The following is a 72089-nucleotide window of genomic DNA, read 5'->3' on the forward strand; positions in this document are numbered from 1 at the left end:
GGAAGATCCACGTTCAAGTCCGCCATCAGTCATGTAAGATTTAGGTCATTCATGCTCTTTCAGCCCAACTTACCCAGGGAGGAGTTGTTGAAGGGAGGAAAAGGGAAAAGAAAGGAAAGTGCTACCTATGCTGGGCATACCAAATCTGAGCTGCAGTAATTTATAAGACCACTGGATGGTAGCAAAGAGACATAAAATTGTGACTTTAGATTTTTGGCATGGCTATGGAGTGCCTAATGTACCCCACCTTGAGCTCCAGCAGGAAAAGGTGGATATCATCTAATTCTAACACATAAATAATTTTAATAAATAAGAAAGCTAATGCAATGCTCAGAAAGAAAAAGGAGCCCAAGGCTTGCAAGAAAGACCGCTTACAAAAAAATCGGAGCCACTGGGAGAAACCCTGAAATGTATAGTTTCTTTTCACTTGTGTTATCCAACATAAATGGATATCTTAGGTCTTAGTGGAACTAAGGGAAGAAGTCTGGACTCTGGGGTTCCTTCCACTGGCAAGTTGCAAAGATGGGAGAAAATTGCTCTTCCGACCCTTTCCTTTCCAAGCCAAGAGGAGCACCAATCTATTGCTATGGGCCAAGAACAATGACAAGTGACACTTGATAGATTGGATTACCTGGTGTGTGTGAGTGTGTTCTGTATGTGTCTTAATGTAGAATATTTCCAGCAGCAGAGACCTTGTACTTGAGCCTTCTCAATGGAGAATAGCTTGTCCTCCTGGACACAGCCCTACATTTCCCTGATGAGTTTCCATAACCTTGTGAAAACTTTGTGGGACAGCACATTTGGGGAGGGGGTGGCGGGTTAAGTTTGGGCCTGTCACTGGTGGATACCAATAGCACTTAGACTACTGCTTCACAGTGCTTTACAGCCCTCTCTAAGCAGTTTAGAGTCAGCATATTGGCCCCAACAATCTGGGTCCTCATTTTACCGACCTCGGAAGGATGGAAGGCTGAGTCAACCTTGAGCCTGGTAAGATTTGAACTGCCAAATTGCAGGCAGCCAGCAGTTAGCAGAAGTAGCCTGCAGTACTGCACTCTAACCACTGCGCCACCGTGGCTCTACTATGGCTGATGCCATCATTCATTTCCAAAAAATTTTATCCTATACCCTTCTTAGAGGCAGTCGGAATGAAGAGTAGCAACATATCTGAGCAACAAAATAAATAATGCCATCCCCCATGCACATTCAATATTTGGTTGCCTTCACAGGACATGCTTGCCCGAAGTTAGCCATGATTTATTCAACCTAATTAGAAATGGAATTCTAAAATCTCATGCAAGGATCGCACAACTTGCTAAATTAGTTTTTAGTTCAGGAGTTCAGTTTAGTTCAGTTCATCCCATAAATATAACCAGTAAACTTCTCTGAGCTTTTAAGATTTCTTTCAGAATAAACATGTGAGTGCTATTACCACAAGATGTGACTTTTTCTTTTCTTTTTCTTTTTGCATTTCATTACCTCTATTTTTCATTGGGTGGCAATGTGCAGATGTATTTGCAGTAGAACTGCACATTTTTAATTGGAATGCCTTGTTGTTTGAAACATTTTACTTGCAGAACAAATAACAGATTCATGTGAAGAAATAGGCTGTTTTCTTCAGTCTAGAAATATTTCAAGGCTGAACTACTTCCAAAACTATTGAAACAGCCACCCCAAATTCAAAATCAACAACATCCCACTTGAAATGGGTATTTTGCATTCCCATCTGAATCAATTTATGAGATTGTGGTTAAAAGCACCAGGCTAGAAACCTGAAGATTGAGAATTCTTGTCTGTGCCTTAGGCACTAAGACAGCTGATTGACATTGGGCCTGTCACACTCTCTCAGCCTCAGGAAAGAAGCAATGGCAAACCACTTCTGGAAAAAAAAAATCATGCCAAGAAAACTGCAGGGACTTGACAAGCCACTTGGCAGGAATCAATACTGGCTCAAAGATATTAAACAAACCCTAATCACTTTCTAATTCAGTGTAATTCAATGCATATGACAGAAACAGCCTGTTGCTTACAGGACAAAAATACATAGGCCAGAATAAACTAACCATTTCTTACAATCCCATGTCATCTTTCTGATCATATTGGTTCAATATTAGCTTCAGCTAAAATATATAAATCAAGACATAACCTGCCTGAACCTCTGAGACCAGTATCTGAAGTTTCACTATCCCTCCATTAATATCAAATATTTGGAGGTGAAGCAGCTAGGCCTCTTCTGCAATGGTAGCTTTCAATCCATGATGGTTCTTGGTGGTTTGTGTGCTTTTAGAGTGTCACTTGCTTAAGACATTTGCACTATTAAAATTAGTTTATGTTCCTGATGCAGTTTATATTTATATTCTGCATGTTAACTATTTCCCCTGGTTATATTATTATGTCTTATTGCATTTGTAGTCCGTTTTTCTGCTAGAATTTCAAAAGTGATGAATAGGATTCTCCATTCCCCACTCCATTTTATCTTCACAAGTTGGAATAACTGATAAGCTACCGCTGAGATAAAAAGAAAAATGTTAGATTTAAAAAAACAAACAAACCAAATCACAAGCTAGTCATAAAAAAAGCAAAATGAATCTGCAATGTCCCTGAGCATATACGGGTCCTGCTGTTTTTTTTAATGTCCAATAGTAAAATCTTTATAGATTTTACTATTGGATAAAGGCAAAGTTCCCCCCCCCACGCACATGCATGCTAGTCGTTCCCGGCTCTAGGGGGCGGTGCTCATCTCCGTTTCAAAGCTGAAGAGCCAGCGCTACCCAAAGACGTCTCTGTGGTCATGTGGTTGGCATGACTAAATACCAAAGGTGCACGGAACGCTGTTACCTTCCCACCAAAGATGGTCCCTATTTTACTACTTGCGTTTTTTATGTGCTTTCCAACTGCTAGGTTGGCAGAAGCTGGGACAAGTAACGGGAGCTCATTCCATTACGCAGCACTAGGTATTCAAACCGCCAAACTGCCCACCTTTCTGATCAACAAGCTCAGCATCTTAGCCACTGAGCCACTGCGTTCCTCAGTTGCCTCCTCAGAGGTAAATCCTATTCACTTCAGTATGATTTCCCAGGGAGGAAGAGAGAAGAGTGCAGGCTATTTCACCAATGGAAACAATTTTGGGTGGATCTGTTCACTTTATCAGAAACATGTGTCCAGAACAAGAATAAATATCAATTTACTAGAAGTAAATATGCCAATGGAATTTTTATCTAAATAACATAAAAGTCCTAGCTATGTTTATTTTTTAAAGTAAGTTTAATCACTAGGTAACAAAGTTTTCTTCTCATACTTCACTGATTTTTGTATATTGGCACACATTTAGTTTTGTTCCTGATGCTTTTGGACAATCTTTTGAGAAGATTACTACAACTACCTAGTTCAATTTTTAAATAATATGGATTTCTAATTCATTGGTATTTTAAATCTAATTAATTAGTTGTCACAGCAAGGAATGGGAAAGTGGCAAACCCCAAAAACAAACAGCACCACTGGTTACATGTTAACGTATAGTCATTACATACTTACAAAGTAAATACCCTTCCCAAGCTGGTGCCTCTCCTATATGCTGGGATCAAATTTGCAGAATCCCCAGCCAACAATATGCTAGCTACATATCCCAGAGATTGCAAACTGGATGCAATGGTATGCATGAATGACTTTGGGAGACAGGAGACAGAGTAGCAGATTAGGCAATAGTTAGATAAGAGACAGCTAAATCTAAAGAAGGAACCAGAGTGAGGCAAACATCTCAAAAGGAACCCTCCTTAGTTTCTTGTATTGTAAAGGCAAGGGGGGAAGAGAGGTATTTTCAGACTTGCAAGATTCTGTTAATGTAACCTTACAGTAAAGTTAAATCTAATTCCGTGATGGCGAACCTATGGCATGGGTGCCACAGGTGGCACACGGAGCCATATCAGTGGGCACGCGAGCATTGCCATAGCTGGCTGGAGAATTCTGGGAGTTGAAGTCCACAAGTCTTAAAGCTGCCAAGTTTGAGGACCCCTGAGCTAACACATCCAGAAGGAACCCAATTCTGGGATGCTGTTATACAATAACTCCACTTCCAGCTGATTTACATAAATGAGGGGATAATATTTTGGTATACGTAGAAATGTAACCATGTAGAGACAAAAATGCCAACTTACGAAAGCCGTTCATGTGGACTGAGTTAAATGTAGTCTTCTAGGATTACCGTTTCAAGTACAAGACTTCAATTTTACCAGTTACATTTCTGTTTTTCTCTCTCTACGGCCCAATTCCACCTCTGATCTCTGACTCTCAAGCCGTACCCTGATTTCTGAGGTAAAATAGATCCTTCCGCTTAAAAAAAGGAGAGAGCTATTTTAGATAGAAAACGTGACTTGACTGAGACAATATAGCAATGCTCTACAGAGAAGGCACCGTTCATGATTAACTCAAGATATGTCTTCTGGGGGATACTGTTTAAAGACAAAGCAGGATCTATGATCAATGCTCTGTTTGGCTTTCACAATCCAGTGCCCTCCAAATGTGCCAGATTCCCATTATCACCCATAAGTGCTGTCATATTGGTAAGAGAAGATAGGTCAAACATATCCCGGGGATAGGGGGTGGGGGTGGGGGGCTATTCCAGAAGGACAATCTGTTCTCTTCTTGAAACACTCTTTGAGATCAATCCAGTTTCATATATAAGAATTCTAGTCCAGTGGACATTGCCCAGGCCCACTGTCCTTCCAGTCTTTGGTATCACCTATAACAGGGGTGGGCAAATGTGGCCCTTTTATAACCTGTGGACTTCAACTCCCAGAATTCCTGAGACAGCTTGGCTATCTCAGGAATTGAGATTGACCTATAAAAATATAGTTCTGTGGGAGTTCATTTCTCTCACTTGGATAAGAGCCCACTAATTAAACCAAAGACCTTGGTGCTAGAGCATAGTTTGATTAAAGGTAATGGTAAAAGTTCCTCTGAACATGCGTGGTAGTTATTTCTGGCTCTAGGGGTGGTGCTCATCTCCGTTTCAAAACCGAAGAGCCAGTGCTGTCCGAAGATGTCTCCGTGGTCATGTGGCTAGCATGACTCGACGCCGAAGGTGCATGGAACGCTGTTACCTTCCCATCAAAGTAGTCCCTATTTTTCTACTTGCATTTTTAATGTGCTTTCGAACTGCTAGGTTGGCAGAAGCTGGGACAAGTAATGGGAGCTCACCCCATTATGCAGCAATAGGGATTCGAACTGCTGAATTGACGACCTTCTGATCGATATGCTCAGTGTCTTAGCCACTGAACCACTGCGTCCCCTAATAGTTTGATTAGGCCTACATAAAACAGGACACCACAACCATTTTGCACATCCCCAATACATATTCACATGAAAAAAAAAAGCCAAGGCAAATAATTAAATATTTCTTTTGGTCAAGATTTTCTCACATAGACAAATCTGCAGAGACAAGTGGGCAATCCACTAAGCATCACTCCAGTGCAAATTGATGGAAACTGCATGGGAGCAGAACTTGATGGGAAAATGCAGAGGGCTTCTTTTTCTAAGAAAATAGAGTTCTCTGAAACACCAGCTGCAAGGATGGTAAAAGGGGAAGACACACAGAAGACGCTTATCTCGTAGACAATTTTGCCTCACACCAAGTAACTGTTCACAAATAGACACTTCTGGTTCATATTCCCCTTTCCTCCCTCACTGTGGAGAAGTTTGTGGGGATTATAATTGAACACATTAAATGCATGAACATTTTATTATGTTTCCTACTTCCACACAGATTATCCCACCTCCTGACAAAAGGACATAGTTCCAGTGCTTCCTAGAAACAAATGCTGTTTGATTAAGAACAGGAGAAAGGATAGACAAACCATAGTAGATTCTGTCTACTGAAACAGGAACAAAAGGCGGAGAGAACTCTGTGTGCTGATAAAACATAAAACAAAACAGGTAGACCTGCAAGCATCTCATATCCATCTCTGTTGGTTGACAGCAGAAATGATGAGGAAAGGGCATGTCCCCAGTCTCATCGTAGATGTAAATAAGAAGGGATGGTGTAATTGAAGAGCAAGTAATCCATTTTGTATAAATTAAATAATCTTCTTTGGTAGAAGGGGCTGATGTTCTTGAAGAACTTTGCAGACAGGTTATTGTTGGTTCTGGCGGCCTTTGAAGAGGAGGGGAACTTGATGCCTGCATCAGCCCCAACCAATTGCAAGATATAGTTGGCATCATCAGCCAAGGTCTCATACTTGCCAATGATATCATAGTGGATAATGCATGGATGGCAAAGGGAGTGCACTCGCTCCCAATGCTCATTGAAAGGCTCCTCGCGCTGGGTCTTTGGATCCAACAGATAGTACACAAACTCTTCAAAACGCACATCGTGGCCGCTTTCCAGGGCTTCGCTGCTAGGGTCCTGACGGTGCCGCCGGATTATCTTGGTCCCGTAGCGCTTATGGAATGCCGTGTTGTAGCTACGGGTGAATTTGTTCCGGTAGGCTGAAACCAACCGTTCCAGAGGCTCCCGTACAAAGATGAACTTGAGGTAGTTGCGCAAGCGGTAGTTGATCTCAGGAGTGCTGTACTCGGAGAGAGTGCGGAGATTGGCTGGTACATGAGCTTCATGTGCTGGGATTTCCAGGGGGTCCTGGTACTTGCCCTTCCCTGTCAAGACCATCAGGACCCTCTTCCAATTAGTGCAAGCCACTTTGGGGACATAGCAGTAGAGCATCTCATGGACATCATCCACCACCAGGTGCCGCAAGTCATCTGGAGTTAGGAGGCGTCGCTTGCGGGTGTAACGATGGCACATACTGCTTAGCAGCTCCCTCCTGTCATGATGAGTTGCCTGCAGGGAGGACTGTTGAAACTGAGGAGACATAAGACAAGGATGTAAGGCGGAATAATAGTGGGGATTTAAAGATTAACAGAAAGTAAAACTGGGTAAATTTGAGGGTCTTTCAATTGGAACATGACTATAACCTCAAAATTCCCAACTAGAAAGTCAAAATCTGAGATTTGGAGCCCACAGACTCTAGGTCATCAGATTGGTAAGGATCAGTTTAGAGAGTAGATTATTGAACCAATTTTCCCATAGTGGGTCTCATTTTCAATCTTAGAAATGCTGTCAAGCAGCAGTGGCAGTGAGAGGGAAAGGTAAAGGTCTAAACATGTTCCATTTTATGTTGAACTTAATTGCTTCTATGATTGATATTTCAATTGAATGTATCTGTCTATGTTGAGGAGAGGGGTTTATTTATAATCCAAAATGTATTAATCAAAATGTACATTCAGAATGAAACTACTCCCATGCTGTTTGTCATCAGCTCTTTCAAGGTTTCCGAACAATATTGGCATGTCCTCTGAATGGACTCAATTGCTTCTTTCCTTTCGTTGATCAATCAACCAATCATATAGAATGATAGAAATGAACAGTGTTAAAAATGCATTAGTTTGGTATGCTGGATCATCAAAGGCCTACATCAAATGTCCAGCTGAGTGCTCTTTGCAAAGCAAAATACTCCTGAATCAAAATGCAGTAAATGTAGGTCTATCTCCATGATTAGACCTTGGCTATTCAAAGTTTCATTTCTTCCCATAATTGGAAACCTTTCCTAAGAGAAGAGGGTGCCTCAGGTCACCAGGGATTGCAGCTTGGCTCTTGAAGGTATGACTAACAACAAATTCAGGAAATTCTTTTCTTTCTTGGAGTTTATTCTTGATTTCCTGTAACTTCTGGCTAATGGTGGATTTAAAAATAATAATAATAATAGTAATAATTCTTCCCTGTCTCTAGGACATTTTGTAGCACTTCACCTAATGAAAAGTTCATGACAATCCCTGAAACTTCTCTAGGGTCTTTTGCAACGTTTTGGTTCTAGGAAAGATACTATTCATGGGTGGACTTTGGATATCTTTTGAACCTTCCTTATAAAAACATAAAGCAGCATCTGTTTATAAGGGTAAAACCTTTTTCCTTCCTCCCAATTATAGTTAAAACAAAGTGCTTATTTGCAGTTTGACTAAACATATAAAGCTCCCCTTTCAGCAAGCTGTTTACACCGTCTGTGTTATATTCATAAAGAGAGACAGATGAGCACATTTAGTATGCCATAAAGTTCATAAATACACTTCTTTGGAAGTTAAGTCAGGGGTGGGTGGGCACATTTAAAACACTGAGCACACATGACATGGGTGCTCTCATTTAATGATTTTTGGTGGCGGGGCACATTTTTTTATAAGACAATGGCTGCAGCCAATTACAAAGCAGCTTTAAATTGGAAGGCAAACAGGTAAGATTTGCCTGCCAGCCCACCCCCCAACTCTCTAGAATACTGCTCTCCCCTCCCTCCAAAAAAGCAGATGGGCACACTTATAACCAAAGAACTGAGATATGATTATCCGCCATTTTATTTTTTCATAGCGTTGCTGGAAGTAAAGATAATGCTACAGTTTGGTTTGCTGCTTTACAGCCCACCTATTTAAATCCTTAAAAGGTAAAGGTAAAGATCCCCTCGCACATATGTGCTAGTTGTTCCAGACTCTAGGGGGCGGTGCTCATATCTGTTTCAAAGCCAAAGAGCCAGTGCTGTCCGAAGACGTCTCCATGGTCATGTGGCCGGCATGACTAAACGCCAAAGGTGCACAGAACGCTGTTACCTTCCCACCAAAGGTGGTCCCTATTTTTCTACTTACATTTTTTACGTGCTTTCAAACTGCTAGGTTGGCAGAAGCTGGGACAATTAACGGGAGCTCACCCCATTACGCGGCACTAGGGATTCGAACCACTGAACTGCCGACTTTTTGATCGACAAGCTCAGCATCTTAGCCACTGAGCCACTGCATCCTTACTTCTCATTAATCCTTACTTCTCATTAAAAGAGTCTTTAAAAAGGAAGGCAGGCAAGGTAGGAAGATGGGCAGGTATTCAGAGAGGTGTCACAGGGAATATTTTGTCTAATCCTTTGCCTACATTATCTCAGGATTATGTATTTCATTATTGGAAATGTCATAGGATTTTAACTGTTTTTATTGTCCCTTCATTTCCCCCATATTTTACCACTTTTTAGATACTGAATATAAGATATTTCTGCATTTCAAGTCACTTCATAGAGAGGCCCATGTAGTTTTCTTGGCAGACTATGAAAGTGGTTTGCTCTCTCTTTCTTACAGATGATTTTTTTTTTCTGCTTCCCAGTATAATTTACTGCCCTGGAGGCACCCAGCAATCTCCCATCCAAGTGCTATCCACCTGTTATGCTATTGCACAAAAAGTTTATTAGAAGTTCTATTTGTATTCATCATTGCTCAGTGAACCAGAAGATATGTAAAAGGTATTGCAGATTGTTATTCAGTGATGCCATACTTTGTTTTACATCAGCCAGGATTACCAACTTCCATGATGGAGGCAGAATTAGGCAGAATTCATGTCAAAGTACTAATAGAGTTCTGAGACCACAAACACTTCATAGTAGGAACCTCTGGAGAACTTCAGGAAGCACAATATACTTTTCTGTTTGTAGAAGGCTGCAGTATCCAGTAGAATTTTAAGATGCCTAGCAGAATTATTTTAGGGTTGAGTTTACAGTTCTAAAGTAAAACTCTTAAAATTGGCAAAATAGATAAGCATTTGCTTTTGTGATATTCTTTATACATGTAGATAAGTTTATTATTCTGGATATATTACTCCTCTGTGTATGTGTTCCTTTAATCATTTTCTCAGTTATAACCAGCCCTTATTTCTGACCCAAAGAGAGTTAGTATCTCCCAATTTTGGTTTGTAAAAAAAAAATGACAAGCAGAATGGATCGGGAATGATTGAATTTCTAAAACAAAAAAAATAGGCCTTCCAGAGAAGTCAACTCATTCTAGGACAAGGAGGTTATCAACATCACTTAGCAATATAATAGATGGTTTGGCAGGTATTAAAAAAAAGAGAGATGCTGACATCCCTCAAAGCTGATATCCGTCAGAGCATAGAACAACTCAAAGGAGTTTGGAAGATGTAGAGAAACCTGGCCCATAGAATCGCCAAGAGTTGGACACTACTGAATGGACAACATCATCCTCTTTAATAATTGCATTTTATATTTCTATTTTATTGCATTGAAAGCCACCTGGAGTCACTTTCATTGCCAAGATGGGCAGCATGTACATTTAATAAATAAATAAAAAAATAGCCTGTTCCCTTCCTTCATACTGTATACAACCACTTTGCTTTTTGAAGCCCATTTACCTGGTCACCCTTGTAAAGAGTCTGAAGTGGACTTCGACCAGATTTCCCGTGCCAGCTGATCCTCAGTATTCTGTCTTCTGCAGCTGGAAAGGAAAAATGGGGAGGAGGAGAGATTTTAAAAATGCATGGCAAAGATTCTCTATTTCATGAAAAGTACAGGGTTAGTCATACTTAGAGAAGGAATACAAAAAATTAAGGATGGGAAGAGTATTCATTTAAATTAGTCTATTGCTGCACAACCACCCTGTCCTCATGATGGAACTTTACCAAATATCTAAATGACATCACCTGCCTTTTCTGACTGTCCTGTCTGTCTTCCTCCTCAAAAAGTATTAGGAAAAAAGATAGAGGGCGAAAAAGACAGAATAGCTGCACAGTATCTTTAAATTGCTGAGACAAAGGAAAATCCACAGGAAGCACCAAAGTGGGAACATTCTCAAAGAGCACTTGGTTAAACTGTATGCTTATATGTGCAGTTTCAGTTGATCTAATAATAGTATTATCTCACTTGTTCTCTGCCTTGTTTCTCTCCCAAAACTAATTATAAAGAATAGTTTAGGTTTTGTTTTTTTTCAATAATAATTTTATCTTTGTATGTTCAATTTTCAGTAAAAAAATTATTATTATATGATTCTCTAAAGAGAAAGTTCTGGGTACATTGTTGCCAAATATCTTTGAATCCTTCCTGAGTTAAAATAATTTTCCATTCGATATTAGCGGCCTTCTCCTTTATAATCTTTCAGGTTGTCTCTGGTAACCAGCCTTCAAGGTCTCCTGTTATCATGTTTTTCTCCCATTCAGCACATTTTCCCAGGGAGAGATTTTTTTTACACTTAAAATCAACATTTTCATATATTTTAGTAAGATTTTAAACAGACTACAGGAACTATTCTTATGTTTTTCAAAATCTTACTTCCGGTCAATCTGATTCCTTATGCCATTTAAGAGCTTTTCGAATTACCTTCTGTTGCTTATTTCCAAATAAAAAGTTTTTCTTTAAGTTTTAAATTTATATAAAGTTTTTTTTTGCTGCAGGTTGAAGGAAAATCATCCAGTGTAATGAAACTTAAAGAAACTATAGCTTAGGTAAAACTGATTGACCTCGCTGCCAGACCTGTAAAATCTAAAATCTGCCAGAGACAGCTAGTCTCATTACAGAGAGGATCTAAGTACTCTTCTTCATCTGGACAGGAGTTTGGGGAGCTAATTCATTCAACAGCTCCATTTTTCACCACAGTCATCAACTCTGCTAAAAGTAAAGTCTTCAGTTCACCACTGAAGTCCAAGAATAGTTACATTTTTCCAAATTTGCATGTTTTTATTCTTCAACTTTTATTTACTTATTTAATAATTTACTGAAGGGCTGCATGAGCCCCAAATTACTCTGGGAAGAGAAAGAAGGGGTGGATTGAAGACAGTTCTGTAAAAAGCAGAGCCTATGATCATGGCAGAATGAAGAGGCAGTGAGTAGAAGATTATCCTCAACTGCTACAGACAGTTACTTCTCTGGCAGGCATAGAGCCCTGGGAGATCAGGAAATGGCCATCTTGCTCAAAATGTGGTCGGTGCTTTTGAAAGGACATTGAGTTTGTATACTTCCTTTTCTAATCACATTAGAAATTGCTTATCAACTGTTTTTCAGTTATTGGAAACTTTTAGATTGATAGGTTTGAGGGCACTAGGTGAATTTCCTTCAATTCTTAGCAAAAGAAAGTTTTTACAAATTTAAGAACTTTACATAAAAATTAATAAACGGCAAAAGTGTGATTAAACTTTTGATTTTTAAAAAAGTTACAAGTAAATTTGAAATAAGATTTTGGAATTAATTATAAACAACATTGTTTATAATTTCCCAACAACATTGGGAAAATGTTTTTGTTTTAAATTTAAAAAAAAAACATAATAATTGGTGTTGGAACCAAAGGAACTGGTGAATGAATAAAGGGAACCAGACAGAACTAAAGATTACAATTAAAGAAAAAAGACAAAACTGGAAGAGAAGAGTTATATCATGTAATTGGGTCTTTAATTTGACATGAGTTGCTGATCAATGAGTTCTGGAAACTGAGAATACTTAAGAACACTGTTCGTGCCTCATTCTTCTGCTAGAATTTATCTAGTCAGCTTTGCTTAGAGTAAGAGATAGCAATACACTCAAATTTATTCTGCTCTACTTGAAAAATTTGGCCTGCTCTTTCTTGTCTGATTATTGTGTGATTCTTTCCCCAAAACTAGACTTTAACTTTCCTTGACTCTCACTTCATATGTCTAACTTTCTGCTGAGGTGCCTTTAATCTCTTCATCCAGTCTTTCTGCATCTAAAAACACTATTAAAAACTCAATATCGTGTTTTCTTTCTGCTATTTATCTGCCTCTATCTTGTTCTGCAAGTGCCTAAGAAAATGTACAGTTTAATACAATGTACTCAACTTATGACAATTGAGCTCAAAATTTATGATGTTAAGTGAGACATTTGTTAAGTGAGTTTGCCCCATTTTATGACCTTTCTTGCCACCGTTGTTAAATGAATTACTGCACTTGATAAATTAGAACACGGCTTCCCCACTGATTTTGCTTGTTAAAAGGTTTACAAGGGATCACACAATTTTGGGACACAGCAACAGCCATAAGTGTGAACAAGTTGTCAAGCAACTGAATTTTGATCAGATGACCATGGGGCTGCTACAAAGGTCATAAGTGTGAAAAATAGTCATAAATTACTTTTTTCAGTGCTGTTGTAACTTTGAGCGGTCACTAAATGAACTGTTGTAAGTCAAGGACTATCTGTACCTCATACCATACTTTGTGCAAAATTATTGAAAAAATCAAAAGTGTGTGGAACTGTTGTACAAGGAGCATACAACGTATTCACAAACTCCTTTGATAAATAAGCCAAACCAATAGCCTCAAAAACCAAGCGGATCAGAGGATGGTGGTATTTACTAAGTTTCTTTTTTGAAACAGTTTTCTTAACATTGTTATTTCTTTTTCAATTGAAGTATTTTCTGAATTAGTTCAACACAACTTCTCTATAGGATCCATGCTGAACAATTCAGAGGTTCCTCTGCTTCCTTTTCTTTTCTTTACTCTTGCTATTCTCTTTTAAGGCAGAGATATCTCAAAAACATATGTGTGCTGAAACTTTTCGTGGTTACAATTCAACAAGTGGCAGCTTCCAGGAATAATTGCCCAACCCATTGCATCTGTTCTTACAACTAAGTGATGTTGTTATGCAATGTCTTGCTAAGAGTCTGTTCAAACCACAAGAAACCATCTGACTCCTTTGTGTCCCACTTTGAAGTTTCGGACCTGCTGTGTACAATGGCTTGCATTGGAAAAGAGACATCTGTCAAGGCAGCTCCACCAAAAAGATGTTAAGGATTGCTCCTATAAATGCTATGAGGATAGGGTTTCTCACTAAAAATGTAATGTGTCAGTTTTAGTTTTATACCCCAAATATATTGATAACTGTTATCCATTATAGAATCTATGGCATATATCCAGGTCTGTGCTCCTTTCCTCATGAGTACCATGATAATATTAGAATCACTGCAAAAGATCTGGATGACCGTTAAATGAAAGCCAAGATCTAATTTGCTACTCATCAGGTTTTTGCAACTCAGGGGTGATGGCCCTAATAATAATATTAGAACAGAACTGGCTTTCTTTTATCACTTCATAACTGCTGTCCAGAGTTGCTGCCTCTGTTGGCACCATTTTTTGTAATGTACAAAGAGATATTATACTCAAGGAAGGTAGACCACAAGATTTGGGAAATCCTATCTGTAGAGACTGTTGATGGGCACCTGGAAACTGCAACTTTCTAACTACTGTATAGCTGTTAAGGAAAAAGGAAACAAAGATTGGTGATAAGTGCTTCTATCAGTATCAGAGAGCAGCAGAAAAGAAATTTAGCTCAACCACATAAACCAAAGAGTTAGGCTACTCTCCCCCTGGCATGTCACAGAAGAGCTGATGAGGCAAGCTCCTTCAGCAGGAGCCGTTAGTTGGGGCAAGCAACGAATCTGTTCACAAGGCAGGTTGCTTGCTAAAGGAACAGGAAAGGAGAGCTGATGCAATGAACTTAACAGGAAATCAATTTGAGGGCTAGGGTTTAAGTGGTATGAATAAGCCTCTTCCCCATCTAGCTCTACCATAGTGAAGAAGGAAGTGGGGTATTGCAAGCAACTGCTATTCTTGCCCACAACGAAATGAGTTTAACAGAATAAAACCTACATTTTCCATTGAAATTCTAGCTCTTCAGGCAAGTCCTCTTTTTCCAGCCCGTGAGGGGATGAAAGCATCTATTTCCAACCACAATACCTATCATTTCCAGCCATCTGTTGCTCTTCAGACGGATTGAAGTACCACACCCATCTCTGATCATAGATTGGGGGCAAAAAAGCACGTTTCAGTATTGAGATCTAACCAGAACAAACACTTATACCCATTTCATACATTACTCTTTTCTCATACTCCATGTATACACGCCATGTATAATCAATATTTGTTCAGTCCAAAATATAGAAGGGTATTTGATCTGGATCAATCACCAACAGAGACAGGCATTATCTTTCAATCATTTTAATAGGCCTACATCTAGAACAGTGGTTTTCAAACTCAGCAACTTTAAGATATGTGGACTTCAACTCCCAGAATTCCCCAGACAGTCGGCCGGGGAATTCTGGGAGTTAAAAGTCCACACATCTCAAAAGTTGTAAAGTCTGAAAACTACTGCTCTGAGAGTAATGATGTTTTGTATCCAGGAACATGCTGTTCCACTGATAGACTGCCTTTCCCTAATCTATGGATGAGAACTTGTGATTCTCCAACTGTTACTGATCCAGAATCCTTATAATTATTCACCACTGGCCACACTAACTAGAGCTCCTCAAATGAGTTTTATCACTCTTGATGAGAGAGATGTTACTCATCTCTGAAGGCATAAACCAAAACAACCACACAAATCACACAAACACATGATGCTGTCAGATCCACTTTACATATATACAAAAGAGAAATGAAAGCAATCAACAATGCTTGAGAAGCAAACAGGCTCACTGTGGCTAAAAGCACAATAAAAATCCATACGTCTGTATATCAAACCTAAACAAAATTTTAAGATTCTGAATACTTTCAACATTTCTAGGCCTTTTCACCTGGCATGATTTAGCAAATTTTGAAGGGGGTGGGACGGAGAACTGAATGTTTTGAAGTCAGATATTCTGCATGTAGTGAAGAAACCAGGAGAGTGTGAATTCTAGTTCCACCATAGTTAGGAAAGTCAGCTGGGTGATCTTGGACCAGTCACTCTCTCTCAGCCTAACCCACTTCACAGGGTTGTCATTGTTGTGGGCAGTGGTGGGTTTCAAATTTTTTTACTACCAGTTCTGTGGGCGTGGCTTGGTGGGCGTGGCAGGGGAAGGATACTGTAAAATCTCCATTCCCACCCCACTCCAGGGGAAGGTTACTGCAAAATCCCCATTTCCTCTCAACATTCAGCTGGGATTTGGGAGGCAGAGAATAGATGGGGGCGGGGCCAGTCATAATTTTTACTACCGGTTCTCTGAACTACTCAAAATTTCCACTACTGGTTCTCCAGAACTGGTCAGAACCTGCTGAAACCCACCTCTGGTTATGGGGAAAAACAAGAAGAAGGTGGTATGTTAGGTACAGTATATTCACTGCCTTGAATTACTTTTAAAATAATATGGGATTTTAAAAAATGTAATAACTAACTAATAAAAAACTGTAATAACTACTTCTATTGTTTTAATGGAAACCTGGGTCCCCCGATTTCTTTCCCTCCTCTCCCTAAACAACTTGTTTTATGCAACATCTTGCTTTATAAATATTTTGGAGAACGAAAACAATTAGAATTTTCCATTTAAAGTAAAAAAGACATTGACCCATAGGAATTTTGCATTAATGTACATTAATTCATTATATCTGTACATTTAAAACACATTGTTCATTAATCTCTAAAAATTTTGTAAAATGAATGAAATTAGGTAGACACATAGGATTGGGGAAAAAAGAATAATTGTTGGGAAATTGTTTAATAAAAACAACTAATAGTTGCTAATACACAATTAAAAAAAAGACCGCTTTAGCTGATTTCATGTTTTTCATGAATGTTGAACAGCTTTGCTTGCTCACCACCCCGCCATCAATCTTGCATATTGGGGAAAGAAGGAGGTTCCAAGTTGAAGTCAAATTCTATTAATCAGCAGTGTTATCATCTCCTAACAATTGGACAGCAATAATCACTTTAAACCAAGGTCTTGAAATGGGCTGCCAGTTGGTTCCTATCATTCTCTTTCAAGAATAGGAAGGAAATCAATCTGAAGCTAAACTGGATGAGTTATTAATCTGACTGAATGGGGTAAAGGACAAAAAATGAATGTTCCCGGGTAGCCTTCGAGAGCCTGAATTTAGAAAAGAGCTTTGTGTGCCATTAACTATCTGAAACCAGATATTTTGGGATAGCTTTAGCACCCAGCATACGAGCTTGGAGTAAACATCTCTCTAATCTTTCCCCTTACTAATACTTACTATTTTCTGACCCAGCATTCTAAATACACCTAAATAGATGGAGATGATCACCCTTTAACTTTTCCACAAGACCCCAATATTATATTCGGTGCTGGTATTATCCAATCAAGAAATCCAAGTCCAAGTTTTCAATCTAGTTCCCTGCCTTGCTTCGGAGGGGAGAATCAATTACAGCTGTACTCCAGTTTTCTCCCTATTAACCCAAGTTTTCAACTTCCTCTCTTTCCTTTCCAACTAAGCATGAGAAAGGCACGGAAATAGGCCAAGAGAATTGCACAACATGGGTCAATCATGTCTGAATCTTTTCTTTCCATGGAATTGACAGATAGTTAGATTCATCCCAAAAGATGGAAGTATAAAAGCAGGAAGTATATCTGCAGTTTATAGTCAACACTTCATTCACAGGGAACTTCAGGGAATGAGATTTGTCACCATCTGTGAAAATATATTAAGCACGAAGAGCAGATTAAATAAACTGAATCTCTAAATTTTAATTTTAACTGCCTCATTCTACCATCAGAATCCACTATGTTATTTAAAAGCATTGACTTTGAGTGGATCATCATAATCTCAGGGAAGTTCAGAGGAGGTGCAAAATGAAAGCGTCTCATCTGTAGCATGTACAAAATGTTAATCTCTCCTCCACCTACTGGATTCAGCCATCTCGTCCTCTTTTGGTTGCGTTTACACAAGATATAAAAAGATGTTGAAAATTATACAGTTGCTTTAAAAGCATAAATTATAGCTCTGGTCAATAATTACTCAGAAATGGAGATCTTGAGAAGTGACTCAAAATATTTTTTCCTCCTTATTACAGTACTCCTTTGCTGTTTTGGGAAAGAGTGTTACTTTGAAGAGGAAAACTGCATTTATTGGCTGTTTACTTTTATGCCTTAGCTTGAGTTGGCCTTTTAGAGTGCAACAGTCAGTGGAAGATAGAAGGAGAGAAAATGGCCTTCTCTGTTGGAATTAAATAATTAAAAAACCATCCTTAATAAATTGTTGCATTTTGCCTGAGTCTTTGAGGAAGGTATGGCCATTGTATTTCAAACCAGCCTATCATTAAATGTAAAGGTAAAGTGTGTGTTTTGTATGCAGACAATTCCAGGTTCATTTCCCAGCATCACAATAGGGTGGGGGGGATCAGAAATAAATCGTTGAGCAAAAAGAATGAAAAGATCATTCAAGTAAAAATATGCAGTAAGACAGTTTAGAAGGGGTGTTAAACTGGTGGCCCACAGGCTGGATGCATCACTCCCACCCCGGCTCCACAAAGGCAAAAAACGTCATGACACGTGACGTGACGGAGTTTGACACCCGTGGTTTTGATGCTTAAAATAATTTAGCAGTGAACCATAGATGGTCATGTGCAACTATGCTGCATACAAGCTTTATTGTTTTCTTATCCACCCTGATTTTTAATCCCTGTATTATAAAAAGACAAGAAAGACCAATCCTGATTATTTTTAAAGCATGTATTGATTATGTGAAGTTTCATGTTTTAAGCCACTGAAATCATAATACCATACGCCCACAGGAATAAAACAAACCAATCTCTATAGCCCTACCACATTTATGTGGGGGATAAATGATAGAACAAAGTAAAAGCTTAAAACTAAAAATAAGGAACTGGAACTGCATAACCTTCTTGGCCTGTGATTATAAATTTAATAAAAAAAGAATTGGGAGTTGCAGCAGTGTCATCTATCATTTTGCCACAGCACCCTTCAGTTGCTCTGGCTCAGATGGTCTTTTTAGGGCCTTCGTCATTTTTGGATTGAGCCCAGCCCTAATTGCACCATTGCCTCAAGTTCAGAGGCATCCTTGGGAGGTCCTTCTGCACATTCCATAGAAGCAAGAAAGAAGTATCTGGCTGGTACCTCCTCTTCTTCCCCTGTATAGGCTGTGTATGACAAGACAACTTCATCTTCAGTTCCCAAATGGGCAACTCATAGGAGAGTTATGGGGCTGAAATATGATGTGATCCCTCAGAATTTTGCACACTGAAACAATGCAATCTTCTGCATGGAGTAGGGAAGTCAGTGAATTAGTTGAAAGTAGGAAAAGGGCTTTATGACCATGACAGGTAATTAGACGTTTTGATGGATAACCCCCCCCCCCCATATTTTTCAGAGTATAAAACACTCCAGACTAAGAGATGCACCGACCTTTTTGGGGGAGGAAAACAAGAAAAAAAATCTGTCTTTGCTTCCCAGCATCCATCCGGTATTCATCTGGCCCATTCACCATGGCCAATTCGTCGCCGCCCATTCGCAGCCACCAGTTTGCTGCAGCCCATTCACCGCGGTCCGTTTGCTGCTGCCACGGCCCGTTCGGCATGGCCCATTCAGCGTGGCCTATTCGCCACTGCCACGGCCCGTTCGCCGTGGCCCATTCAGCACAGCCCATTTGCTGCCACTGATCCCTACCACCTGAAACTGGCTGAAAATGCGAAACATGGAGGCCAAAAATGTGACGCACAGAGGCAAAAACAGCCAGCGGGTGGAGGCCAGCGGGTGGGCGGGGCTTCGGCAACATTTGGTGTATAAGACATTTGGTGCACCACAATTTTCATCCACTTTGGGGGGGGGGTGCATCTTATACTCCAAAAAGTATGGTACATGGAAATCCAGAGGAGAGGTGCCAGTTGGCTTTCTTATTATCTTACCATTGCTGTCTTTCATTTCTGCTATTTTAAAACATGCAAGGATCATACTGCACAGATCTGAATGGAAGAAATTCAACTACATTTTGGCAACCAGTCACTAACCTACATTGCCCTTGAACAGGATCTTTATTTTTAGCTATTGGTCTTCCCTTCCTTCAAATTCATCTGTCTCTAGACTGCAGGCATTTTTCTTTTTCCAAGAAATACTGGCCTGATTGTGGCCTGACACAGCTAGCTGAAGTCTGAAAGGGCTGGAACAATTTACCTAGCAAACATCCTAGACTTAATAGGAACAGAACAGAACAGAGTTAAAAGAGACCTTGGAGGTCTTCTAGTCTAACCCTCTGCTCAGGCAGGATACCCTATACCAGGGGTGGGCAAATGTGGCTCTTTTACAACCTGTGGACTTCAACTCCCAGAATTCCTGAGACAGCCAAGCTGGCTCAGGAATTCTGGGAGTTGAAGTCCACAGGTTGTAAAAGAGCCACATTTGCTCACCCCTGCCCTATACCATCAGACAAATGGTTGTCCAATATCTTCTTCAAAACTTCTAGTATTGAAGCAATCACAAGTTCTGGAGGCAAAGGTGTTTTTTCAAGAGGCAACTGGACTTTCTGGGGCTTTTTTGAAGACATTTTGTTTCAGCTGAAGAAGCTTGTAGGATGAGAAGCAAAACATCTTCAAAGAAAAAGTCAAGTTGCCTCTTGAAAAAGCACCTTTGGGACATCCATGACCTGGATGACTGAGAATTCCATAGACTTCTGGAGGCAAGTTGTTCCACTGATTAATAGTTCAAACTGTCAGGAAATTTCTCCTTAGTTCTAAGTTGCTTCTCTCCTTATTAGTTCCACCCATTGCTTCTTGTCCTACCCTCAGGTGCTCTGGAGAATAGCTTGACTCCCTCTTCTTTGTGCCAACCCCGGAGATATCGGAACACTGTTATCATGCCACCCCTAGTCCTTCTTTTCATTAATTTGATAATATTTCTCTATTTCCTCGAATAGAGACAGATACCCATGTACACATACATACGTATTTATCACCAACATCTATAATTCTGATATAGATGTTGCAACATATATCTTAGAATTATAGACCAAACATCTATAATTCTAAGAATACTGTTGATTGAAAAATTATTTGGAACTGTGTTGTAAGTCCTCCTCCTCCTTATATTTCACTGAATTAGAGAGGCATCTGCATCAGTCATTTATCATCATACTATTCTGGACTTAAACATTTAATGTTAATACTACGATTTTAATATTTTAATGTTTTACGTTGTTGTTTTGACTCTATTGTAAGAGATGAGCACCATATAAAATTAATTAATTGATAAAGTCATCTTCCTTAATCTCTACATCCCAATATACCAAAGGAATCTTGCTACTGAGTCCATGCCAGAAGCCCAAGTGTCTTGATCCATTTACTAGGGAGAGAAACCTGTTGCAAAATTAGTTTAGTACATTTCATACCAGGAAGTCTCTTTTCACATTTGCACACTTGTCCTTTCAGAAACAGCAATCAACTGTGGAGTTTAAGACTAACTGTCCTAAGTGAACAGTTTAGATCAAAAAGCATCTTCTTTCTTAGTCTGAGTCCTCTGTAGCCAGTGAGATCTTTATTGGCTTTAATGAAAATATCTGGGAATCCTCATACACAAACACATCTCTTAGTGGCTCAGGTTGGAAAAAAGTCATTTTTCAACTCCTACTTAGTTCAATATAGAAAACTGTATAGATTTAATCCAGCAGATAAAATGTCACTGTCATATGGTGGAGATGACATTTCACAACCTAATTCAAGGAGAGATCCGTCCTAGAATTAAGGAGAAATTTCCTGACAGTTAGAACAATTAATCAGTGGAACGAGTTGCCTCCAGAAGTTGTGGGTGCTCCAATACTGGAGGTTTTTAAGAAGAGATTGGATAACAATTTGTCTGAAGGATTTTCTGCCTGATCAGGCGGTTGGACCAGAAGACCTCCAAGATACCATACCTTCCAACTCTGTTACTCTGTTATTCTTATTTTGTTATTCTTTCTTTCTGATGAGTCCAACTATCAGCCATGGGTAGAACCAAATAAAGAAGAGATACTAAATTATTTCCAAAGTTGCATTTCACATCAAAATTGTAATAGGATATTTATTATATCAGCCACGTGGATTATCTTGTACTTCTTGTACACTTGAGTTTGACCCAAGTTCTGTCACTTAGATGAACACAGTGATTATCCATATAGTTCGATATGGCTCAGCAATGAACACTTTCCTCTTCATTTTCCCAAGAAACTCTAAGTTGGCTGTGTTGCAATTTTCTACTTTACTAAAGATCAATAAACATAATGCAATGTCTGTGAATAAATACATAACATATATCACATGGAGCAATATTTTACAATTTAGGAGATTCACATTTCTCTTTTCTCTGGATGGGTCTGGTACATACAATAATCACAAACTAATCACAAACTGTCCACAGTGTTCATCACCTATAAATTTTGGCAATGAAAAAGATTCAGTGCAGTAAGGGGAAAAAATTGACTGTTATTTGCAAGACAAAAGAGAATGCAAGCAATTTCAATATTGGATGGATTATATGAAGGCAATAAATAAAGAAGCCTCTGAATTTAGAGACAGCTGTTCTGGCATGAGATAAACCAGTATTGAATAAACACAAATTCACTTCCAATTCAGAAGTCACTGAGGGCGTAGGCAATTGGATATGAAAGCTGTGCAAGTTTGAATCAAATAAATTAAACTTTGAGCAGCACTGAGCAGCCCGTTTCGCATAAATCTATGAATCAGTCCAGTTTTTGCTTTGCTCTCTTTTGAGCACATGCACATATGAATAATAAGACAGCTTTTGGAATTAGAAGCTTTTTGACCACAAAAATGTGCCTTCCCTCACAAACTGTTTCCTTGTTAACTTTATTAAAGGAAAACAGTTACGTATACTCCATTAAAGCAACTCATCGAAGCTCATCCTTCCCTTTGCCAACTCTCCCCTGCCTAGAAATAGTTTGGCTTCTTTTGAATTCCTGGAGATCCTACAGATGGTAAGAAATTTAGCAGAGTTATTCCCTGACTATGAAATTATGCTTCTGATCAAGCATACTTCTATAGATTTGATGACTCATTGGTTCATACTCTCTACCCAGTAAAGGGGAGTGAAAATTCATTTGTGGGAAAGAGTATTTGTTAATAATGTATTAAGTATTGTTTTTAAATGGAAATAACAAGTAGCAAATCCAACAGAAAAAGACTTGTGTGTAAATAGGGGAATGAAGTATTTTTTAAGAGAAAGGAATGCTAATAATCTTTGAGCTACTCTAATCAATTATTGAAAGCTACAGATAGTGGAGAATTGACTCACTCACTTTCTCACTGAGGAAACCCAGTATTGCAGAGTGTTCTCTAAACTATAGGGCTGTGATGGCGAACCTATGGCACAGATGCCCGAAATGGCACACGGAACCACGGGGCCCGGCATACGCGGCATCGCCCATTCCTCTTCCAGGTTTCTGGCACGATGATCAGCTGGCCTTTTTACATGCTGCAGTACCGGAAACTAGAAGAATAGGTCTTCCGTTTTCCTGAGTGAGCATGCTCGCCAGGCAGCTGATCATCGTGTGTGCATGTGCACCAGAAACCCAGAAGAATAGCTGACTGAAACTGGATGTTCATTTTCTGGTGCGCACATGCACTCTGGGCAGTTCCTCTTACGGGTTATGGCCCAGATGCATGCTCACACTCCCTTCGCCATCACTACTATAGGGGCTACATTGGGTTGCCGGTTGGGATGGGGTCCAATTCAAAGTGCTGTTTATGTCCCATGAAGCCATTTGTATATGTATGTGCATACACATGCATACACACAGGTACTGCTTTCGGTGGATTGGCACCATGAGAACTCTGGTTCAAATCCCCATTCTTCTATAACAGGGGTGTCAAACTCATGACCGGTGGTCTGGATGTGTCACATGCTGGCCACACCCTCACCGGGTTTAGCAAAGGGGTAGAAAGTCACAATACGTCACATGATGATGTGACATTGTGAGTTTGACACCCATGCTCTATAAGACCAACAAAGATACTTAAATCAGCCAGGACCTCATAGCAAAAAAAGCAGGTGGTTAGCTGGGAGAAGCATGAAATAAGACATTAAATACAAGGGCACAAATTGCAAATAGATGTCTTCATCTATAGCATTACAACAGAGGCCTTGGCAGATGTTTTCTATAACATTGCTATAAATAGATTTGGATTGTTGAAGTAATTGTTATTGGCCAACTGATATTTTGAGCAGAAGATATTTGCTCGATCTTAATATTGATCTTAGTTGGAGTTTAGCAACGGCCAAGTAGTTTGAAGTGTATTATCAATCACAGTTTATGTCAATTATCTGAAGATGCATTGGAGGGCTATTTTGCTACTAAAAGTGGACTCTAAATAGTTTTTCTTTTTGAAATAAAATATAGCAGTGGATGTGGTACAGAAATGTGGTTTTGGGTGCAACTGGATAAAAATAAGTATCACTACTATTACATTTCTTTAGTGTTTAATAAACATGTTTATTAAGCACTAAATAAATGTAATAGTAGAAAATTAATAAATTAATAAAATTAATAAATTAATTTTAATTTATTTATTTATTTTAATTATTTTATTTTATTAATTTTAAAATTAATAAAACTTTATTTAAAAAAAGAAGAAGTAAGTATTACTGTAAGGTCAAACTGTTATGTCCACCGGTGAGAATGGGCAATAGGGACTTAGAAGTTAAGATACTTAGTGATCTGGAAAGAAGTGTTTCCAGATGAAGAATAGGTTAGGTCAATTTCCCTCAAATGGCTGCCATCCAGATTTTATTTATTAGATTTTTCCCTTTGTTTCTTTGTACATGACTCAAAGCTAACATACCTAATAGTTTTTCTTACTCCTATTTTTCCCACGTCAACAACCCTATGAGGAGGTAGCCAGTATTCCTGCCTAAGACAGAACTAGAAATCACAGTCTACTGGTTTTTAGGCCATCACCTTAACCACCTTCTGATGTGTGGAGACCATAATTTCTACTATTCTCACAGGTTTCCCATCCAGGGATAGCTATGCTAGTTTGTAAGGAAGGGATCTGCAGTTCAGCACATTTGGTGGCATTGGGGTGGGCAAGCTTCAATAAAAAAAGAGTAACCTCCCTGAACCACTGGTACTATGTATATGTAATACATACATGCACACATACATACAGTTTGCTTTTAATAGGAGCATACAGAAGAATAATCCAAATCCAATACAGGGTTCTAAGAGCCAAGCCAGGTTGTCAGCTAGTCCAGAGGTCAGAAGGTTTCTTACATGATCAAGATTCATAGGAATGTTGTGCAAGAAATGGAAATCAGATTTGTTGCCAGCCAAGAGAACATGGGTCAGGGTTGCCACTTAAATCAGATGCAGCCAGCTGTGATTCATCAAAAAAGTTTATTCTGTTGCTTAGCAAGTGGCCTCATGGAATGTCTTTGCTATGCTCTGCCTGCCTCTCTACTTGCTGGGTAGCAAAGCTGGGAGGCTTATGTCATCCCCATCCGACTATCCCATCTGTACAGATGGTTCCTATGGCTCTTGACTTGGTATCTCCTGAGGCTAACATTCCACAGTTTCAGCTGGAGCAGCTTCTTCAGATTCAGAATCTCGGTCCTGAATGGGGATCATGGCACTCACCACAGTTTGAACAAGATGGTTATTATCTTGTCTCCAGATCTCTAAACCCACCAGAGACTACTGCCTGATAGTTTCCTCATAAGGAGCAGCTGTCTGGAGCACTTGTGGGCAATCTCAAATCCTTTGTCTGAAGAGGAATTGCCAGTCTAGTTTCCTCTGTGGCCATCAGCACTACTTTTCAGAATTGTCTTCAGTCTATAATTGCTTTCCTGGAAGTCTGATGACCAGGCTTTCCAAAATAACTATTTTTGTTTCTTCTAAGTGGAGAATCAGTCTTTCTTCTCCTAACAAAGGAAGCACTGCCAAGGAAGCTGAGAAGTATGAAAAGGCTAGCAGATATTGGTGCTTACATGTCTAAAAACAAGCACATTGTATATCATTATTATACTGCATTGAGCAGGTTCATGGTTTTACATCTTTATTGCTTCGTAATTGTGCTTTGAGAATTTGAGGACAGCTATCAAGTTTACAATCAAGATACATTTGCTTAAGCGAGTCAGTTCCAGGAACTCAGTATTTCCTATTAATGCTGTACTAGTATTAATGCACATCTGAAAATCTTTTTAATTTGGATCAAAAGTGCACAAATCCTAAATTTAACCATTCACAATTCTAGCATACATGCTCTTATTTTCCCACCAATAACTAATTTGTAATAAGGAAGTAATAAGTAATAATGTAATAAGTAATAAGGGACGTGGTAGCTCAGTGGCTAAGATGCTGAGCTTGTCGATAGAAAGGTCGGCAGTTCAGCGGTTCGAATCCCTAGTGCCACATAACAAGGTGAGCTCCCATTACTTGTCCCTGCTTCTGCCAACCTAGCAGTTTGAAAGCACGTAAAAAATGCAAGTAGAAAAATAGGGACCACCTTTGGTGGGAAGGTAACAATGTTCCATGCGCCTTTGGCATTTAGTCATGCTGGCCACATGACCACGGAGATGTCTTCAGACAGCGCTGGCTCTTCAGCTTTGAAATGGAGATGAACACCGCCCCCTAGAGTCGCGAACGACTAGCACATATATGCGAGGGGAACCTTTACCTTTACCTTTAATAAGGAAGAAGAAATGTCTAATCCAAAATCTAGACAGATTTATTGAGAATTATGCTGTAATTCTAAAGGAAAGGAATACCTGGACATGGTTAGAGTCATTGAAATCCATTCTGTTGCATAATGGTATGTCCCTCTGTATATGTTGTGCAACCATATGGAGCAGAAACATTTTATACATAGGTACATACGTATATACATTTTGTGGTGCAAATGTAGCTGATCCTACAATGTCCCAATGAGTTTTCAGAAATTTCAGTTAGGGGAAAAAATTCTAGCATGCTTCACCATGACTTAAACAGTAAAGCTGCTCCTGCAGCTATGTACGGAGGATACAAGCTTAATCCCATTCTGATTTTACTTAGACTGACTTTAATTCTTCAGATAGTGCTATTATTGTGGCTCAGGGCTATTTCTGTTCTTTCTTCATATTAGATGAGAGAGAACAGAATTTTAGTAGCTGCCTGGATTTGCCTTTTGTCAAAGGATAAATAGAGCATATGTTAAATGTTCTTTTTCTACACACGTTTTTCTCACTTCTTTTAGATGTTTAAATATTTGCAAGCAAGAGACTATATAGCTTAACAATTAGAGAAGCCATAGATTGCCCCCCTTTTTTTAAAAAAAATGTCTCTGGTTGGACAGAGCATCAGACTATCCTTAAACCCCTTGTTGGTTTTGCAAGACAGTCAGAAGAATAAAGACTTTTTTTTACTTTCCACCAATTTTAAAACCAAATTTCTGCAAACAAAAGAAAGCTCCTTATCAATGTCTCACTCTGCTCAGAAACTGTCCAATAGCCATCCCAGTTTTCTCCTTAACAATCATTCTATCAATCTCACAAGGCTCAAAATCCTATCATTAAGCACTGACATTATCCAGGATTACCCCAGGATTGACCTGACGTTACCTGGACTTCATTTGTTTGCTCTGAACTTGGCCTCTATGAAATTCTAATTATTTTCTTATTTTGTTCTATTTAAAAGGAATTGTGAACGAATTAAAATAGAATCAAGCTATATGGAGTTTATCTGGGATTAGAAGCCTCAACTGCTAAAATATATTCTCAAACCGCCTGGAAATTCCACAACGATAGACATCTGAATAGCATAATTGGTAATGAATAAGAAGGGTGGAGAAGGAAAGGGATTGTTTTATTGTTTCTGTTCTTTTGAGGAAGGGTTAATGATAGCTTGTTGTAACAGGTTGTACTGTGTTTACCATAGTGTACAGCACAGAAATAGTTTCTCTTTATAAATGTAGGGGTAAGAGGGCAGCTTGACTGATTTAAAATATTAGACGCGAACAAAATACCTTCAGATGCATAAAAGTCTGTAGAGATTCTCAGTCATCCAGGCCATGGTTGTTCCAGATATTTGGAGGTTGGCATGCCTGCCCGGCTGCCCCCATCTACCCACTAAAAATTGCAAGTGAAGATAAGTCTGTGTTTAATGGTATTTTCACTTATACTCATGATGGCCAAATGTCTAAAAAAAAAAAAAGTCAAAATGGGGAGCAGAGCAAGAGTTTATAATGCATGCAGTGAAAAATCCAGACATGCATAATAAGAGCCTGCCAAGTTCCAATACAGAAGATGTAAGACTAGACTGAATTTAATTCTATTAACTAAAGCTTGACAAAGTCCAGCATTGTTCTGAGAGCAAATAGGTGATTAACCAACAGTAACATATAGAGAGGAACTCCAATTTTGTTTTTATTTTTTGTTTTTAATCCCTTAGGATCCCTAAGAGAAAGAACTAGAAGATTGTTTTACAAAAGCCTCTTAAACAAATTGACTCAGAATGCAAAAGTGCTTTAAACAGCTTCCTATCCAAAGGAAGGAGCAAGAAAGAAAAAGATACTCATATTAAATCTTTCATTTTACATGAGATGTGCAACAAATCTTAATACAAACCCATCTAAAAAAGGTAATGAACTCAGATAAATTCATCTGCATATTCCTGCATAAGAACCGTGCTTATTTAAAACAAACAGGTTTAATGCCAGATCAAAGAAGTAAACAATGCTCCAATTAAAAAACTACCAAACCAGACAAATAACCAAACAGTAAACAACAATCTAATCAAGGAACCACCAAGAACACTCTCACCAACATTGATAGGGCAAGCCACTTGCCCTAGAGACAGAGAGAGAGCAAAGCCCACTCCCTTTTAGTACTGATGATGTTAACAAGTTGAGTAATGAAACAACCAAGCTCAGAGAGCACCAAGGACCCCACAATTGAACCAAACACACAGAATGATAGAAGAGTAACACAAAGAAGCTCTACATTTATGGACAATGCATCCTTCTTCTGCCCTTCTCAAAATAGTCAAGACTTTGTCCAATGAGAGAGACAGAAAAAAGAGAAATAGTAATGGAAAAATATGGTTGAATTATAAATGAAGGATACTATCCTCTATACAATGTGGGAAGTAACGGCATAATGTATGCTTTGTTTCATGGAGCCACGCTATACAGGGTATGTCACCTACTGCTTCAAATGACAATATGCAAATAGTGTTCAAACTGACCTAATGAATCCTGAGCTTTTTCTGGAGTAAATGTGACCATTTGTCCATTCTCAGGCTGTGCTAATATTTCACATGACTGCTTTCGTACATTATAAATTAGCTCCAGGAACGTCACACACATCAACAAATAAGAGAAATAGATTTCCCTTATGATGTATTGCTCAAGCTTGACATTCTCAGAGGGCAACACGTGCCTGAACGGTTTGTTTCTAGTTTGTCTGCCAATTCCACATCTGGAACTGATGAATTCCAGTTCACGGTACAGTTCCCGGACAATGGAAGAATGGAGATACAGCACAATTTTTCATATCTTTCCAATTTATCTTATTCCCTTCTATTTAAGCTAGGATTTCATCATTGTTGAAGAAGAAATGGAAAGGCTTATAAAAATAAAATAATATAACTCATAGTCCAACACGACAGCTTTTGAGGGAACTAGAGATTTAAGCATTGTACTCAGCATTCTTCCAGGATTCCCTGGAAAATCTACAAAAGTTTAAAACAGTCCTTTTTAAAAAAATCCGTATGTACCCTTTTCCATGACCATTTCTGGCATTTGACAAAATGGACTTTGGCTTATGATAACTTATTCTGCAATATATTTGAAAAACTGCCACTATCACATTATATTTGATCAACTCTGCCCATAGCCTGGAGTTCAATCCTGATGGGTCCTAAGGCTGATTCAGCCTTCCATCCTTCCGAGGTCGTAAAATGAGATTGTTGGGGGCTATATGAAAATAATGCTAACATTGTAAACCAACCCAGAGTGTGCTGTAAAATGCTATGAGGTGGCATATATATGCTATCACAGTATTCTTTTTCTTTACCCAATAAATATACATTCAAACTGATAGAAAACCAGGGAGGAAATGGTAACATAGAATCCCCTACAATATTATAAAATTGGGAAAAATGGCCATTCTTACTTCAGTTGGGCAGATCAAAACTTGAACATACAAAAATATGTTTTGCCAGAGACTTACCATTTCTACTTAATGTTATGGTTTCAAATACATTTAGATGAATCCCCCAAACCTTCTTTAATGTAGCACTCATATTAATCTCCATGTGAAGTTATTTGGCAGCAAATATTAACATGAGAAGCACAATTTCTAGACTGTTTTTGTTTCAGAAAACAAAAAAGGTATTGGAAAAGCAATTAGGTAGGTAGGTAAATCACCCAGAAAAAGCAACAAACAATCAAGAACCCAAAATCAAAATCCCAGCTCCACAATTCAGGTGATGTCAAAGCCAGCCTGTCAAGCTCTTAAATATGCCATACCGTTTTTTCCACTTGATTCATAAAATCAAGATTTTACGGTATATTAAAACCTGGATCCTTACTTGCCACTTGGTTGTTAAATCAAAAGAAGCAAACCAATTACAAATCCTGTTTCCAGATTCTTATTTAGTTTAATTTATTGTCATTGCACCTCATACAACGAAATTAAATGCCATCTTCAGTGTACATTATAACTATAAAAATAAAACACAAACACATATCCTTCACATTCTATACAATTGGATTGAAAACCCCTGAAACTGCATTAATATTGCACTATACAGTAGAATTCAGTATAGTTACTGCCCTGGGATAGAAGCTGTTTTTCAGCCTATTTGTCCTTGTTTTTATTGTCCTGTACTGTCTGCCAGATGGTAATAGTTCAAAAAAAGGATGCCCAGGATGAGATGGATCTTTAAGAATGTTTTGAACTTTCTTAAGGCAGCGGGAGCTATAAAGCTCTTCCAAAGAGGGGAGAGGGCAACCAATGATCCTCTGGGCAATGATGTTAACCCTCTGGAGTGCTCTCCTATCTGCCGCTGTGCAATTGGCAAACCATACACAGGTGCAATAAGGGGAAATGTGAGAAAATAGGAGCCCAGCTTCTGATGAAATTTAAGCTTTTAAAAAATAGTTTGATAGTTAAACTCATTTTTCCAGATTTTAAGAAAAAGTAGGAGCTAGGACAGGGAGGTAATAGGGCTAGGATGTAAAGTACACTTGACTTGATTTCATTTATATTTAATTCATGTAAAATCAATTAAATGCAGTTGATATATTTACAGTCAATGCCTGACTCCAAAGAGGAGGAGGGGGGGGGGAAATAACCAGACATTTTGGGAAGGATTCAGGGGAGTATTCCCTGTGACTTTTGATAGCATTTTTGTCTGCCTACTGTCCTTCCTAAGGACTTGGGATAGGCAGATGTGGATGTTTGACCGTGTTACAGAAATCGTCAAAGGAGATAAACTGTCCCTTTGCAATTGACTGATGGTGAATTGGTCAGTGCCGATGGTGTTCAGGTGGTGCTCCAATTGTTTTGGGATCACGCCCAAGGCACCCATTACTATTGGTATCGTCTTTGCTTTCTTTTGCCACAGTCATTCTATTTCTATTATTTTTATAAGTAACTCAAGGTGGTGAACATATCTAATACAGGTGCTCACCGACTTACAACAGTTTGTTTGGTGACTATTCAAAGGTACAACGGCATTGAAAAATGTGACTTATGACTGTTTTTCGCAGTTACGACATTTGCAGCATCCCCATGATCACGTGATCAAAATTCAGACACTTGGCAATTGGTTCATATTTATGACTGTTGCAGTGTCCCAGGATCCTATGATCACCTTTTGCAAACCTTCTGACAAGCTAACTCAGTGGGAAAGCCAGGTTTACTTAACAACCGGGTTACTAGCTTATCAACTGCAGTGATTCACTTAATAAATGTGGAAAGAAAAGTGGAGTAAAATCCACTTAACAAATGTCTCACTTAACAACAAAATGTTAGTCGTAACTTGAGGACTACCTGTACTTCTTCCTATTTTCCCCTCAACAACAGTCCTGCGACATGAGTTGGTTTGAGAGAGAGTGATTGGTTCAAAGTTTCCAGGTGGACTCTCATGACTAAGGTGGGACTAGAACTCTCAGTCTCCCAGTTTCTAGCTTGTTGCCTTAACCGCTAGATCAGTGGTATCAAACTGGCAGTCTGTGGGCCAGCTGCGTCAGAGTAGGCCACGCCCACCCCAGCTCCACGAAGGGGGAAAAAGTCACGATACATCACATGACGGCAACATACCATCGCGAGTTTGACACTGGTGCACTAGGTCAAACTGCTTTTCTACCTTCTTTAGCTTTTTTTAACATTAGCTTATAATAAAGCCTCTCTTAACAGCAACAAAAGGAGCATCTCTCACTAATGGTTGGAGTGCTGAAGAAAGAGTCAGGTTCTTGATACAACTGATGGGCCCTGGAAAAGCTCCTGTGGCCATTTACTTAACACTCGTTTGGTTCTATGCACTCAAAAGAAAAGGTCAGCTGTTCCTTGCTGCCAGAAAGAAACTGGAGCAGGCATTCAACAAATGTGTTTCTGCGGACGGCATACCCAGATGGGGCAACTGAAGCCAAGGTGGAACCCGCAATTTCTTTTTTCCAAACTTGCATCATATGGGTTGAACTGGGTGAGTACCTGACCAACAGCCAGAAAAATCGAGGCAAGGTTCCAAGAGATGCATAAAATAGATTTCTGTTCATCCCTGGCATTTTTCTATTTGGAGCCAACCAAACAGTTTCCAAGCCTGGGAGGTATAAAAAAATATATATTGCAGAAAAGAAGAATTTCACCTTTGGGGAAGATTTAATCCAGCTCAAACACAGCAACAAAACAGCACAGTTCAAACAGCTGTTGCAAGCAAAATGTGCAGAGAGAAAAACACACAAGTAAAAACAGATCCCTTTCTTATCCTTACTATTTGCAATGCTGAAACAGAACTCTCAGAGAAAACTAAAGTTTATGCCCAGCAGTTTTTTCCAGTCATCCCCCAAATCCTACCAAATAAAAAATTTCCTCTCTTGCCACTTGATCACTAGCATTTTTAATCCCCATGGACACGCAATCAAAATTTGGCATGTATTTCAGTGGTGGGTTTCAATTTTTTTTACTACCGGTTCTGTGGTGTGGCTTGATGGGCATGGCATGGCTTGGTGGGCGTGGCAGGGAAAGGATGCTGTAAAATCTCCATTTCCACCCCCCTCCAGGGGAAGGATACTGCAAAATCCCCATTTCCTCCCGATCAGCTGGGACTTGGGAGGCAGAGAATAGATGGGAGTGCGGCTAGTCAGAATTTTTACTACCGGTTCTGTGAACTACTCAAAATTTCCGCTACTGGTTCTCCAGAATTGGTCAGAACCTGCTGAAACCCACCTCTGATGTATTTATGACCATTACACTGTCCTGGGGTTAGGTAATTATCATTTGCAACCTTCCCAGCTGGCTTCCAACAAGTAAAATCAATGGGAGAACCCAGATTTGCTTAATGACCACATGATTCACTTAACTGCAGTGATTTGTTTAATAACTGTGATTAAAAAAAAGTCATAATATGGGGTGCAACCACTGGCACAGTGGTTAAATGCAGGCAAACTCTCCCCACTGCCAGAAGTTTGATCCTGACCAGCTCAAGTTTGACTGAGCCTTCCATCCTTCTGAGGTCAGTAAAATGACGATTTGTTGGGGGCAATATACTGACTTTGTGAACCACTTAGAGAGGGCTGTAAAGCACTGTGAAGCAGTACATAGGTCTAAATGCTATTGCTATTAATAACTGCCTTGCTTAGCAATAGAAATTTGGGGTTTCATTGCGGTCGTAAGTTGGGGACTGCAGAAGGAGACAGTCCATGAGGAAGGGATCTAACTGCTTTTGTTACAGGCAGTTCCTGGTTAAGAACAAATTCTGTTCCTAACACTAACTTGAATTTGTATGTGTCATTCACTTAACGACTGAGGCAAAAAAGATCATAAAATTGAATGCGATCACATGATACTTTGATTAATGACCACTTAATTATGAATTTTCCAGGTCCAAATTGTGGCCATAGGTCAAGGACTGTATAACTCTTGGGCAAGTGAAGATTCCCATCTCCTGAATAAGAGGAACAACCTACATTCCAAAGTCCTCCTTGTTCAAACTTAACAATCTGCCATGTGAACACATAGGTGTTCCTGTCACCAACTTACTTCGCTTTAAAGACAATTTTATTCCAAAGGTCTCAGAGTGATTGTTTATAACTGCTAAAAATAATGGTACCATGTTTCCCTGAAAATAAGATCGGGTCTTATATTAATTTTTGCTCCAAAAGACGCATTAGAGCTTATTTTCTGGTTAGGTCTTATTTTGGGGAAAATATGGTACTAAATGCACCCATCTGGCTGACAATCTTAACTGGGGCTTATTTTGGAGGTAGGGCTTATATTACGAGCATCCTGAAAAATCATGCTAGGATTTATTTTCCGGTTGGATCTTATTTTCGGGGAAACAGGGTACTAGTAACAGAACGCCAAACATTTCTGAAAAGACTCTATTCTCATTTCATCTTCTGAAAAACATCAAAATGTGTTGTAAAAGTGGCATCAGCCTTCCCTTTTGACCCATATTTTTTTAATCTGAAGCTAGCATTTCTAGTCCCAGAGCTGAAATTAAATAAATAAATAAATGTGTAACTTGCACAATACAGAGACAGAAAATTGCAAAAAAGGCAAGAGACAATAGTTGTTATATTTTCCCAGAAGTGAGGAACTTCTTCATGACAGAAAGAGAGGAAGGGTTAGAGAAGGTGATATTTTTAAAAATAACCCTCACAGGAAATAGAAGTATCTAATATTCTGAAGCGTGCAAAATGTGTAAACACTAAATTTTGCAAAGCCAGCCAACTGCTGGCTGAATTTCCACATTTAGTTTCAAAGCAAACAATTTTAGACTCCTGCTGTTTTCCTCCCAAATTCTTCCATCTAAAGAGATAAGTGAGATATCTGCAATCAAAGAGTTAATAACATTTATATTATGAAAAACAGAAGTGCTGCAGAATTAGATATTCCCATACCTTTCCCCAGGGCATCCAAATTGATGAATATAGAATTATCTCTTCTCTTATGCCCACATCAATTCTTTGCCCATGGATGTTGAAACACACACAAAGAAATGGCCCTGAGTAATTTTGAATCATCAAAAGATGAATGAAAGCTAGATTAGGATCAGTTGTCGCACTGCTACAAAATCAACAGTAAATCAACAACCAACAATGTAACTTTATATTTGTGAAAGACCAGATGAAAAAAATAGTTTTTGATCCTCAATAATACAATGTTGAGAAAATTGTGCATTATCTATCAGACACACGTGGAACTGTAGGCAAATTACAGTTTTGTAATATTGTAATATTTCTAGGCATATTGTCACTACAGGGAATGTATAATACGGATAGGACATCGTTCTGTCAATTTGACAATTTCATTCTGTCAATTCAGTTTGATGGGGGGTGTTTATGTACCAAGTTTGCAAGCAAATTAAAGTTGCACAGCATAAATTATCTCAGATAACTTAGTTTTGCCTTGATCACGCTATCACACTCTGAAATAATATTGCAGGGGAAAACTATGTCCTTGCTAAAAACCATTAGAACAAAAAACAACACAAGTGCTGTGAAAACTAGTAAGGACATACAGTAACTGATATATAAAAAAGAGCTTGATTCTTAGTTTACATTTAAAGGGACAAAACTGATATTTTCTTGAGCTCTAAACCATCAAAGTAGAGCCATAATTCCTTTTTTTTTTTTTTTTTGCTTCATATGCTGTGTGTTAGCTAAACAGAAGCCACATCTATAAAACCACAGCATAGTCAACCCTTAAAAGCTAGGGACTTGGATAAGATTTAAAATAATGCCTCTGCCTTAGTTTTACACCACCTCTGTGACTCAGGAGAAAGGGGTCTGGAGAGGCAGGAAAACTTTAACTCTTTACTCTTACCTTCTACTGTGTGTTTTTGGCTTGTTCCTTTCCCTTGCCCTCTGGTTCAGCAAAAGGCACCTTCACCCAAAGAAAAGCTTTTATGAAAGAAATAAAAATTTTCTTTCATAAAAGAAAGCTCTTATGGGTGGGGCAGGGAGGGTGAATCTTTACTTGCAGAACCTGACTAGGTGGCTCAGTGGCTAAGACACTGAGCTTGTCAATCAGAAAGGTCAGCAGTTTGGTGGTTCGAGTCCCTAGTACAGGTCTCCTGCGTGAGCAGGGCGTTGGACTAGATGACCTCCAAGGACCCTTCCAGCTCTGTTACTGTTACTGAATTCCTCAACTGGAAGTATCATTGCTAGAATTCTGAGATGTGAAATCTACACATCTTAACACTACTCGGGATGAGAAAGACTAGAGGTCTCCAGGTGGAATGGGATTAGGTACACAAAGATTCAACTGGGCACAGAAGGGCACAGAAACTTGCAAGTAACTTATTACTATGGTAAAACATTGAGGGTGGAGTACAAACTCCTGCAAACAAGGTAGGGTTAAATTAACTGAATAAATCCATATAAAAAAAGCCTTATTAAACAAATGCAACTACATTCTTGTACAAATTAAGCTTCACCTTTTACACCAGTTTAGCCTGTTCCAAATCTTTTATCAATCTCTAATAATCACTATTCTTTTAAACATTGAGAGCCATCAGATTTGCTAGTGAAACTAACGTGGGTAACATCTTAAATTATGCACTGGGCAGGGTGGATAAAAATCAATGATTTTGATTTTTTTTATTTAAATTGGATTTTTTTGATTTTTATTGAATTTATTTTAATAAAAAACTTTTGGGATAAAAATCTATCATAAGATAGTTTTCTATTTAAGATACATAAATAATTTAGTTTATTCAGCATGAAATGGAGCTTAGTTATGTAGCATGAGGCTGTATATTCTGCAACACTGGGACTATCGGTGAGTCAAAGTGGGTCAAAGGAGTAGCAGAGATGACAGTTGCTCTTTAAAAATTATGATTTAAATCGAGTTGATTTAAATCAAGCCTTTTTACTAGTGATTTAAATCATGATTTAAATTGTGATTTAAATCAACTCGATTTAAATCAAATCCACCCTGGCATTGGGGATGGATCACCTGTCAAATACAAGAATAGGATATAAGCATTCTTAAAATCAGATTCATCCAATGAGAATTATTGAAAGAGTGTTTCTCTTGAACCATGTCATTTTATTCATTCAAAGTTCATTTTAAAGGGATTAAAAATTGGGAAGTTTTCCCTGGGTACTTCAATTAGGATTAGAATTACCACTCCTTCAACAGAAACTGAGACTTTAAAAAGATATAGAAGAACATTGCAAAATGTAATTAGAACTCAGCACTCCAAAATGGCCTCAATTTGGAAGGCACTAGGAACAGTTAGATGTATTCATAGAAAAGTCTGTAAGAGATCATGATGGCTATAAATAATTGATAGAATTAGCCACAAGGAATCTGCTTGTAGTTTTTCCATAAGCATTTCATAGCCTAGCCTAGGCTTAGCCTAGGTCAGGGGTGTCAAACTCGCAGCGTCACAGCGGCATCACATGATGTATCAGGATTTCCCCCCCCCCCCTTTGCTAAACCGGGTGGGGCCAGGGCCAGCACATGACGCATCCGGCCCGCGAGTTTGTAGCTGGCATGCCCGGAGAGATGGCTCTGTGTGCCACTTTCAGCACGTGTACCATCATGGCACTATATGAACCTTAGGGTTCCTTCCAAATCTGTTATTTTATCATTCCAAAATACAATCTTCTCCAAACTGCAGAACTTCCGAAGACAGACCAATAGTATTTTTTAAACATATACCAATCCCACAACACGTTGCTCAACATTGTATAACATCCAACCAAATAATTATATTCTTCTCATTAACACAGTATACTAAACATGTTACTTCCAATTTACAGTGCTAAAAAAGGTCAACACTTATATACATCAGCACAATCCTGGTAACTGCTAAGATATTCTTGAGAAATACTGTTGTTTTCTTGAGTCACAAGAGTCACATGGACATTTCTAAAATGAAGAAACAATATACTTCCAAGAACCAAAAGGAAGGTGGGGGTCAGGGGGGAAGGATGGCTTCTCTAAGCTTGGCACCTCTTGAATGAGTAACCAAATGATGAATTGAATTAATAGATAGATCAATTTGCTAGTTATCTGGCATAGAAATAAATCAGGTTTTAATTTGTTAGAGCTGTACAGAAATGTTTTTTCCAATTCATAACCTCTTGCCAATACTTGGAACTCCTGAATACTTGGATCCCATTATATGAGATCCAAGTTATTTCTGCTTTAGAAAAGAATCAATTAAATCAATGGAAATTCATTCATGTCTTCATCCAAAGGTTTTGTCATGATTTTTCCTTAAATAAACTAACTTTCCAAAGGCAAATAAAATTGCTAATTCAAAGTTTTAGATGCCGTAAAATAATGAAAAATACCATGGGAATCAAGAATGTTGTAATACCAAAGCTATATAGTTTCATGTATTTTTAAGATGAAAATAAACTATACTGACTTTCTTTTGAATCGCTATATAAAGAAGAGTTGCTCATTCAATCTCTTTTTTTTTAGTTATATGGGCTTTGGTCTTCAGAGGAAATTCATACTTCCTACCATCCTAAACATAATGGAGAATAATCACCAACAAACTGAATGGAACTCCCAAACAGGCATGTATAGGGAATGTGGCACCTGTGCTTAAGTTCCAGTAAAATTAATGGAACAAATACAAAGTTGAGTATTATTAAGTCCTATTGAAAAATGCATTTCTCTATGCAGCGGATCTCTCTCAGTATATAAAGTAGGAAGGAAGGGATAGAGTCCAGAAAATAAATATATGAGTGAGTTCCAACTTTTTCTATTTATGTCACAAGCCCCATCCAGTTAAAGCCAAGCATCTGTGAAAGAAGCTTCTGTCAGCATATTCCGAGCTCCATTTAGGTAAACTTCTGGGAAACTTTTTCAGTTGAGTTTGTGCACAGCCAGTCTCACTTAGGTGATTCACGGGAATGTTGATGAAGAGGTAAACTAGGATCAAGGGAACAGACTAGAGGAAGAAAACTGGAACTGCTTTCCTACTTGAGAGCTTCTAATTGAGCTTTCTTTCCAGGGAATCTTTTCTTTAGTATTCCCACTACCACAGCAAACCACGGCTGTTATTACCTATGAGTCCAGAGCAGCTGAAGACAGCATGGTCATACGTGATCAAGAAGGATATCTGTCTGGCACGTGGATACTTCTATGCATTTCAGTTCCTTCCCATCTGTACTGCTTTGCCTCCAAGATTTTATTTTATTTTATTTGTATCTCGTCTTTATTATTTTTATAAATAACCTAAGGCGGTGAACATATTCCTCCCTCCTACTAATTAAATTTGGTGCCACAGTGATATTAAGAACTACATTATAAATGGATGTAGGTTGCTAAAAACTGTAAGATCTGTAAGGAGTACCATACTCTTAGGACAGGCATTAAAAATGCTTAGAATCCAAGAAATTAAGGCCTATATAGGAATAGCTGGATTTCTATTCTAATTCTATCTCCACTACAGATACTCTGGGCCACTTATGCTGAAGTAAGTTTTTAAACACATCTCAGTTGCAGCAAGCACATTCTATATGTCACACTCCACTGTTAAAATGTGCAACCACCAGTCGAGTGAACGTAGCTAAAATTTGTTATCTTAGGAGTTCTCCTGGAGTCACTTCAATGACTCTACTTACTTATCAATCACAGTAAATTTGTACTTGCTTACCAATGTTCCTCACAACTGATTTGCACAATATTAAGATGAACTGAGTTTTAGTTCAGAAAAGTTAGCATATGAACCTAAAGGAAAGGTCAGCTGATTTCACCACTTACTCCTTTAACTGAAGTCAGTTAAACTGAAGCCTTGACTTATCTTCACATCTTTCAAGCCCATCAGCCTCCAATGTATTTTATGCAAATTGTTTTCAATGTCCTTTATGGGTACACTATTAAGAAACCTAAACTTGAAACCACTTTGAAATAAGTCACAAAGTTAATTGGGTTTTTAAGATGATATGCTAATATGATCTATATTGTTGTCCTTCTTGTACTCTCCAAAGAACCCCAGACACCTGGAAACCTCTACACTCCATAAGTACAATTTTGTATCAGAAGTTCTTCTCCAGATGTTAACTCAGTTACCTGTTGAAAATCAATTAATCCTACTGGTTCATGTCTCGGCATGAAAATAAAACCACTAAAATCTTTTCATGGCAGCCAGCAGACTGAAAAGTATTTCACCGCTTGACACCTCTCAATATTTTTTCCCTCTGCCCTGAAGCCCTCTCGTTCCTAGTTATTCTCAGAAATCACACCCATTTAACATTCAAGTACAGGTAGCCCTCGACCTTCAACCACAATTGAGCCCAAAATTTATGGTGCTAAGTGAGGCATTTCTTACGGGGGGTTTGCCTCATTTTACGACTTTTCTTGCCGCAGTTGTAAAGTGAATCTGGCTTCCCCATTGATTTTGCTGGTCAGAAGGTTGCAGAAAGTGCTCCCATGATCTTGGGACACAGCAATAGTCATCAATATGAACCAGTTCCTAAGCGTCCAAGTTTTGACCCTGTGACCATGGGAATGCTGCAACGGTCGTTAAGTGTGAAAAACATAAGTCACTTTTTACAGTGCGGTTGTAACTTTGAACAGGCACTAAACAAACTGTTGTAAGTCGAGGACTACCTGTAAAAGCTACGGACGGTAGCCTGTATCAATATTATGTTATTTTTTTTCTATCTGTCAACCATACTTTCAAAGATAACCATCACAAACAAAGTCCCTAATAAAGTAATTAATTAACCGCAATAAAAGCGTGTTACGCTCTGCCGCCTTAGGAATGGGAAACCTGCTTTGTCTGCATCTGAGTCACGATAAACCAAAAGGAGGTAAGAAAAACCTCTCCGGGAGGGATCTGTAAACAATTTGCCACAGGTCGGGACAAGACTTATGCCAATATCAAAGAAATGGTGGAATAGAATCATTAAAGAAAGGATGCAAAAGGAAGGACAGAATGAAAAGTGAATGGCAATTTTTTTTTAAAAAAAAATGTATTTATTTTAAATAATTAAACTGAATTGTTAAAATTGTCCCACAGCAAAGTTGGCTGTGGTGAGTTTGTCCTGTGGCGAAAGTTGTCCTGTGGCGAGTTGTTGTCCCATTCCAGTCCGGGACAGCTTCGCCGGGGTGCGGGGGGGGGAGGAGGTGTGTGTGGGGGGATGGAGAATGATCTGACGCGAAGCCTTTTGCAGCGAAAGCCACGAAGCGGGTCTCCCGAGGCTACCTTATAACCTAGGTGTGTTGTTGGGTCTCCCTGGTGAAGAACTTGACGCCAGAAATAAAACGCGAGAATAAAGAGGCTAGTAGTGCCACAAGTCTCTTCATTGTTTCAATTTGGGGGCTGGGTGGGAAAAGAGAAAGAGAGAGAGAGAGCTGCCCCCCCCACCCCCACCCGCCTCCCCTCCTGAAAAAACATTGCTTTGCTTACGGCGCCGAGGCGAAAAAAAAGGTGACGGGACGGGACTGCGGGGTAAATGTTTAACTCACCCGGGTTCAGGCTGCTCTGGAAGTAGAAGATGACCAGGAGCAAAGAGCCCAAGCAAGTGGCCAAGACCATGCGGTACACCCTGCTTTTTCTCATCTTCGTCCCTGCGCCGCATCCCACCCCCCACGGGATCAGAGCTTGGAAGAAGTTGGAGGAAATCGCGAGGAGCGACGCCAGCTCCTCATGGCCAGGCTTGTCCGGCTCCGCTCCCAGCGGCTGGCAGCCCAGGCTCAGCCGCTTCCAACCTCCACTTGGCTCGCGAGCCCAAAAGCTCCCCCCGGCCAAGAGGGGGGAAAACCTCTTCACCGGATAGGGCCGTACTAAGTAAGCGGGCCGGGGAGTGAGGCTCGAAAGAGCGAGAGGAGAAGAAGATGCTTTCCTTGGTAAGGCTCTTCCTTTCGGTGTGTACTTTTTTTTTTTTTTTGGTCCCCGATATCTTTGAGCGGGGAAAAGCGAAGAAAAAGTTTAGGACACGCGACCGGTGGGGAAAGCGGAAAGGCGGGCCCCCCCTCCGTCTTCCTGTCCCGTGGATCAGTCCGACTGAAGAGGGGAGTCACAATACGCAGGCAAAGTCACACCGGGCTTGTAATACCGTTTGTTTTTTCAGGTTGCGAGTTTGGAAACCCGGCTCCGACTTTTTTAAAAATTCTTTTTTAATGCAGGAATCCAGACTCCAGGATGAAGGAAGGAAGGCTAGACCGTTCCTGAGCATGCAAAGAGTTTCTTTTAAAGGCAACTGAATAAGCTACGCGTCTGGTAATTAGTTTGGGAGAATAACCTTATCCCCTATAGGAAAGAATTGCCTCGCTGTCTTCCCAATGCTTGGAGTTTCCTGGCTCAGTATTTGAGAGATGTAATTTCCCTTAGCCCTTGGCAGCTCAGTCCATGGACTGTCCTGTCTGCTAAACTCTGCTGAACAAATAATTCCCTCAACATTGTCAAACTATTTACTAAGTCTGCACTACTATTAATCTTCTCATCGTTCCACCAACCCATCTCCTTCCACTTATCACTGTATGACTGTAATTTTGTTGCTTGCATCCTTACGATTTATATTGATATTGTTTCCTGATTGCTTATTTGTTCCCTATGACTATCATTAAGTGTTGTACCTTATGATTCTTGATTAATGTTATCTTTTCTTTTATGTACACTGAGAGCGCTTTTATGTACACTGAGAGCGTATGCACCAAGATAAATTCCTTGTGTATCCAATTACATAATAATTGGCCAATAAAAATTCTATTCTATTCTATACTGTCTGTCCCCAAAGTGGCTTTTCTGTTACAAAGTAACACGGTGTAAGGCTCTGCTGCCTATGGAGTTAAGCCTGATGGCCCTTGAGACTTACTATTCTCAACCTTGTTGGGTGGCTGGTCCCCAGATTTTTAGAAAATATCAGAGTCTTCCCAACTCCTATGCAGAGATCCTTAGGGTTGAATCTGAGATAATTTAAGTGCCATAAACTCTATAGACTGTTCCTGGAAGGTGTTTTGATTTTTTTCCCCTTTCTCTTTTAAATAATTCTAAGGTTTAGAACTACTATTTGCAGCAGAGGGCAGTACTTATCAAGCCTTGGCTAAGCCTTGGGAAACCACTGGGAAATCCTAGGGCTAGAGGCAAAACTGGGGAAATGAAAATTCTGGGAAAGGCAAGAGACAAAGCAACTTGGAGTATTGTAAAAATAAAAAAACAAACCAAGATGGATGAGTCCATGTAGTTACTAAGAGAATATCTCAGAATGTCAGACCTTAGGCTGGGTTTGGAAGCAAAACATGATTGGGCCTTTGTAACACTTTGATTAGAGTTCTCTGAGGAATGTCAAGGTTGCAGATGAGGAGTCAACTTCAGTTTGAGAATATCTTTAATTTTTAAATATACCGGTATGTAACCCATTCTCAGTGCAGTCATCTTGCTTTTACAATTCTTCAAACATACACCTCTCACTTCCTGTTAATAAAGCAGGCAGAAACATACTCTGATATACAGTCTTAATTCCCACCCTACACACAATTAATTCCTGCAGCTTTTTATCTGTTACTAGTGATAAAATCCTAGTTCAAAAGGTTTTTGTCTGACAGCAGATATACTTGCATAGGCAGGTTCTACAAACCTTTATTAACTCTGTTACATGAATATTTGTAAGGATATTTCATGTAGAATTCATCCAAGAAACCCAAATAAGTGGCCAAAACTCACTCATGAGCACAAAAGGAACAAGAACCAACCCTACTGAAGGTTAGGACAATACTACAAGACAAATCCTAGGATCTCTACTGTAGAAACTAATTGCAAGCCAACATGCTTCTCTGTATGTCCTGCTAATTCAGAGGGACCTGCAGTGCAGTAATCACTAATAGGTGCTAAGAATTTGCTAACAAGCCATTCATCATGATAGTGACTCTTATTGGTAGGGGAAAAGAGAAATAGGAAGCTAATTGTGTTAAAAAGACTATTTGAATTTGCTAAGAACTTTCTTATACAGTTGACTAGCTCAAGGTTGACTCAGCCTTCCATCCTTCTGAGGTGGGTAAAATGAGGAACCAGATTGTTGGGGGCAATATGCTGACTCTGTAAACTGCTCAGAGAGTGATATAAAGCACCGTGGAGTGGTATATAAGTCTAAGTGCTATTTGAACAATGTAAACCTCTGCTGCATACAAAGAAATAACCTTTCTACATTTTCTCTTGCTTTTTCAAGGTGTCTTGCTTTATACTCATTTTTTGGAGGCTTGAATTTGCAATGAAGTTCAGGGAAGGTATCTGTTTAAGCTTGTTTTTATAATTCTCTCCATTTCCCCAATCACATTTCAGTTTAAATTGGAAACAGAGTAGATATGAACAGAGATGAAAGTCTCTACAACACTTTTTCATCTGATGGGACCACAGTACTGAAAAGTACTGCTACTAGGAAGGAGAATTGAAACAATATTCTAAACTGGGGTGGGAGTGAGGAGGTTTCAACCTTGGTGTCTTTAAGACTTGTGGACTTCAACTCCCAGACTACCCCACCCAGCATGAAGTTAGGTGTTGGGAGTTGAAATCTATAGCAGAGGTGGTATTCAGGCGGTTTGGACCAGTTTGGGCGAACCAGTAGTGGCGACCTGCAGGTGGGCCACCCACCTGGGCGCAATCCCGTTCTATACCACTGTGTTTTTGATGCGACACGTATATGGATGGCATGCACAAGAGAATTGCCGTGTTTTGTGATGCCGTACGCATTTGCACATTTCCGGTGCTGGGTGAACCGGTTGCTACAGTATGTGACGCCCATCTCTGGTCTACAGGTCTTAAAGTTGCCCATCCTAAATCTTCTACACTAAACTTTCAATTTCGCAAAAGGAATACAAATGGAAGTTTTTGTCTGTGTGAAATGGTGAGGCTTTACAGATGCATATTGTAGAACATGAATAACATCCTAAGATGTTTTTGTGCATGCACAGACATGCACAGTATATTTTTAAGTTTTGATTCCTAAATTGAGAAAATCCATGCAGACTTCATAAACCCGAGAAACAGAATTCCTTGATTTGAATGAAAAGCTATGGCTTCAGTAGCCCTCAAAAGCTTTATTTGTTAAGATATTTGAAAAGAAAAAAAAAAGAAAAACCTTGACCCTTTTATTTCAGTGGCTTTACTTTAGCATTATTTTCTTTTCATGACAGTCAGCTCTCAAAGCATCTTTCTGAAGTAAATGCACTCATGGTAATCCCGTTTACATTCTTCTCTTCTTCCTGTGCTATCAAGCAAATTCCCTCTTCATTTTCATTCAAAGATGTGAATGTTATTGTTGAAACCCCAAAGCCCTTGAAAACCCATTTAATTTAAACCCAAGATTTAAATGCACCAAAATTTGTGTATTTTGGTGGATTTAAATCTTGGATTTAATACCCATTTCATTGTTGGTTACAAGGATAACTAAAAATATATACCCATTAAATCAAAGATTAAAACAAATAAACAAGCAAAACAAAAAAGCAAATATTTTAATAAGATGCAATCAGGCAGTAATAAAAATTTAAAAAATGAAAAAAATAAGGGAAATATAGCTAGGGAAAGGAGATGATGAGCTGGGTTCAAAGGCTCTGTAAATGTTTTTTCTTCTTCTTCCATTGCTTACTGAGTTAAAGGAGATACACATGCTGATCCTATTAACCACATTACTGGGAATTTGCCAATCCCTGCTGTAGAAGACTTGATGCAGCACATTGATTCAATTATCAGTGAACAAAGAAGTTTCCCCTGTGACTTCTCCTTTCTCTGAATTCTAACCTGATTTTATTGATTTCCTCTCTAACTTTCACCCTTTTTACAAGCAGCTTAATCGCCTTGTTTCCTTCTGCCACTGTCTTCCATGTATGGTAAATGCAGTTTCCTCTTTCTCCTCTTTTACTTTCTCTGGGTGCTTAATATACCATGTCGGTTCAACAGAGAAGCTAAAACTATTTTCTCAAAGTCAGCCATGCTTCTCCCTATCTCTGAGGTTTTGTGCACTTGTAAAATATGGTAAGGTTTTAAATATCAGTGCTTGTTCTATCTCACAGGAGATAGATCTCAAACTCACCATGTCACATTGCCATCACATGATGTAGTGTGACATTTTTCCTTGGTGGAGCTGGGGTGGGCGTGGCCTGTGTGTAACATCTTTGGCCTGTCAGTTTGACACCCTTGTATCTATCTGATCACTCTTCATTGCTTCTGAGTATAAAAATGTTTGATTGTGCTAACAATTTCCCTTTATATGTGACTCTGATTAAAAGATTTCAGGGAATTAATCCTCGTTTTAAACAGAAGCATCTGTTTGTCAAATTATTTGTGTATTTAAAAAAATGCAAAACAGGATATTAATAACATAAACTGGGTAAAGTAATTACTAAGATAGACCTCAACTCACGACCACAATTTAGTCCAATTGCTAAGCGAGACAGTTTTTAAGTGAGTTTTGCCCCATTTGATGACTTTGTTGCCACTTGTTAAGTGAATCACTATAGTTGTTAAGTTAGTAACATGGTTAAGTGAAGTGAATCTGGTTTCCCCATTGATTTTGCTTGTCAAAAGGTTGCAAAAGGTGATCTCATGATCCTGGGACACTGCAACCGTCATAAATATTTGCCAGTTGCCAGGTGTGTGAATTTTGATCCTGTGATCATGGGATGCTGCCATGGTCGTAAATGTGAAAGATGGTCAAAATTCAAAGTTATAACTTTGAACCAAGGGTAAAATGCTCCCAGTTCAAACCGGTTCAGCCGAACCGGTAACAATGGCGGCCGGTGGTTCAGAGAACCGGTAGCGATGGCGGCACAAGGCTCCGCCCACCCTCCCTGTCATCATTACTTCCTGGTTTTAACCAAGAAGTAACCAGTTTTTTACCCTCTGCGCATGCACAGAAGGGTTCTGCGCATGCGCAGAGGGTCCACGTGCGCATGTGACGCACACATGCACGCACTTCCGAACCGGTTGGGAAGGTAAGTAGATTTCACCCCTGCTTTGAACAGACACTAAACAAATGGTCGCAAGTCGAGGATTACCTGTGTGTAGCATCAAATATTTTTGGGGGGGAAAATGAGTTTCAAATCATTCCCAAAGAACTCTTAAAAATGTGGTGTGGAAAGGCATGGTTTGGATAATTCAGTTCAATCTTTTGCTTATTGTAAGGATCCAAATCAGAACTTTCACAGTAGGTCTGAACGTTGAATCTTTTTAGTGAAAAGAAGCCAACTACCTTTATGGTAGTGATTTCATTCCCAAATTGCTTTTACCTGTAAGACAGTACTCTTAACATTCAACTGGAATCTGCTTTCCTATAACTCTAGACAGTTATTCCAAGACCAGAAAAACATCAGTCAGGGATAATACAGAATATGTCTTGACTTTCTCCTGTAAGACACTTCTCCAGATACTTTGCAAGTGCTATAATACTTCTGGCAGTTGTTTTTTGTCCCTGCTGAAATTACTAAGTTCCTCAAGCTGCTTCTCCTAATACTGCATTTACCACAACCACCACCTCCCGTCATTCTCACTGCCATTCTCTACATCTCCACCATTAAAAATTTTAGCAGGTCTTTCAGCAGATACAATGCAGAAAATAAGCTTGCACCAAGGCAGAGCTATTATGGCCCATTTCAATTACTATTGAAATAGCCTAAATCACTCTAGAGCAGGAGTGGGATTTGCCAGTTCAGATCAGTTCAGGTGAACTGGTAGTTCCGATGACCAGCTGGCCCCGCCCACTTGCCTCTGCCCTATCCTGTCCTTTATTTCCTTGTTTCTAGCTCATCTGAATCACGCATTACAGCTAATTTCCGCACCTCAGCTGTTCTACTTACAAGGGCTGATTTAGAAGGTAAGCAGCTGAGTTTTTAAAACCTCCAATTTTAGCACTGCCGCAAGTGCTCTAGGTGCACACGCACATAAAGTGAATGTAGGCGCGTGAAGTGTGCGCTCGCCGAACCAGTTGTTAAACCGGTTGCAGCCCATCACTGCTCTAGAGTAGTGTTTCTCAGCCTAAACAACTCTAGTAACAGAGTATCTCTGCAAAATGAAGCATCTTTTGCTTTAAAAATAAATAAAAACAGACCTTTTCTTTTAGCTAATCCTGTGAATGAGGTTGAAAGTGGAAACCCACCAGCAAGCAACATTAAGGATATTGTTTAAACTAACAATAGCTTGAGATGAAGGCTATGCATGATGTCTCGTTCTAGGTTAGCAATACAATAGAAGTCCTGAATTTGGGGGATTTTTTTGTACAGTAATTACTACATGCCGTTAATTGGACAAAAATGCAACATCAAATATCCATTGAAAGAATTTGATGCAGTCTGGAAGTTTGGACTTATAATGTTGCACATTTCCAAGAGAGATGTCTCCGCCTTGTACAGACTGTTTGCTACTTCACTTTCAACTAGCAATGGTTGTTCCTTGAATCTGCAGAGCACAGCCATTGCAGGGATGACAAATAATCACAGATTGCAGAAATCTTCTCAATGAGAGATACGTTCACCTGCTTGAAGCAGCCTTGTATTTTGTTGCACAGAAGGCAACAAAAGCTTGGTGTCACCCCCTCCTTGATGCAGACAAAAACACATTAAAGATTTTACTTTTACACATTTCTTTTAAAGGGGAATATTTGAAGAATGGAATGGGATATAAATGGGTTCATAAGGTGAATCTATGCAAATGCTCACAGACAACTTTTTTTAATTTTGTGAGTGTTCCAGCCCAGTGCATAACGAATTTTCCATCAGTTTCAGAACTGTAATACACAAAATGATGGCAGGCAAGACTGTGTACAGTAACCCCAAGGACATTAACCTCTATTCCCACTGCTGACCAACTCTATATTGGAGAAAATAGGCAAATAGGTTAGAGATAAATGGGGAAAGTCCTAAAGGTTTGCAAGATTGGAAAAAAGTAGGAAAAGCTTCTGCCAGCATTTAAATTTTTGAAATTACATATGAAAAATGCCTAATTTCCTACAGTTAAAGCTTTGAGAGGTTATAGCAAAAACACAAAGCAGTTCTGGCACAAGAATGCCAGAATCTTTCATAACTCATAGCTCCATTGCAGACCCTTATGCAGAGAAATGGGTTTGTTCTGCTCTCAATCCCACTCGATATATTTCTCCTTTCTCCTCTTAAGATAATCTTCAACCATGACTTGAGGAAACCACTAACCTTCTAGCTTGCCTCCTTTATTTCTTGCTCCACCAAGCATTGGGTTCAAAGGGTGATGGGAAATTGCTTTTCTGTTTGCTGTACACTTAGCTATGGCTATTGGTTTGTGAAGGAATTTTGACTGCTCAAACAAACCAAAACTAAATGGATTGAATACCATTGGGGCCTCCCTGCACTTACCTGCTAGCCAAAATGGAGTGCGTGGGAACTCCTGGAAGGGGTGGGGCGGGGCCAGCCAGCAATTTAACTACCAGTTTGCCCGAACCAACTGAAACCCACCACTATTAACATCATGATATTCTGAACCCAAACTAGTGGAAGCCACTTCACACAGTGGTTTAATGTTGATATTAAAACAGATAGGGAGAGAATGTTGAACCCTGCAGCACCCCGCAAGTGAGGGATCATGGGTGCAAACACTCCCCTCCTGTCAACCCCAACTGAAACCAGCCACAGAGAAAAGAGGAGAACCATCCTAAAACAATTTTTCCTACCCCCAACCCCTAACCCTAAAATTGATCTGAAAGAATACCATGGTTTATGGCAACAAAAGCAGCTGAGACATTAGGGAATACAAGGAGAGATGTACCACAACCTTCTCAGCTTTACCACAAGTCATCGAGGACCATTGTTAATGCTTTCTTCATATTGAATCCCGGCTTGAAACCCAACTGAAATGAGTCCAAATCATCTGCCTTCTCCACAATCCTCTGGAGCTGAAGTCCAACCACTTTCTCTACCACCTTCCCTAAAAAGGTAGGTTGGAGGTTGGAACATTGTTTGCCCATGACTTTATCCAAAGATTTGTTTTTCTGCAGCAAATTTCTAGCTCGGTTAGATGCTTTTTAATCATTATTACTGCGGATAAAAAATAAACTCATATTCACATAGAAGATCTGTCTATATAAAAATCAAAGAGCACATATAGATTGATGACCCAGAGTTTAAATTTTAGAGTTCTCCTCCCATCTTTCAGAGTCAATGGATATCTGGTCATTCTGTTCAAGCCCAAGGAAGCAGCTGCCTTATACTGAAGTGAAAATTGTCTTAGGTCAGTTCATGTTTGTGTGTATTTTATTCTGACTTGTTGAAATGAGTAGAGTATTTGATTTTAAAATGATTGAGTTTATATTGCGGCTTATACTAATATTATGTATTTCCAGCCTCAAAACATTGCTGCTTTCAAAGAGGGTGCCAAGTGTTGTAAAAAGGAGCTCAAAGGCACAATCCAAGATATGAAGAGACCACATTTATTGATTATACTAGAAGAACTCTGAAAACTGGAGTTTAGAAGGCAACTAAAAGACAAAATCTTACACAAGGAAAAGGGAAATATTGGCCAAAGAGTAGTTTTAAATTAATTATTTATTGGTTTAGCAAAATTACATTATCTTTGCTTTTATACCAGGTATTTTAATTAAAGATCTTACGAGTATGGTCTTATTTAAGGTTTGCTACCAACTCACATCTCTTGAATTAAAGTAAAACTAGACAGTTTAAGGAATAGGTTCCAATGCATTGATAAGAGGGTAAGAAATCTGTATATGCAGGCTTCCGCAGTTTGCGAGCTGCCTCAATTTAAAAGTGACTCCCCTTTCAGGATTCACTAAACCTAATCCTAGCCCTACATCTCACTTAGTAGTAACTAAAAACTAGAACTAGTTAACATAGCTACTAATTAATCCTCAAGAAGGATTGGACCATGAATGAACAGATCACCAGTTTACCAAAAAACATGTTGATGTGGCTACAGAAACAGCACAGAGAGTTAACCTTGTCTTTGCAGGTACAAGAAAGTGAAGTACATACCATATTGGGGGGGGGGATATTTTGCTCTGCTGTTACTCCTTCAAAAACTACTTCATTGACAAAATATTCATATAAGAATAGATTAGAAGCTGCAAAAAGTACATCATAAAAATAATTCATGCTACACAATGAAATTTGGAGACTCAGATGCTGGTGTTATTGCATGGCTAATCAAACCAGGTTAATTTGTTCAAATACTATAAAGAGAGAATGCACTATTACATTGGTTTGGGGTGGGGTGGGGGAATGGAGGAAGAATGTGCTTTTACATATGCATTACTATCTAGTGAAGGTATGCAAGAAGTAAAGATGTTGAAAATGGCTCATTCGCTACAACGAAGCTGGTGAAAGAAATGGACGAGACCACTTGGCTTCCCGCATATCTCAGAAGAGAGAGCGAAGAATCTTTTCTTTCTGTCCAGGGAAACGAGCACTGAGCAACCTGCTTTCCAGTGAACTCATAGACGGAATGGAAGGTGATGAATTTGGGTCGTTCACTAAGATGTATCTCCTGAAGAATGGAAGAAAGAAATTAGTCAGTGACCATATTAACTGTATTGAAATATTAATTAAACATTCAATAATTTTTTTTAGAATGAAACCCCCACCATGGATTCATGGCCAAATGTAGCCTTAATCAAGGAAAAAATAGTTCTTAAATATGGTGAACTGACTAGAACTTCAAAAGTTAACAAAGTAAACAGAGCTGAAGAAGCTTCTTGGATGAGAAGCGAAACATCTTCAAAGAAAAACCGGAAAGTCCAGTTGCCTCTTGAAAAAAAAGCATCTTTGGGACAACCATGACCTGGATGACTGAGAATCTCCATAAACAAAGTAAACAGTTTATGTTTCAAGTAAAATTACAAACATCAAAAGGATGATCAAGTGATTCACGTTTTATAGACCGTATAACAATTTTTTGCTACGTTCAAGGAAACGGAATGGTAGAATAGCTGGATGTAAAAAAAAATTAAAATTGTTGGGTTTACTTCTTCACCAATTGGAAATTTTGAGATCGGCCTTTGTGTAAGTGTAAGACAACAAAACTTGTGCTTCTTCTTTAGCTCCTTAGATAAATGTTGCTGTTCATTCTCATGTGTCACACATAATTTCATGCTGATTTATACTCACTTAGAATTACAGAAGTAGTAGAAGTAAAAACCAGGGCCCAATGAAATGCCTCATTGTTTTACTGCTGACAGTCTGTTCTTCAGGAACAAAACCAACAAGAGGTCTTTGCATTCTGATTTCAGACTGCCCATGGACCATAATGCATGGTCTTTATTTTCTTTAAAAATCACTATTTTGGCATCCTCTCAGAAATAACTTTTTTAAAAGGATAGACGTTTGGAATTTACAGCATATTTATTGTGCAAGGATACACTTGCCAACTCAATTCCAATTCAATGCTTGTTTTTCCTTCTATTGATTTTCATATTTTTACTGTTCCCACTCAATTTTCCAATAGAAGAAACAGTAAATCTGCTAAACTAATGAATATGGAGATTTTTTAAAATGTTTATCTCTTTATTGCATTAGCAATAGCAGCTCTGAAAATTCTGCACAACCATGGAAATATATCACATTATTCCAGTGGTAAACCTTGCATATTATGCAGGATAACATTTATTATGATTCATTTTTATTTTATTTTTTACTCTGGAGCCATAGATGCATCTATGAAATCAAAAGACTGCCCAAAGATCCTGTTATTTGCTGGCTCTGTGAAACTAGCACCAAATCTGCCATTTTTATCAAGGCAAGAAATCTACCATTATAGAGAACCAACTCTGCCCTTTTGGCTGTATCAAAACAAAAAAAAAAAACCCCTGACTACTGTGGGAAAATGTAATAAACATGGATGATATCTATCTGCTCAGTTCATCTTAAAATGTTCAGATTTTAATAGCAATCTTAAAACAGCGTTCTTCTAAAATTGGAAGATTTTAGAATCTTTCACCTTTTACTTAAAAATCTAGGAAACTGTTGTGGTCCGCCAGCAGCCTGCGGAGCTGGCAGCGGAGTCAGACAGTGATGAGGCTGAGGAAGAACATGGGCCAGTCCTGGAGGCTGGGGAAGGCCCGGATGAGGGCTCTGCGTCAGAGGCAGAGATGGGGCCAGGGCCATCGGGGAGTGAGGTGCGGACTCCTGACAGAAGTGAGGCAGAGGAACAGGAGGAGCATGTTTCTAATGCACGCATGAGAAGAGCTGCCAGGAAGCAAAAGCAGCTCAAGTAAAGAGGACAACTCGGGAGTAGGGCCAAGAGATGATTGGCCCCTCCCATAAGGCTTAAAACAGACCAGCAACGGCGTTTGGACTTTGCCGGAAAACAACGTTGGTAGCTTCATCTTCTTAGTCTATGTCTTGTATTTATTTTTTTATCTGTGACTTCTGAACATTTGCCAAGAAAGGCCTTTGGCAGTTTGCCTAATTGGACCAAGGTTTGCGATAGGACTGAGGAATTTGTGTTGGGAGGAATTTGCTTTAATTTAGTTGAACAATGCTGGGAATGAAGTAATTCTCAGCTGTTTGAATAAAGTTTGTTTGTTTTTTCACTGACTGATTTTCCTACTACTTACTTGGGTCTGGGTCACAACAGAAACCTTGAAAGTGCATTGAAAGACCACACTGAAAATTTTGCTCTCTTTGTCTTCACATGAAAATGCAATGCTGACACAATTAACACTATCGCTAACAAAAGAGTGTTGGCATCATAGCAACTGTTATCTGTCAAATATACCCTTTGTCTGGAATTGATCTGGTTGGTTGCAAAGCTTTTTCTTGAACCACTCTGCTTGTTCCGTGTTCTTTTCTCAATTTCAGTTTAGGATGATAGAGTTTTATGTTCAGATCTTGAGTGGTTGGTGTCCCCCAGGCCAGCCTATAAATATAACAGATTACACTGAATTAAATATATATTATTTAAGGACAAAAATGCGTATCAATTTAATACAATCCTCGTGTCTGAATATTTTGCATTCCTGTGTCCACTTCCATAGGGACATACTTCCAAAGAGACATGATTAGGATGAGGTTTTCAACATGCAGTTTGTCTTCTGTAGGATATTCTCAGACATTCCAAAGAAAGCTTACTAATTGCCATACATTGTTTCTAATTTATTAGAGAGACAGATACCATAGAGAACAGTGGTGAAATCCAAATTTTTTTTACTACTGGTTCTGTGGGCGTGGCTTGGTGGGCATGGTGTGGTGTGGCTTGGTGGGCGTGGCAGGGAAAGGATATTGCAAAATCTCCATTCCCACCCCACTCCAGGGGGAAGGATATTGCAAAATCTCCATTCCCACCTCACTCGGGGGCTAGCCAGAGGTGGTATTTGCCGGTTCTCCGAACTACTCAAAATTTCCACTACCGGTTCTCCAGAACCTGTCAGAACCTGCTGGATTTCACCCCTGATAGAGAGCCATACCTTTCTTTTTACAATTATCATGTATTTACAAACTTCTTCCACATTTTTCAAAACCCCCAAAACTTGGTTAAAGTGAAAGTGCTAATCCAGTGGCACTGATCTTTTGGTATCTTGAAAGCTACTGAGCACAAAGTACAATGGGATAGCAACAGAGATTTATTCTGGGTCCCTCTTTGTCTCTCTGCCTGCTTTTTGCTAATTTCAGGTCATTTCCTTTTGTTTTTCTTCCCAGGCACACTTACACAGAGCACGTATCTTGGGTTTCTCTACATGCTAAGATGCAATTAACTAAGTGCTGAGCTTTGTCTATCTTTACAATGTTTTTCCTTGTTAAAAATGAGCTAGAATTGTAAAGCCTACTTCGCTAAGTCTCAGGAACAATCATATTACCAGAGAGAATGTGTTTGCCTGCGATAGGAAGTAAGTCTGTTGTCATCTGTTTCTTTAAACCTGGGTTAGTATATATACGGACATAGAATAACCAATTTGGCAGGCTTCAGAACTGTTTAAGGATTTTAAAACTTCACACAGTGAGGATGGTTCTTGATTCTTTTCCAGCTTCCCCAAAGAAAAACATTTAAAAAATGAGGTAAGTATTCCAGCAGTGCAGTACTACAGAAAATAGCATAAACAGGAATCAATAATAAAAATATGGTTGAAGTGTGCTCTTCTTTACTAAAGCCAAGGGTACAAGAAGATATTAACAAAATAATACAGAGAAAAATTATTTATAAACCCCCACACCCAAAAAAACCCCCCTGAGTTTCACTATGAGAGAAGTTTATTAAAATAATTCCTTTTCAAACAACTCTTTTTCTCCTCATCTTGGTGATTTCCAGAAGGATTTCTATGTTATCTAGCTGGACAGGAAATGATACAGTATCCACTGCAGATGTTAAAGTAGGATAGAAATCCCCTCAATGCTGGAAATTTACTCAAAGGCAAATTTACCCAAAAAGGAAAGGATGAAAAGGCAGAATAAAATTCAAAAGTTGAGTGCTGCACTATACATGGAATAACTGCATTTACTCTACTTTCAGATGGATGAAATCTTAATATGAACTAGACCAAGGTATTTTAAACTATACTAAAAGGAATTCATTTAATAAAAAAATTGACATTTTAAAAATAATTTATCGATTTACCTGTAAGGGAAGTCCCTAGGAAGGTTAATGGTAGTTTCTTCCATCACAGTATATGGGCGTCTTTGAAGTTTTTTGAAAGGCTTCATCAGGGCAAAAAATGATTCAGATACAATGTTGGAATATTCTAAAGTTTGATCTAGGCAACCAGAAATAAAGAGAGAGAGGTATAAAAGTTTAGGAATGTTGTAATATATAATTTGTTAAATTTACATTCTTGTTTTAAATTAACCTTATGGTCAATAAACTTTCTCAGTGATGGTTTCCCTCAGTTATAAGGTTCTTTTCTATGTATTCACAGACATTGTAAAGCATAATTTCTGATATCAAGCTATATACATTGATACAACAGAGCAGTCTTATGCTTACCTACTCACAACTAAGCCTGAGTTCAATGGGAATTGTTCCCACAAAATGATAAGGAAGAATAAGATGGCAATTTAAGTTAAGACAGTGCTTATATTTAGTTACTTTGATCATGGCAACTTTGTTATGGCATATTGTCCTATGAGAAGACTAACTTAACTTTGAACTGTCTTTTTGCTATCAGGCTCAAACATATTCAGCATTTTTTTCTTTGCATAAGTGATTCTTAATAGTATAGTATACTGCTTTTATTAACTATTCTTTTTATTGAATAATTGATGTATTAAATTGCTGATTTTTGTACATTTGATACTGGAAAAAGGTTTCATTGATTTGTGCAATATGTGGATGAAAATGAATAAATGCATTTATTATTTATTCCCTATTGTATTCAAGACTGGAAAGTCACCCTAGCACAGCATATTTAGAATGTGTCATACAACTTTGAGACAGGAATTTTAAAAATTATATAATTATTTAATGAGTTTATAGGCTGCTCAACTACTTCAATTGGATGGATTGAAGTAGTTCAATCCATCCAGAATTAAAGATGTAATTTCTGTGGAATCATAAGGCTTTTTAAAAAGGTATTTTATCCCACCTTTATTATTTTTATAAATATCTCAATGTAGAAATACTCCTTTCTCGTCCTATTTTCCCCACAATAATAACAACATTGTGAGGGTTAGCGTTAGGGTAAGGTAAGTTGGGCTGAGAGAGAGTGAATGACCAAAGGTCACTCAGCTAGCTCTTCATGCCTGCTACCATAACCACTAGACCGAACTGCCTTTTGAATTCACAGCCATTCTATCTTAATAACATAGAACCTAAATCCCAATCTATACCCAACTATCTCAGACATCAAGAAAGCATCCCAACCAAGAGCCTTGGTGGCGCAGCAGACTAAATTACTGTTAAAGTAGCACTTAGCTGCCAGCTGCCTGCAATTACTGTGAGTTCAATTCTCACAGGCTCAAGGTTGACTCAGCCTTCCATCCTTCCGAGGTAGATAAAATGAGGACCCGGTTTGTGGGGGCAATAAGCTGACTTTGTATAAAATAGAACACTGCTTAGGGGGGGCCCAAAAAGCCCTACTAAGCAGGTATATACAAAAAGTATGAAGGCTATTGCTTAATGCATTGTAAGCCGCCCTGAGTCTCCGGAGAATGGGCGGCATATAAATCGAACGAATAAATAAATAAATAAATAAATAAATAAATAAATAAATAAATAAATAAATAAATAAATAAATAAATCTCCTGTTTGGCCAGCAATTGAGACATAGAACTGATTATCATACACTGTATACTTATGATATGATATAAGTACTGTACACAGTATAGTGTGCAGCAATTGATGACTTCACTCTGTGGCTTCATATTCATGTTAAATAGGAAGAGAGAAATTGTCCAACATTGTAGAGACCTACAATAGAGGTCCATGATCCTTGAACTTCTTTTTCCTCATCACTACTGACTGGAACCACACATTAAAGAAGGTGGGAAAGCACTGAAAATCAATCCCCCCCACTCTCATTACTTGCAGTGAGTTTAGAACAAAACTATGATTAATGTTATGGAAGGCTGTGAAAGATCAAGCAAGACCAAGAGAGTTGCACTTCCCCTGTCCCGGTCTTGCTAGAAGTCAATTATGTTCAATGTGGGATTGATTCTATATCCCAAGTGAAAATTATCCAGAGGGATATAAGTATTAATATCTATATCATGGGATATCTATTTATCTAGAAAAGTGATGTTCTTCCAAATAAATGCCAGCTAATGCATCAGGAAATGCATGCAAAGCCCTTTGTAATGTTTTCAAAATATTTAAGGAATCTTGTATAGTTCCATTGTCTTTGTTTTATTATGTTTTTCTCTTTCTAGAAACATTTTTAATAAAGAAAACCCCACCAAACTAATTTTATAAATGAATTCTAACAAGTACAAACTATGTTAAAATGGCATTAATTCATTTATTAATTAAATTAGCCTTAAAGAGGCAAGCTGGTGAATTATGCAGTTTTGGACCTACTGTATTTGACAGATCATAAAAAGCAATTATCAGCATTCCAAGTAACACATCCATTGAAAGAAGAATTCCAAGGCAGGTAGATTCCTCAAAGAATATGTTTATTGGATACATCATATCGGCACAGCTGGTGAAAACCAACTCTAAAGGTTCCTGCAGTTTTCACAAGAGTAAAACTCCCCCCCCCAGATGTCACCGGTCACATTGTCCAATGAATACAGCTGGCAGGCTCCTTTCCTCCCTCACTAGCCACCTGTTTCGATGACCTTGGTTCCCATAGGAAAACTATTTATTTTGACTGTTAGGCGGGCTATCTACTTCCCCCCTCCCTTCCTCCTCTCAGGCTTTGTGGCAACTACGAGGCAACACAAGATGGCTTCAGCCAGGTTCACTTCAGAGTTGGCAGCAATTCTATAATAGGTCTCATCTGTGCTAGATCAGTTGACCTCAAACAGCACAGTCATAACATACACCTATTAACAAAGATATCCTGTCAATAGGGAGATTTTTTGGACCTAGTTTAAAGATGACAGACAAAAGAACTTCATAAGGTACATATTTGTCTAGCATTTAGTCTTAACTAGGTGTCAGGAACACCAGAATGTTCTATGGCTAAGCATTTGTTGCCTGAAGGCATCACATTTAAATAAAACATAATAGTGCAGAATTTGAAATCATGGAGAATTAGCTTGTCTTCATGTAAAAAATAAACATTATACCAGTTACAAAATATTCCGACTGTTTGCAACCTCAAAGCACAAAATCATCATCATGTTGATAACATTAGTTAGTTGGATTTCTAAGACAAATTATAAAGGCATATGTTAAAGGTAAGTTATCTACTATTTTGCTCATGTTTAAATATTCATTTGTAGCCTAAACTTATAAATTTGCTACTCAATGAACATAAGGAGTCTACTTCAGAGGTTCAAGTTATACATACATTTAAATGATATCAATGAAATAACATGGACCACTCTTTTGTGGTACATTGTGGCATAACTAAAATTATACCAGGGAAGAAGTGTTTATTTTAGTTGGAAAATATATTCTATTGATGTCATCTGTTGTGCTGGAAAGGGTGTATACTGGGCTTTAAGTGGCCAGTAATTACGTAGAATGGAAGAATTGCATGCCTCATGTAAACCATATGCTCAACCTAGTTGTCATTTAGAGCAGAAGCCATCCGCAAATAAATTAAGGTTAAGGGCATGCTGACACTTAATGAGTCATAACTTTTAATTTTGATTGTTTTTGTGTGGCCTAGCATTAAGCAACAAGAAAAATTGAGAATAGGACTTTGAAAAAAAATTCAATTAAAATTTTGTTGGTGTTGTTCATCCTTTAGCATCACCTCAACCTAATTCATGATTTCACTTTTCACTTTTGGTTGATTATGCCTTAAACTCATGCTAATCATTATAAATAGTTTTACTAAGAAAATAATGCTACTACGTCAGCATTAGGAAAAAGGGAGAAGTCATTCCTTTTGGTGCAATTTTGCATTTAAATATAAAATATCTTTTAACTTGAGCTCAATTCTGATGACCTAAACGCAATTCACCAGGCAATGAAGTGGATAAGATTTGCCTTCTCATCTTTTTCCAGAATGTTTTTTGGATTCCTGGTCTAACCCTTTATTTAGCCCTGTTATGCTAATTAAATAATCAACCTTACATTGCTGAGAGTTGTTAGGTGTGAAACAGTATCTGTGAGAAAATGATCTTCTTTCAAATTCTTGTATCAAACTTTGTTCTTCCACTTGCTGAATTCGTTCATTTTCTTTCCTCAAGAAAACCACTCTAAACAAAAGGCATGATATAAATAGCTCAGAATTTTATCTATATGTTTCTAGACTATCGTTCATTTAAGATTTCTGATCCTGCAAATGGGCTATAATAAAGATTTATTATGAGCTTTGCTACTACAAGCAAATCTTTTAGTAATCAATATTAGGAATTAGATTTTTTAAAAATTTACTTTCACAGTCATAAAACAAAAAGGCCATAATATATACCTTCAATAACAAATGTACTGTAATGATGAGTATAAATTTTGGAGATCATAACTATCAATAGCCTTTGTCTTCCCAAAAACTATACACAACTCATTACTGCTACACATATGTAAAGGACATATGAGGTCTTGAAAGTATACATACATTCATTTCTCATCCTACCCGCACAAACTCAGGAAAAAGTTGAGAATACACAATATTAAGTTCTCCCAAAATAATAATATTAGTTTTAGCTGCTATAAAACTCTAGAAAATGAGTCCTGCACTAGCTTGCTACCTTGGAACGCTTTGGTTTAACTAAGCTCTGGCTTAACAGGAGATCTTGGGGTAGGTGCTAGTGGTGGGTTTCTACTGGTTCGCCCCGGTTCAGGTGAACCGGTAGCAGCAGCAGCGGGAGGCTCTACCCAGCTGCCCAGACATCATCATGGACGCTCTGCACCATGCAGGAGCTCACAGTTCCGAACCAGTAGTGAAGGTAAGTGAAACCCACTACTGGTAGGTGCCGTTTGTACTTGTACAATTATATGAAACACATAGAATATCAGAAATTAGAGGAAACATTGGATATGACATTGGCAGCTTATTTTTATAGTTATTATTAGCTTGATTAGTTACTACAGTATTAGATTGTGAGTTTGTTCTTTAATGTGCTATATGATTTAGGGTAAATTATACTGAACATACCCTAGAAGAGAAAATCTAATTATTAATAACAGTGATTGTTATTAATGGCACTTTATATGTTTTATAACAAGGGTACCTTATATCTTTTTCATTAGAGGATTTATAGCCTTCATTGCACTGTTCTGTTTTCTTTCTTGAAAATGGCCTACAAATAATAATAATAATAATTTTGAACTATTAGGACGGTAGTCAGCTAAGGGAGATCAAAAAGCAAATCTACAGTTTGCAAAATGGACTAATAAACTATACAAGGGACCTTTTTCTTCAACACAATTTTCCAGTTATAACTTGTGTGTGTGTGTATGTACTCTGTATATGTGTGTGTGTATCTCATTGCATTTTAAACTTAAATACTTTAAATGTATTAAACAGCACGATTTCATTGGTCTGCAAGTAATTCAGTATTATCATAATAGCTACCACAAAATATGTGTAAGTTTCATTTAACATCAAAGGTTTTCTAAACTTCACAAAGAGTGTGTCAAAAATGCCAAGAAATGTCTGCCATTAATAAATTCCGAGGCCAATACAATAATTTTAACATAGTATAAAATACCAAGAAAATTGCATTTATAGTGGAATAACTATAAACTCAAAAGCCATATATGTGACAAAATCATTTCAAACAGAGACCACTGGGAAAAAAAAAAAAAGCAGACCCAGAGCCACTGCACCAAGACACTTGACAGGAAAAACCAAGAACCACAATGAGTTTGGCTAGAACAGTAGAAATGAAAGCCAGTTTCTCCTTTCTCGGAGGGTTTAGAAACTTTTTGTCCAGTATGGATTACAGAAAAATTTTATTTAAGTTCTAAATCAAACCTGTATAACTTTATTAACTTGACATGATAACCACTGAAAATTCAATAAGATAGACAATACACAATTTGGTGTGTGTGTGTGAGGGGGGGAGGCCTAGTCCTTGTCTTCTGTTCTGTGGGATGCGGCAGGATTCAACCTTCTCTCTACTCCCATTTAAAGCAATCACTGGTAAACGTAATCTGGAAACACCAGGTTTAGCATCATCAATAGGCTGATGATACCAAGTTACATCTGCACCTGGACAGTCCGAGTGATGCCTTGGAAGGCGTTTCCCCATGCCTTAAGATTGTGTGATCCTGGACAGATTTGACTGAACCTAACAAGACTGAGAGGTTAGGAGTTTTAGCCATCCCACTCCTCAGATATCTGGAAACCTTCCATCATTAACTGTGGCTGTGTTAATCTGAAGGTCCTCTGAGACCCACAGCTCTTGAACAGCAAGGACAGCCATGGCCAGGAGGTCTTTGTATAAATCAATGTGTACCACTTGTGCCTGTTCCTAGACTGGAAAGGACTGTTCAATTACTCATGCCTTGTCCTGTACATGCAAGACTACTGCAATGTCATCTATCTGGGGCTACCACTCAGCTAATCCACAATGTGACAGAACATGGAAGTTTTGGCATACCATAGTGTACCCAGGTAATATCACCTCTATGAGAGCTATATTGATTCTCAGTAGGCTTCCGGGTGCAATTCAAAATGCTGGTTGTCACTTAAAGCCCTACACAGCATGGAACCAGGTTAATTGCAAGATTGCCTGTGTCTGAATATTTCTGTCTATTGTACTAGGATCTGACAGGGTCGGCACTCTCAGGTTCCTTTCTGTAAAACAATGTTATCTGGTAGGACCCAGGACCCCTTCTCTGTTATGGCACTTGCCTTGTGAAACAATTTTCCCCCTGAAATTTGTATGGCCCTAACCTCCTGAAATTCTAGAAGGCCATGAAGTTCTAGCTCCTCCCCTGTTTATGGAAACAGAATTGTAGTGGAGCCTAGTATGTGTGAGCTTTTATGTGCTACAGGAATTTTTTAAAAAAGGATACCTCAACTATCTGGTTTCTGATTTTTCTTTGTGTTTTTATGCCTTTGCTTGTAATATTGGTTAAGATGAGTGGCCATAAAATATTGTTAAATAAATACATGTTGAATGAATGAATGAATGAATGAATGAATGAATGAATGAATGAATGAATGAATGATGCTTTCCCTAATTCTTGTCATGCCAATTCTTTTAATTCATTTTTCAATAGGAATAAACACAAATAAGAGGCTTCCAATGAATATCTCCCCAAAGACTTTTCCAGAAACAGGAAAGTTTGAGGAAGTAAGAGATTTGATCACCTACTATTTCATCTATTTACATTATTTGCAATATCCCAATATTTTCTTTCCGTTATACAAACCTTTTTTCGGTAGGTGAATATGCCTAAAGCAGAGAAAAATACTAAATGAAATCTGAGTTAAGGTTTAGAATATAAATATATAGATATGTCAGCTATTTTCTGAAGAGATTTTATTATCTTTTTAAAATGTTATTAAATATTTTAAAACATAATGAAGAACAAACAGGAAAACAGGAAAAGCAAAAAGTAATTAAGAAAGAGGTCTAGAAGGATTAAATAAAAATGTCAAAGCAAGACTGGTTTTATTCTATATACTGAAATATACAGGATGCCCATTTAAAACTTCAGAGTAATCAAAATAATATGCAATAATCATATTGTCTAAATTATAAGCAAAATGAAAGATTGTAATGAATTTTGCCTAATCAAAAATCTATACTTCACAAATCAGAAAGAAACATACCTGTCAAAAGCTTAAGAAAGAAGAACTGAATTTTGGATGCAGTACAAACCCACGTGGAATTATAATTCAGGACTGGTTTCCAAATCACACTGAATTCTTTATCCAATTTATTTTTAAAACACAAGGTTATTTTTGACATTGAACATTCCCACCGTGTAATTTAGCATATTTTACAGGACTCGTTATATCTAATTACTAGTGAAAAGCACGAAGTACTTTAGCAGCTGTAAACCTACACAAAGCCAGCTTGGTATACTTTATAGAATATGTAGCATTCAACATTTAAAATGTGTGTCATTCTTTTATAGATAATTTTCTGAAACTGTTGGGCTTTAAAATATTGTCATTTCATTAAGAAAAAAAAAAATGATCTGACCTGATTATTACATTTCCAATAATTTTAGAGAATGAATTCTCTATTTTAGCAATCACTACTGGAATAATTTACTACCAGTGGAACATGAATGCTTAAGTTAGGAACAATCTAAAATGAAAAACAACAACAACAATGGACCAAGCTGGTAGGTCAATGAGAAACAGACTATACAAACTATATTTCTGATCAGTGCAAACAGGACAAACTGTCAAACATAAAAAGCCAGTCACAAATGCCGGCTCTTCTGTTAAAGTATTGACAATTTTACCTAGATTAGTCATTGTAAGAAGAAAACTTGCTCAAAGATCACCAGTATCCAAGCATTGTTAACCTTCTCCCAAATGTCCCAATGTTTCAAAGTATAACATCCAATACACAAATATTTGAATATGACATCAATTTCTTTTAAATGTTACATTCATGCTAAGTATGTCATACCTGAGGTCCAAGGGCAGGGAATATTTTTTGTCCTAATACAAAAAAACAAACAAATATTAGAATGTAATATTATGTTTATTTGTTAGTCCTAAATTGAAATTTCATGCTATCTATCTGAACATTCTGCTTCGGAATTTATTTATTATGCATCTGAAGTTTCCTTAGGTTGAATGCAAACCCAGAGTGTACCTGCAGTGTCAGGTTGCCCCATCATAAGTGTGGGCCACAAACTCTTTCTGGAAGACAGAAATAGACAGTATTGTCTCCTATTCACCCAGCTTGCCTATGCTTTCCTGTTTCAATGGAAAAAATTGTTTTCTGGACTATCTAGTGCACTACATGTTAGCTGTTTGAATAAAAATGTCTCCTCCTCACTTGCCATCCTTGACCCCAATAAGGTCTGCTGCAGCTTCAGTCACAAGGTTTTTTTCTACAACCATACTCATTATGCTTGAGATGCATGACATTTCCAGTCTGAACCACAGCAGACATTTAAAAAAAATTTTTCCCTTGCATAATGCATTTTAGTCATTTTTTTCTTTAAAAAATGGTCCACCTTACATCCTTTCATTGCTTTTCAAGGATGAAGTCACAAGTCTGATTTTTTTTTTTTAAAAAAAAGGAGTAAAATACATAGCTCGGGAAAAGAAAAATAACAAACAATAAAAAGGAACCCAAAAAAACACAAGCAAAGAGATTTCAAACTAGTGAAGTTCTGCCTTTCAGGTAAAAGTTATAACTATTATACTATTGAGAAAGACCTTTAACTGAAGATTTAGAGATGGGTATATAGAAAATGAAGTGAGGTATAAAAAATTCTATATACTGTATACCAGGGGTGAAATGCTCTCGGTTCGGACCAGATCGCCAGATCCAGTAGCGATGGCAGTGGGTGGTTCGGAGAACCAGTAGCAAAAATCCCTGCATGCCCCCCCCCATGTTTTGTAGAAACAACAAAGAGGTTGTTTCTACAACCTCTTTGACCAAAAAAATGCTTTTAAAAGTTTAAAAAAAAAGCCTCTGATGATCGCATGGCTCATCTGGGATCGTCAGAGGCTTTTAAAAGTATTTTTTTTCTGCAACCTCTTAAGGTTGTTGAAAAAATGCTTTTAAAAGTAAAAAAAGAAAGAAAGTTGGCCACGCCCACTCAGTCACATTAACCCCCCCACCAAACCACGCCCACAGAACCAGTATACACACACACACACACACACACACACACACACACACACATATATACACACACACAGTATATTCTATATAGTAATATAGTATAGTAGTATAGTACAGTATTTTGGGGTAGGGTTGTATCTGTTCTGAAATTTCTAAATATTTTCTTCGTTTATGTATTTTTGGATCGGTAGTCCTCAATTTACAACCATTCATTTAGTAACCACTCAAAGTTACAGTGGCACTGAAATGGCACTGAAAAAAACTGACTTACAACCATTCCTCATGCTTATGACTGTTGCAGTATCCCCAGTCAGATGACAAAATTAGGGCGCTTTGGCCATCAGCATTCATTTATGAGAATTGTAGCATCCTAGGGTCATGTGATTACCATTTGTGACCTTCTCAGTTGCTTTCCAACAAGTTAATGGGGGAAGCTGGATTCGTTTAATGACTGGTGATTCACATAACAGCTGCACTAATTCACTTAACATCTATGGCAAAAAAAAGTCCATAAAATTGGGCATGATTAACAACTACCTTGCTTAGCAATTGACATTCTGGTCCGAATTGTTGTTATAAATTGAAGACTAACTGTATTAGGTGTTTGTATTTGTCTTATCTGTTTAATCCTTAATAATGTTTATGCTAAAAAAACCTAGTATCTTTAACAGAAACTGCAGAGCACATTGAGGCAAAGCTGGGAACATTCAAGAAAAGAAATTTTATTTTAAAGGTGATAATTTGTTGTGCTTTCCTATATGACAATTTTTACCTTTAAGTTTGTATTAGAATTTTTTAGGCATATATTTTTATATCTATCTGGAGACATACATTAATACATACACACACATGTAAGACATGTAAAATTTGGTGAAATCCAAATTTTTTACTACCGGTTCTGTGGGCGTGGTTTGGTGGGCGTGGTGTGGCTTGGTGGGCATGGCAGGGGAAGGATATTGCAAAATCCCCATTCCCACCCCACTCTGGGCCGAGCCAGAGGTGGTATTTGCCGGTTCTCCGAACTACTCAAAATTTCTGCTACCGGTTCTCCAGAACTTGTCAGAACCTGCTGGATTTCACCCCTGATGTAAGAACATATATACCGTGTTTCCCCAAAAATACGATCTACCCTGAAAGTAAGTCCTAGCTTGATTTTTACATATCTGCCCAATATAAGCTCTAGCCCCCAAAACAAGCCCTAATTAAGACCCCGCCCACTCCAGGGTGCATGGGTAAAAATTAAGCTAGGGTGGGGATGCGGGGGGTGGTGGAGCTGCCATACTACTTACCTTCGGACAGTTGCAGCCAGGCCTCGCACACCCAAACACCTGCCTTGCCGGCTAATTTCTTCTGCAGCCGGCAAGGCCTGCAAGGCTTTCCTAAAGGCCTTTGCAGCTGATAACAGAGCTCCAGATTGATCCAGAGCTCTGTTATCAGGAAAGCCTTGCCGGCCAGAGAAGAAGTTCCTGAAGGCCTCTGGCAGCGAAAAGGAGGCCGGGGTGATGCATGTAAGTGACTCAGTGGATACATTCCCACCCGAAAATAAGACCTGGTAGCAAAAAAAATATAACAGAGGGTCTTATTTTTGGGGAAACACGGATATATCCTGTCAGCACAATCCATACAACAGAAAGTGATTGACAACTGCTCTTCTGGCATGGTAATTTAGGAGCCACAGCTGTGGGGAAACTTCCAGGAGAGTTTGTACTGTCAGCCCAGACTGAACATCTTCTGAAGCACCTCAATCTTCATTGAAGTTTCTTAAACCAAGTTTAAAATCCAGGTGGCATCAACATGGCCTAAGAATCTGGTTAAGGTGCAGTGTGGTTATGTAGATAAGAGATCTCAAGAAACAAGCTTTAGATTAGATCTCAAGAAACTTGCAGGCTTATTAGTGAGATATTTTAGAGTGCTTCCTACATTTGTTAAGGGTTATTCAGTCCACAGTATTGTCAAATATATGTATAATAAAACAAAATGGAATACAGATTAGTCATGACTAGATTAAAGTGTATTGAATTCACTGGATCTTAGATAACCAATTCTAAAACCAATTCTTATCTTTTATTATATGCCAAGTTGTGTCAACTCTTAGGGACCAATTTAGGTTGCTTTGTGTGATTATTCATTTGTTTGCTATTCTTGCCTATTCATGCAATTGTCAGGCAACCCCTCCAACACCAAAGTTCACCAGTGTCAGTAGTCTTCTGATGTTGCTTTTTTGAATTCCAATTTTTGCTTCCATAGAGTGTCACAGGGAATACCACTGTTTGCACCATTTTGATCTTTGTAGCTTTAGTCACATGGCTACACCTGAATATCCTTATCAAACTTATCTTTAGCCATACACAAATGCAGCCATGTGTTCAGAAACCTGTGGGGATTAAGTTAGAGTACTCTCTTCTTTTGCTCAACCACTCTCGTTTTTATTGTATAGAGATGGGTACATCCAGTGAGAATCCAAATGCTTCCAGCATGGTAAAATTCTTCATTTTCTGTCCTTTCATAATAAACCTAGAAGATGCCATACAATATTCCATTCCATGGATATTGAAAAACTAGACGCCCAACATGAAAAGAACCTTATGATGTGCAAGACTTAAAATAGAAAATTCAGATTACAAGTCCAGTGAACCAGTGAGCTAATATGAACTATGCATGCCTCTTGTCTATGCTCTACAGGGATGACAAACTGGCGGCCCATGGGCCAGATGAGTCACAAGCAGGCCATGCCCACTCCAGCTCCACAAAGGGGGACAATATCATGAAACGTCACATGATGGCAGCGTGATGTTGCGAGTTTGACACCTGTGCTCTAGAGTTTTCTTTAGATAGGATTTTTAACACCATTCCTGTGGCAAACCGCAGGGGAAGCTTCTAGATCAATCAGTACTGTTCAAAGTACTAGAAGCCTGGTCTTTGGATCAAAATAGATCAAAAGAGCAAGGCCATTTGTCATCTGCATTCAGAGTCTAGCTGAAGCCACTAATTTCAGGGACTCTGCCTTACCTCAAGTCTAAAATTGGCTAAAAATAAAAACTATGGCTGTAGTTTGGCCTTGACACTAATAATTTAGGTTAATCCTAGGCAAGTCAATACTTTTAAACCTCCCTAGCTAATAACAACAGAAGCATGATTACCAATCAATTCCACTACATCAGTGATGGCTAACCTTTTCTGGACTGAGTGCGCAAAGCGCGCACGGGCAAATATGTGCATGTGCACCCGAACTCCCCAAATGCAATGTGTGCACAACCCCTGTGCATGTGGCCCCCCGCACATGTGCAGGGCCCCCTGCACGCACCCTGCCCCTGTGCATGCGCATGCAGCTCATGCATGCACCTGCCCCCCCATGCATGCGCACATATCTCCCACATGTTGCCCTCCCTCCACATTCGTGCACAGCCCCCATGCATGCATGGCAGAGATCTGAAGGCCAGCTGGCCAACGGGAGGCATGCACACATGCATGACGGAGCTGAACTGGGGCGATGGCTCGCGTGCCATCAGAGAGGGTTCTGAGTGCCACCTCTGGCACGCGTGCCATAGGTTTGCCATCATGGCACTACATCCTTCCTTTCTGTTGTTATAAGCTTTTCTTATTCTATTCTTTTAAGCAGGACAATACTTGTTATAAAAATGAGAAATACCGGTATAGACTCACATTCCTCTTCTGCTAATTTATCTTCCCATTTGGGGTTCTTACTTATAGAATAATATTATAGAAATATCTCTAGAGCAGAATATATAATGGAATGTAGACATCTGCAAAGTCATATTTTTATAACACCAGAACAAAATAATAATTTAAAAATCTCTCAAAAGAAGTTGAATTTGACATCTTTATAAAGTGCAGGAAGGCTAGTCCAGTCCTGTTGGCAAAATAAGGATAAAACATAATAAAGATTTTTAAAAGCTAGTTGAGCATTATTGTTGACATTTCTATATTATTCAGACATATTAGCACATCTCTTGAAGAACTGAATTTGTAGTGTGCAAAATACACACATAGTGAGAGGTTTTAACATATCTGGCTGTATTTCCTGACTAGTTTGAGTTGATAACAAAATGAGGTAACTTATGCAACTTAAGGTAACTTAAGCAATATTTATTTAGTAGAGTGTTTTTTTTTTTAGATAATAAAAAGTCCCTGTGGTAGAATGAAATCCTGCATTTTCCACTGATTTCACTATACACACACACACACACACACATAATCTTTTGTACTTTACCTTAATAAAGTAACTTTACTATTTAGAAATATTTACAATAAAAGGATAGCAATATGACATCCTGCATAACTCCTTGGCATTTTACTTATAGAAGCCCAAGCCAATAGTATAACTAATTTTGATTTGGTTAGAAGATAGAAAACTTTTATATTTAATTATTAGTATAGCAAGTAAATGGGCTGCCCACAGCACAGTTTAAATTATACTATCTTATGTTAATCACACAGAATGCCATCAGTTTAACAGAGATGTGGTCAGCCCCAATTAGTTATTCTATAATATCTATAATGTTCTGAAAGAGTGGGTTCACAAAGTGCTAAATAAATCACCAATCTTCAGAAAATGGTAATTAATCTAATAAAAATGTAGCCTCGATTTTTTTGGGGAAAAAAAAACCCCTTACTTCAATTTTAGTACACTTCACATGCTTTACCTGTAGATGTTTCTGACAAACTGGAGGTTTAAAAGATTTTAATATTTTATAAATATGAGACACATTATATTACATCACAATAGTACAAACAATGTCACTGAATGCGTGTCAGTGTGATAGTTAATCATAAATGCCTCCTGGGTGCCTACTTGTTAAGTGTGAATACTGAAGTTTTTCATACATTATATCCACCAACCTGAAGAAAATCTCAGCTAGTACTAGAGAAAGCATTGGTACTTAGAATATGGACACACCACCTTTAGAATGTCCATTTTATGAAAGATTTTCTAAATGAAGTTGAAGACTTTCTTTATAGCAAGTTATTCAACAAGTAATTTTAACATGCTACTATAATCAGTCAAGAGTATGCTTTAATCGTTTTAGTAATTTCCTACCGATTAGTTTTGTATTTTGATTTTTAATGTTCCTTTTAATTGTAAGGACTTTTTAGAAAAATTACCATTTCTGTTCTTAGCTGCCTTTAACTCTCAGCAGGAAAGAGGTAACATTAATGCTTTAAATAAAACAAAATCAATGTTGCATTTTTCTTTCTTTCTGCTTTTATCAGAATCATATTTCCTTGTTTCTCATTTCTTTTAATATATAACATTCTTACCATACTTAGGATGTGAGTCTCTACAACAGTGATAAAGGAATACTGACTGTGGAATCTCAGTGCACAAATGTTACAGAAAAGTCCTATGGTTAATTTTGGTTTAGTAGCCAATTATAAGGGTGATACTGGATTAGGCAATTGTGTTATATAAACTGCTTGGCGATGGTGATTTTAAAGCAACTACCATTTAGTGCTACAACTGGTAAAATCCTAATTTTAGATGTGGCCTACATGATGAGAATTAGGACTTTCTTCCAAAGAAGAATCTATTCTATTAGATCATAGAGGCCTTAACATTGCCTTAAGAAAGGCAGATTAGAAAATTCACTCTGAGGATGTTTATAGAATCTTTTCACTACAGACTCATTCAACAAGAAAATATAGCTATGTTTTCCAGACAGTCATGTTTCTGTTTGAGAGAGAAGGACCATTTCACATAATGGTAGCTAATATGTAAGAACTAACTTCCCATTTCCAAAACAGTTTGTGCAGTTTGTACTCCACACTCTGGCTGTTTAAGGTAACTGCAATGAAAGTATTTTCTCAGAGAGGCCAGTTTTTATCTGGTGATTGCTACCTTGCGTGGCTTAACTACTGTTACCCTTCTACCAGGGGTGAAATGCTCCTGGTTTGGACCGGATTGCCCGATCCGGTAGCGATGGCAGCAGGTGGTTCGGAGAACCAGTAGCAAAAATCCCTGCGCCCACCCCCCCCACCCATGCCCAGCTGAGCCGCACGATCATCAGAGGCTTTTTTTTTTTTTTTACTTTTAAAAGCATTTTTTCTACAACCTCTTCCAACGAAAAAATGCTTTTAAAAGTAAAAAAAAAAAAAGCCTCTGATGATCACACGGCTAGCTGGGATCATCAGAGGCTTTTCAAAGCATTTTTTTCTGCAACCTATTGGCCGAAGAGGTGGTAAAAAAAATGCTTTGAAAAGTCTCTGACGATCCCAGCTGAGTTGCCTGATCGGCAGAGGCTTTTCAAAGCATTAGAAAAAATGCTTTGAAAAGTTAAAAAAAAAAAAGTTGGCCACGCCCACCCAGTCACATTAACACCCCCCCCAAGCCATGCCCACAGAACCAGTAGTAACAAATTTTACATTTCACGCCTGCCTTCTACTTCCTTCATCACCATCCCCAACCCCATTGAATATTTATCCACTATAGCTTCTCTTTCCCTGTCAAAAATATTTTATAGTGTTTCAGTACAGAGGAATTAACAGACTTAAAGCATCTTGCCCTGAAGAAAGTTTCCATTAGATTAGTGATTTTCACAGATTTCAGATTTTCTCCGGATGCTTGGATTCCTGGAGCAGCGTGTACCATTCGGCATTTGAACTTAAAGTGATATTATTTTTTTTTAATTAACGTTTGTATTACATGTATTTTTATCGTTCGCTGTTCACCGCCCTGAGTCCCTTAGGAATAGGGCGGTATATAAATTTAATAAATAAATAAATAAATAAATAATAAATAAATATCTAATACTAATTAGATATTAATTAATATCTAATTTTTTTTTTAATTTGATTTATATGCCGCCCTTCTCCGGAGACTCAGGGCGGCTTACAGTGCGTTAAGCAATAGCCTTCATACTTTTGTATATTTATACAAAGTCAGCTTATTGCCCCCACAAACTGGGTCCTCATTTAACCTACCTTAGAAAGGATGGAAGGCTGAGTCAACCTTGAGCCTTGGAGAGATTCGAACCAGCAGTAAATTGCAGGCAGCTGTGTTAATAACAGGGTGCTTTAAACCACTGTAGTACCAAGGCTCTAATTAATACTATATACTAATATCTAATTAATACTAATTAGATATTAGTATTATGCCAAGCAATGGCATTCATAGATCTTCCACTAAACTTTCTCTCAATGAGAGATGG

At 38.4% G+C, this 72089-nt stretch overlaps 1 protein-coding gene across 1 annotated transcript; it reads right to left on the reverse strand.

Annotated features, from left to right (window-relative positions):
* Positions 1-5699: 5699 nt before the first annotated feature.
* Positions 5700-41403, reverse strand: CHST13 (carbohydrate sulfotransferase 13). The gene is made up of 3 exons (XM_070933607.1): positions 41161-41403; positions 10217-10299; positions 5700-6850 (listed from the first exon to the last, which is right to left on the reverse strand). Exons 1-3 carry the CDS (start codon positions 41252-41254, stop codon positions 6005-6007), a joined length of 1023 nt encoding a protein of 340 aa, XP_070789708.1. The 5' UTR covers positions 41255-41403; the 3' UTR covers positions 5700-6004.
* Positions 41404-72089: the final 30686 nt, after the last annotated feature.

The sequence above is a fragment of the Pituophis catenifer genome, unplaced genomic scaffold, assembly GCF_029215685.1.
Source record: "Pituophis catenifer annectens isolate HBS135680 unplaced genomic scaffold, rPitCat1.0.hap2 SCAF_2, whole genome shotgun sequence".
NCBI lineage: Eukaryota > Metazoa > Chordata > Lepidosauria > Squamata > Colubridae > Pituophis > Pituophis catenifer.

What these genes read in the sequence shown, in the direction of transcription:
- CHST13 (XM_070933607.1), bottom strand. Translation starts at nt 41,254, where the DNA reads ATGAGAAAAAGCAGGGTGTACCGCATGGTCTTGGCCACTTGCTTGGGC. An exon ending in CCAGAGCAGCCTGAACCCGG is followed by an intron (nt 10,300 to 41,160) that starts GTGAGTTAAACA and finishes TTTCCTTTCCAG; the next exon opens with CTGCAGAAGACAGAATACTG. An exon ending in CTCTTTACAAGGGTGACCAG is followed by an intron (nt 6,851 to 10,216) that starts GTAAATGGGCTT and finishes ATGTCTCCTCAG; the next exon opens with TTTCAACAGTCCTCCCTGCA.